General features: G+C 35.7%; 1 protein-coding gene and 1 long non-coding RNA gene across 2 annotated transcripts; one reads left to right on the forward strand and one right to left on the reverse strand.

Moving 5' to 3' along the window:
- Window positions 1-16091: 16091 nt before the first annotated feature.
- On the reverse strand, window positions 16092-29210 carry LOC145094565 (very-long-chain (3R)-3-hydroxyacyl-CoA dehydratase PASTICCINO 2A-like). The gene is made up of 7 exons (XM_079032711.1): window positions 28776-29210; window positions 28379-28397; window positions 28185-28273; window positions 28040-28093; window positions 16925-16995; window positions 16703-16784; window positions 16092-16540 (listed from the first exon to the last, which is right to left on the reverse strand). The coding sequence occupies exons 2-7, from the start codon at window positions 28380-28382 to the stop codon at window positions 16427-16429; spliced, it is 414 nt and encodes a 137-aa protein (XP_078888837.1). The 5' UTR covers window positions 28383-28397; window positions 28776-29210; the 3' UTR covers window positions 16092-16426.
- LOC145094564 (uncharacterized) lies at window positions 22191-22977 on the forward strand. Its single transcript, XR_013703417.1, has 3 exons — window positions 22191-22277; window positions 22359-22558; window positions 22899-22977. It is a non-coding gene; the product is annotated as an uncharacterized LOC145094564 (long non-coding RNA).
- Window positions 29211-72089: the final 42879 nt, after the last annotated feature.

Consider the following 72089-nt stretch of genomic DNA (forward strand, 5'->3'; position numbering starts at 1 on the left):
TTAAATGATTTCAAGCCTCTAATGATCAAACATTAAGTCCCTAACTAGTTTTCTATCAAGGAAATGGGACTAGGAAGCTTGTAGGCCTCGTTTTGGAGTTTACTCCCTAAGAACGTTCTTGGGCGGTAAACTCCCGGATCTTGTGTTTTAGACATGAAATCTATGTTATAAAGCAATAAACAAGTAATAAAACACATCTAGGAAAGTAGACTCACAATCTGGGATGAAAACCCGAAGATCCGTGAGAGAGAAATGGCTTTTCTCTATTTGGAATTGTGAATAATGAATTAATTAAATTCAGAAATCTATTTATAGTCCTGAAATATTTTGGCAGAAAATATTTTTATTCTGGAAATAGGACTGTAACATTATGAAACTTGGAATGCTCAAATTTCACAAACCCAGGAGCATCCACTCTCCTGATATCTCCTTAAACGTAAACCCTAATGTACACAAACTTGATCGGAAAAGTATGAAAATCACTGAAACTGGACTAGCTTCTATTGAATAGATAATGTTCGTACAATTGGAAATTTCAGGTTGTCACATCGGCTCATTTATGCTATTTCAGCTTCGGTACTCGGACTTTGAGTCTTACTCAATTTGGCATTACTTTGTATCGGTAATTCTCCCTTCTTAGAGTTTTCCATACTAAAACGTTTTAGTACCTTCTCTAAGTAAGTGTTCTGACTAAGTCCTATTAATCTCTTACTTCTTTCTCTTACTATCCTTATTCCCAAAATGTAAGAAGCCTCACCGAGGTCCTTCATAGTGAAGCACTTCCCGAGCCAGGACTTAACCTCCTGTAAAGTCGGGATGTCGTTTCCTATGAGCAATATGTCATCGACATATAGAACGAGAAGCTAACTATGCTCCCACTGGCTTTGACATATACACAAGATTCATCTTCGCTTCGTACAAATCCAAACTCTTTGACTTTCTCATCGAAGCAAAGATTCCATCTGCGAGACGCTTGCTTAAGTCCATAAATGGACTTCTCAAGCTTACACACTCTATTCGGATGCTTCGGATCCACAAACCCCTCTGGCTGAGCCATGTAAACATCCTCAGCCAACTTTCCGTTAAGGAAAGCGGTCTTGACATCCATTTGCCAAATCTCATAATCATGAAATGCGGCAATCGCTAGCATCACTCTAATAGATTTTATCTTCGCAACTGGTGAGAAGGTCTCATCATAGTCAACTCCGGGAGTTTGAGTAAAGACCTTCGCGACCAATCGCGCTTTATATGTGTGTATGTTTCCATCCACGTCGGTCTTCTTCTTGAAGATCCATTTGCACCCAACGGTCTTACGTCCAGTCACATTATCAACCAAATTCCAAACTTGGTTATCATACATGGATTGGATCTCGCTATCCATTGCCTCTTTCCACTTTTCAGACTCCGAGCCTGCCATGGCTTCCTTACAGCTATTAGGTTCATCAAGGTTTATTAGTGTACCATCACTAATATACGTGTCCCCTTCGGTAGTAATATGAAAACCATAAAACTGGGGTTGAACTCTAACTCTATCGGAACGTCTAAGAGGTAAGGATTCGTCAATCGGTTCAACCGGAGTTTCCTCCTCGGGTTGAGTGCCAGTGGTAGAGGTTCCTTCATCTATCGACTCTTGAATCTCTTCAAGTTCGATTTGCCTCCCACTGTCTCCTTGGCTTATGAGTTCTCGCTCTCGGAAAACTCCTCTCCTCGCAATGAAGACAACATTGTCCTTCGGTCTATAGAAGAGATATCCAAAGGATTTCTGCGGGTAGCCGATGAAAATACATCGCTCACTACGAGGTTCGAGCTTGTCGTGAGTATCTCGTCTTACGAAAGCCTTGAAAACCCAAACCTTGATATGTGCTAACGAGGGAGCTTTCCCTGTCCACATCTCGTGAGGTGTTTTGGCAACCTTCTTAGTAGGGACTCGGTTAAGGATATGGGCGGCAGTCTCTAAGGCATACCCCCAAAAAGAGATTGGTAGTGAAGCACGACTCATCATAGAGCGAACCATATCCAATAAGGTTCGATTACGCCTTTCTGCCACACCATTCAATTGTGGTGTCCTAGGAGGCGTCAATTGTGAAACTATTCCACACTCCTTGAGATAATCGTGGAACTCAAGACTTAGGTACTCTCCTCCTCGATCGGATCGAAGCATCTTGATTTTCCTACGTAATTGATTCTCCACTTCATTCTTGAATTCTTTGAACTTTTCAAAAGTTTCTGACTTTTGCTTGATTAAATAGATATACCCATATCTACTATATTCATCGGTAAAAGTCACATAGAAGCGGTTCACATCCTTCGTGGTTGATCTAAACGGTCCACATACATCGATATGTATCAGGTCCAATAGACCCTCACCCCTTTTGCAAGTACTTGTGAAGGGTGACTTGGTCATCTTTCCAAGTAAACAAGACTCGCACGTGTCATCTTCCCTAAGGTCGAATGACTCCAACACTCCATCCTTTTGGAGTTGGGCTATGCGTTTCTTGTTGACATGTCCAAGACGACAGTGCCACAAGGATGCTCTATCCATACTATTGGAAGAATCTATGTTTAAAACATCATTTCCTAAGTTATCAACAATCATAACAGTTTCATATATTCCATTACATGGTATAGCTTCAAAATAAAAGACACTATTTAGATAAGCTAAAATAGAACCATTCTCATTATTAAAGGAAAATCTAAAACCCTGTCTAAACAAACCATGAAATGAAATGATGTTTCTAGTCATTTCTGGCGAATAGCAACAATTGTTCAAATCTAAACATAAATTGTTCCTAAGCACTAAAGAATACACTCCAATCTTGGTCACAGGCGACGATCTTCTGTTCCCCATGATTAGATTGATCCTTCCTTGCTCCACATCCCTACTTCTTCTTAGTCCCTGCACATTAGAACAAATGTGATAACTACAACCGGTATCAAGAACCCAAGAAATAGCATGATTAGAATCGTTAGATTTAATTGTGTATATACCTGCGAAAGATGGCTTGATCTTTCCTTCTTTGATAGTTTGCAGGTACTCTGGGCAGCTTCTCTTCCAATGTCCTATCTTATGGCAGTGGTGGCACTCTGCCTCCTTTGGGTTAGGGCATGGCTTAGCAGGATCAACTTTGGTGCCACTAGAAGAGGCACCATCTCGGGCTTTAACCTTGCGATGGTTCTTAGACGAGGCCTTCCTATTCTTTCCCTTTCCTTGACCAATAGCCAAGACAGGAGAAGCAGGCGGATTGGGAGTTGGTGTAACAGACTTGTCTTTGAAGTTGCTCTCAGCGACCCTCAAGAGACCTTGGAGATAGGTCATCCTAAATTGATTGTAGCTCGGAGGCAAAGAGTGAAGCACCATGTCGATCGACAAATCTTCCCCAAAGTCAACATTTAACTTGCGAAGGCGGTCGACATACCTTTGCATCTTTTGCAGGTGCACGGTAAGAGATTCTCCATGACCCATCTTAGCGGAAATCATGTTAGTGAAAATCTCATAACGCTCTTGTCTCGCGTTTTGGTGGTATCTCTCCAATAAGTCTTGATGCATCTCGTACGGGTACATGTCCTCATAGGACTTTTAGAATTCGGAGTTCATGGTGGCTATCATGATGCAATGTACCTTCGTTGCATCACGCTCATGAGTTTCAAAAGCGGTCATTTCAGCCGGAGTAGCGATTTTGGGGTTGATTTTCTCGAGCTTCTCATCGAGGACATACTCCTTATCCTCATAGCGAGCAATGGTGCGAATGTATCTTATCCATTCGCTAAAGTTTGTCCCATCGAAAGTAACCTTTTAACAAAGGCTCATCATTGTGAAAGAACTAGCAGCAGCGTTGTTTGCGTTCGACATCTACAAATAGAAAGGACAAAGATAGATTGGATTATGAATCCCTAATTATCACCCAATAAGAAAATTAGGGCTAGGATCCCACAACAATATTTACATATTAGAAAAGGGATGCCGTAATCTAACATGCAAATAATATGAAGGTAAGTGAATGAAGATTCACTAATTCTCCACCATAAAAAACTAACTATAAGATCTAAATGTATTGAGAATTCCTAGGTTCGGATGAGATTCATTGAAACTATTCAATGTCATGTTTAAATCTCGATATGCCCCTCTTGTTTGTGACTGGGAAACCGAGGATCACAAAGCGGGTGTGAATTACCATGCAAATTCACACGGTGCCTTCATTGTAACGATCACCTATTTGATGTGCCTGTAAACCACACACGCTCCATCGAACTATGATAAACAATGAATCACCCTTTGCCACCTTTGCTTAGAACCAATTAGTGTGCCGGTAAACCACACACGCTCCACTAACTTCTTAGCAAGGGTGCAAAGTGTAATTTCATGGGATTGCATCAATTCACTTTTCCTAAAGTAACTAAGATTGGGAAATTTTAAAATATGTGTAGTTACTTTGTATTTCCTATTATACTTTTAATGAGAGGATGAGGTTGCCCTATCCTACCCGTTCGGCTAACGACCCTCCACCGATCAAGCAAGCGGTGGGTGTGAGTGTACACCCATTAAGCGCCATTTTATAGGCCGCAACCTTATACCCACCTTATAGATCGGCTTCGTGAATGAGGCCTACTAACGGTAAGACTAGCATTTTAGTTATATATATATATATATATATATATATATATATATATATATATATATATTAATCTTGTAATATTATATTAGTATAGGGTAGTATTTTTAAACTTTTAAAAATCTAGGGGTTGAAATCTAAATTGTCTAAATTAAAACTTTTAATCACAAAACATAAATTTCAAAACTTGAGGACAAGTTTTAAACATTTAAAACATGGAGAATCAAATAACAAATAATTCTAATTAACAATTAATTTCCTAATTATCTATATTTGATTTATTCAAGATTTCTTGCAAGATAATTACCAATTTAATCAAAATAATTAATTAATTATCATATAAGGAAATTAAATATTTTATTAGTTGACAAATATCTTTAATTAGATCAAGATTATAGTCATATATATATCAAAAAATCGGATTAGGGTTGATCTAATATGATTAAGGTAAGTTTCCATAAGATAATCATGAAGAAATCCCGAATCTGGCCATTCCTGACGCTTGGACTCGCCGAGTGCACCAAGGGACTCGCCGAGTCAGGCCAACTCGCCGAGTCCATGAGTCAGAAACACAAAATTCAAATTTTGCAGTTAAGTTTCAAACAAACAAGCAACAATTTAATAGAAACTAAGCTAGGCTCTGATTCCACTGATGGGTTTTAGCCATAAGAATTTTCCTATGTGCGCATGCAAAACCCTAATGCTTGGATCTAGGCTTTCTAATTAAACATACTTTGAATCCAAGACTTCTAATGACTAATTAGGTTTAAGAACAATACAAAAACAGATCTAGAATCATACCTTTGAATCTCTTGTTTGATCGTGTTGTCTTGGAGCTCTAGAGTCACAATTGTAACTCCTCTAATGGCTTACAAACACCAAATAGCAAGGAGGATGATTTGAGAGAGAGGAATGGGGAGGAAATTCGGCCATGGATTCTTTATTCTTAATGAAGTGTCGAATTCCCTTTGCCATATGGTCTATTTATAATTGTAGACTCCTTAAGGGTTACAACTTAAACCCTAGTTGGATAATCTTCTCTTAAAGCAATCCATATCCTTTCCTTAGATAACCTTGGACGATTTTAAGCTATCCTTAGCTTCTAGAATTCGTCCATCCTTTATCCAATAAGGATTTACAGTCTAAATTTTAACTATCAAACAATTGACAGTTTATACCCTCTTATTTAATTAATCTCTTTAAGTCACCAAATTAATACCAATTAATTTATGACTTATATTAATCAAATAATAATATTATTATTCCTTATATTATTCTCATAATATATTAATAATATTTATTCTATCTTAATAAATCATCCTATCAAGTTGCTATGGTGAAGGCAACCCAAAATGACCATGCACAATCGGGTCAAATACTTGCCTAATATAGTTGCAGCCTTAGACACTATTCCAACATATGCGGTAAACATTCCATACATATATTGAATGCTAAAATCCGACTTCGTAGGAAATAGTTATGCTTCTTCGAAGTTTTGGGATTAAAACTAAAACGGATCTGTGTATCGTAAAAAGTGAATTTTCAATAAATTACTTTTTAGCTTAAGAGATCTAAATGAAAGTCGTAGTAGTCGTTAAACCAAGAGCGTGCATATAAAGAACGTCCAAATCTAACTTTGTGAGGAGAAGTTATGATTTTTCGAAGTTTCAGCGATTGCTACGAGTGGATAAAAAACCCGTCGAAAATGGAGCTCGTAGGAAGAAGATATGAATTTTCTAAGAAACAAAAATTCCCCGTGTGCGCCCGCACACGTAGACAGATTGCATGCTGCACACTGTCACTCCTCCTAGAATGCGACATGTGGCACTAGCGAATGAACGCCACGTCATCATGTCCGACCAGATGCACGACGCGCACCATTTTCAAGCCTATACTAACCTTCGTAGATCTACTCATTTCTCACACCCTTCTACTCAACCTCTTTGGAGCTCACTCGAAGCATTTTAGCCCTTTACTCCCTAGTTCCTGGTCACTTTGGTGAAGCCATGCAGTGTCAGATAGCCGACAATTAGAAGCTCCCGGATCAGATTTATGCCCGCTTGATTCCCAATTTTCACCAGTGAGCTCTGTAAGTTAAGTTACACTTAATTTATTCACGCGTAACTTATAATTATAGTGACAGTCGTTATTATGAACATATAATTAAAATTTATCAGTGGTTCCAAGTCATTATACTGATTGATCTACTTATGGGGATTATTTATAGAATGGATTTAGTGAGGTGTTTCAAGTGGAATTTCCAAACAATATACTATGTATAAGAAACAGATCCTACCTCCGATATGATCCTACCTAGCTGTTTCTTACTTGATAGATCTTAATGTAGAAATTAGGATTAGTGAGAAATCTAGACTATCATTAGTCACTAGGAATATAAAACTAAGACTTAGTGACATTCGTATCTAGGTCATGTCAAAGAAAAAGATAAAATACCAAGACGAAGTTCTGCGCAAGTTCCGAGGCATCCACTTTTATCAAGTGAGTGCATAGTCCCTTTCATGAACATGATTTTAATACTAATATTAATTAAAGTATTAAATATCTGATAAAGAGTTCATTTGTCAGATAAATGCTTATTTCCTAGAATATGTCTTGAGAACATATTTGATAATACTCCCTCCGTCCCAATATTATTGTCAACAGACAAAAAACACACAGATTAAGAAAAACATTAATTACCACTAACTTTATATAATAAAATGACAGTTTTGTCCTTACTTTGCATTTAATCTCCCATTAAATTCTTAGTTGGTTAAATAATAATGAGGGAGTATTTTGGTAAAAATGTTATTTATTTTTAGAAGTGGACTATTATTTTGGGACAAGAAAAAGGAAAGATGGACTATAATTTTGGGACGGAGGGAGTATATGATATGTGAACCGAGTATGGTTCTATATGCGTTAAAATATATATCAATTATTTCATGATAATGGGTACCATTTTCTTAAAGAGTACATACGATACATGAATGAAGAGTAGAATTCTGACATTCCTGATCTGAGAGTATGGATTAGGCATAGTCATTAGTCCCTGGCCCGAGAGTGTGGATTAGGCATAGTCATTAGTCCCTGGTCCGAGAGTACAGATTAGACATAGTCATTTGTCACTAATCCAAAAGTATAGATTGAATATAATTATTTATTCCTGATTCTAGAGTATGGATTAGGTAAAGCCATTTACTTATGAATCCGAGAGTATGGATTATTTTGTTGCATAAGATTAGAACGTGAGAATCGACATGTTGGGGTTGATAGCACATATGAAGTGTGTGTGTGTGTGTATATATATATATATATATATATATATATATATATATATATATATATATATAATATGTGAGATTGAGATCCTTATGTACTCACCATGTTTCCTAACCTAACCCACTCAATTTATTTGTATCATAGGTAACATTACAAAGGAACATTATGTTGAGAGATTAAGGAGATGTAGATCATTAGTGTAAATTAATAAAAGATCTATTTATGCTTATGTTTGGTATCGGTTATGACATCCAAAGCTTTTAAAATTTAAAATTTAAAATATTTCTTCTGAGATTCCTTGCTTTGATATTATATTTTTTCAAGGATATGTTGGGATCAATTCCACAATAACAAATGTTTTAAATAAACATAAATAAGTAGTTTTACAATGGCCGTGAAATTGGAGATGTCACACAAGGTCGGCCGCCCACTCCTCAAAGAGACACGTCAACGTGGCTCCACAAGATTGTGATACATGGCACCACTATGTGGTGACACGTGGCACGTTCTAAAAGAAGGATAGGTAGCTAAATAAGATCACGACACATGTCAAGCAGCTAATGGAGCCAACACACTCATAGAGTGTGGCGCACCCAATATGATGTGCAGCGCGCCTATGCCCAAAAATGCTTATAAATAGCTTCTAAGTGTTCATTCTTCTCTCAAACCTCCAACAAACTCTCCATCTGAATCTCTAAGTTGTAATCTCAAAAGTTCCTACTGTTTAGGGTATCAGGTCGGAGTCCTGCCAGCGCAATTTCTATTTAATAAAATGAAATTTAGGGCTCTTATCCCACCCTTTTAGAAATTAGGGAATCTTGCCAGAAATTGTAGCGTAACTCTTTGAACCAAAGGCCATGATTGTTTTTATGGAATTTTAATATTCACAGTGAATTATTTTTTCATCAGGTATGTTCTTTTTTCTATTATCTTAATTACAATTTGGTATTCATAATGTTCTTATTTTTTATTATCTTAATTATAGTTATTCGTTTTATTTATATCTTATACAATTTTTAATTGACTTATTTTTTACAATTTTAGCATTGAAGTTTACGTTGGTTTTACACTTTTATCGTATATTTGTATGTATTTTATAAATTAGGTTGTTAGTTGTTACTATCATTTGAACTACTGTGTTATATATGCTCTTGTATTCTGTATATATAATTGTTTTGCATAACAATATATAGATTAGGTTTGTTATTGAATTTTTCTGTGATTAATGAATTTCGTTGAGCATTGGGAACAAAGAAGAAAGGATTAGATTCATTTTTACGCGTAATGTTTTACCAAGAGGCGAAGAGAAAAATACATTATCATCCTTGCTGGTTGGGAAACCTCAACCCCCTTTAAAATGCATACATTGTTACCGTTTGTTATCATTTGAAGTATTTTGCTATTCGTTTATATTTTGTAAATTTTTTACCTACCCTAAAACAAAATCCTGGCTACGCCACTACTTGATAGATCTTGATGTAGACATTGGGATTAGTGAGGAATCTATACTATCATTAGTCGCCATGAATATAAGACTAAGACTTAGTAATATGAACCTATGTCACGTCAGAAGAGAAGCTAAAGTACCAAGGAGAAGTTCTGCTAAAATTCTGAGGCATCCACTTTTATCAAGTGAGTGCATAGTTACTTCCAGCTTACACATAGATATCAAGTATTTAATTTGCTTAGATGTCCTATATGCTTATTATGTGTGTTCCTGATATTTTGCTAAATAAAATAATGATTTTACTCGCAATAAATTATATATGTATTTTTATTATACTTATATTGTATTGGGTAAAAAGTTTAGAGAGAGAAAGATAGGAGATAATGGTGAGAGACCATGCCAGAGATACAATAATGGTGAGAGACCATACAAAATATAATAGAGAGCAGTCATCTAGTAGAGTATTGATGACGACCGCAGACTCTTCTAGACAATCCAGTGGAACACTAGTAGACTCACAATCTGTAGGTGTTAATGAATCATACTATCCGAGATTATGGATTGTGTGTTAATTCGAGTACTTTATCCCCTCATGGTTGCCTTACTGACATGTATTGCTAAGGAACCCCTAAGGCAGTATTGTCTGCTCGTTGTTACAGAGATCCTCTAGGATAGATCCCTTGAGATTATCATTTCATGATCGAAGAGTGAGAATATCGGGAATACGAAATTGGAATTAATCTATTTAGTGTGTTAGATGTAATTAAAATAATATAATAATAATATTATTGTGGGTTAAAAACCCTATGTGCTCAATAGACTCCTAAACCTAACCCACTTAGTTTCTTTGTATCACAGGTAACGGTATGAAGATTTAATCCACTAAGAGATTCAAGGAGTATAGGCCATTAGTGTAAGGGGTTATTGCAAGGCCTGTAATGATTACGTTTATGCTTATGTATCTTGTATCAGTTATTACATCCCAAAGTTTATAATAATCAATGAAAAACATTTATTCGGAAATACTTTTTATGGTACAACTTCCGCATTCATAAACAAACTTTGTTCTTTTTTTTAAATTAGCATAAGTAAAATTGTCTTTTCTGGCCGAGAAAATTGGGGATGTCACATTTTGGTTTGAAACAAGAATCTCTGCTTAGTACATTTTGGAGTTCCATTCCGGAGTAAGATTGTTTGAAACAAGAAATTAAGTATCCTTGTATTCTATGTACTTTGATGTGGCAATATGGAGTCACAGACACTCATCCCAGACACACATTTCGGACCGAAAATTCGGAGTATAAAAAATCAGTTTTTGTCCTTTATATATAAATGATAACCCATGTAGTTAGATGCTTACTTCAAATCATCCGTAATTATCTCTTATAACTGCTTCAAGATGAATTTCTTAGAGAGTGGGCACGACGAAATCTTTACCAACCTGCATGTTTACCTACACAACCTTAGGCAGACCAACCCTCATACTTACACAAACATCAAAACTAATGTGATGGATCGTTTCCAATTATGTTTTGTGGCTATTGGACATGTTGTAAAACATTTTGTTCCCTATTTTTATTGTTTCTTTACAATTGATTACATTTCTACACATAAAAATAATTTTTATTGTTTCTACTCCATGCGTTCATAAGTTGCTTACTACCTTTGATCTTTATCGGTAGTGTCCATATAAGAGGGGACTACCTAAATACAATGTTTTTAGTGGTTGCAATGGACGAGAACAACCATACCATCCCTATAGCATTAGGTCTGGGCGTGGAGAATAATGTCGACTCTTGTACTTGGTTCCTGATGAGGATAAAGGAAGCTCTCGGAGAAAGTATGGTAGTATAATTCTTAACAAGTGTGGACGATGTCATTAGTTCTTGCATAGGTCAGATATTCCCTAATGCTTATCATGAGTATTGTTGTAAGAGTGTGTTCATATATTTGCAAACAAGATTTATTCTTCCTTGCATGTAAATCATATACTTGTTTGATTTTCAACAAAATTTCGTCGACTAACCCATGATGAATATGAGGTGCTTGCCAACATCGGCCATGCGAAATGGACAAGACCCTATTTCCCTAACATTAGTTAGAATGTAACCAACATTGGTGTTCCAAAATTATGTTAGTGTTATCGGTTAATCAACACAATGTACTAATAATAACGCTTATTGAGGCAATTTGTGACTACATTCATGTGAATTTTGTTAAACGAAGTTTCATGGGAGGTGAAATTGCATAAACTATTGAATTATTTTTTACTTGTACAAGAACCCTAAATGATAATATTTACTTTTTAGGGAGGTTGACTAGCATATTCACCCCGTTTAAAAAGATGGTGCTTCATAGGTGGATGGAAAACTATGTTCGGTGGCAAACAACAAAGATCCTGAGATCTTGTCTCCATTACCGTCTGACATTTATCGAGTTTTTTATTTTAAAATAACTTGTCTTGTAGATCTGAACCGCCATACATGCTCATGTGTGAAATGTCATAGTTTGGGTATAGCATGTGGTCATGCTATGACGATATCACATTATTCAAACCTTACAAAATTAGCCGATATGATTCATATATATTACCAGGCTGATGTGTTTCGAACTAATTACTAGACATCAAATTTGCACCCTCTTCCCCTTCCATCTGAATGGGAAATACCATACCCATTGATGGTTGTTTTAATGCATATTTAATTGCAGTTAATTATGTTTGTAATCGATTTGGAGTGACTAATGAAAATTATTAGTGCCCTAATATTTATTACCTATTACAAAGATAAAGAAATAACATAATTTACAAATAACAAAACTTATTAAACCTACAAACAACAAAATACATAATTTAAAAATACAGGACAACTTTGAAAAGATCCCAATCATGTTTGTATGGAAAATCAACCCCATTATTTTGTTGTCTATATTATACCCTTGCCAACTACAAAATTACATGTTCATCTTCATCCAATAATTCAATGTTGATCTTGTGATAAATTTTGATAAATTTCTTCACCTTTGATCATTTCCCTAGAAACTTTATATTCACTTCTTCTTCAGTTCGATACTCGACAACATATAACTCATAGTGAAACTTATTTTTCAATCAGACCCAACATGCTTCATACATGATATGTGACAGATCGATGACAACCATACCATCCTCTATGGTTATCCAATCCTCAACGATCGCGATCACTTCTCATGTACTCCACGGATGGGGTTGATTTACTACCATTCTGGAAATCTAAGGCTTCTTCAATTCCATTTTCGTATTTATAGTGTTGTATTCCTGATTACATGTCATTTCGGAATTCCATTTTGGACTGACATTTCAGACAACATATCAATCATTTATGTCATGTCAAATTAATCATACATGTCATATATTCCTCACACATAGACTTATAGACACATATTCCAGACACAAATTTCGTACACACCATTCTAGATATAATAAAATATGTTACAAATACACCCTATTAATATGCAACTGTCATACATCGTAAAAGTAGAAAAAAGTTGAGAATAATTTCATCAGGGTTTGGTGTTTGGCAATGTGAAGAAGAATTTCTCTATATTTGTTTAGAAATTAACTCGTTTCCAGAAGGCCCAGATTTCCCACTCCCGGATAAAATGCCTGATGACATTTTCTAAGTTGTGAAGGTCGCTGAAGAAGCAAATGAAAGAGAATATGACAATAATTTAGACACTCAATCAACGTGCAAACAATCTAGCGGAACAAGTAAATGAAAAAGAAAAATGGGTCGTTGAAGTGAAGAAAAAAGTCAAAGAAGCTGAGAAGTTGATTTAAGATGCAAATGCAGAAATTGGTAAGCTTCGTGTAGAACAAGAATGTCTAACATATGTTGTTAGACTTAGAAGAGTGTTATTGACCACGAATAAAATATGTATCCTTATAATTTCCTAATTTATGGAAACCAATATAAGTATGTGTTAGGATTTATAACGATCATTCTACTAATGTTAATGAAAAACATTGTCATTTTTATAACCCAACCATAATTAAGTTTCAAAAGACATTACAATATTTAAAATTAAAGTACATTTCCACGATAATTGGGAACTTGCATCCGGTGCAAACTAGTCGTGCCTACATGATTTTCAAACACTTCCATATAATTCTTAATTAGGCTAAACCATTTATCAATCATTTGCAGTCGATCTTATATTGTTGCAATTGTCCTATGTGCTTCTTCGATGATGTCTATTATGTTCATAAATTGTTGTATATCTTCAGACATCCTAATGAGAAGCATTTGCATATTATACAATGCTAGTTTTCTGTGTTCCTCGGCCGCAAAAGGCAATAATGGGATTGCAATATTACCATACGTTGGTTTGCATGTTGATAATTACGAATCATTTCTAACGTTGTCTTATCAACAAGACATCATTGCTCGTCTTCAAGATGTACTATTTCATGTTCTATTTTCAACACATCCCCGTCAATCGAGTCATTGGAGGTGGGAGACTAAAACTAAAATATAATAAAATAACCATTAAAAACCAACTTGCAAAACATATCCAAAATTAAAACCAACTTGCTAAAACATATCCATAAAAAATTATTATTTGTAGTTAGTCTATAATAACAGATTTGTCTAAAATTACTTTGGTCCCATCTTTTGGAGTTCTATCTGCTTTCAATTTAAGCCTTAACACTCTTTCCGGTTTCTTTATTAATTTTGTAGGTGTCTTTGGTGGTTTATTTTTTATTATTTTGTTTCTAACTCAACATCTTCATTTTTTTTTATCTTCAAAGCAAAATTCCAAGAACATTTTAATACATTACTATAAAAATAAAAAGAAATATTTATTAGAAATTTTTGTAGTTCGACTTTACATTTATCGAACGCAATTATGAAAACTCTTGTAAATGGAATACAATTTCTTCCTCCGTAAAACCCACCTTTTTAATATCCACAAAAATTGGTATTCGGATTAATATCGGTAATTAAACAATATCAAACAAAAAAAAATAAATAATAGATTTTTATTTTGAAGTATAATTCCGGAATTGATCTTCGTATTTTGAATTACGTTTTTCATATTTCAGATCATGTTCTTCGTATTCCGTCGGTATACTACCATTTCAGATTCTCTAGTATAGTTATTTCCTTATTAAAAAATGGTCATGAACACACTTCAAGATCCTTATATGGGTCTATTTATGTGTAAAACAAACAAAAAAAAAATACAAAATAGATATTTCAAACTTGTTTTTCGTATTCTGGACATGATCTATTGATTTTGGAATATATTTAACGGTTTGTAAAGTCAAATGCAAGTAAACCTAAAGAGTAGAACTCACCTGTTTGATGAATCTATGATCAAAACTCTATCCGAAATGTGGGTAGAACAACCTTCGAAATTTCAAAATCTAGAATGATTATTTCAGATTTGTGTGTGGAGTCCATATATATATATATATATATATATATATATATATATATATATATATATATATATATATATATATATATATATATATAGCATTGAGTTATAGTAGTGTGATTGACCCGTTTTGATATGGTCTGGAATGGTCATTCCGTACATAGTGGTTAATTTTTTTTAAATGGTTATTTTTGTTAACTATAAATCAAAATATGGTTAGATTTCTCAATTTCTTTATAATATATTCCATATCAAATGATATGTAAATTAAGAGCATGGGTATAAGTCATTTGACCACAATAGTAAATAGTAATTACAACGTTAAATTAAAAAAATTAAAATGTTACGTCAATATAGTTCTTTACTAAATTAAAATAATTACTTAACTAATTTTTAATTAAACATCAAAATTATCGGACGTTCTTACTAGTTTTTGAATATTACAACATAAAATTTGAATGAAGTTGGTATATATAATTACCAATTTGTATTGATTAAGATTGTAAATAGTTAAATAAATTGGTACTATGTATATTTGGTATGGTATTAGTAACAAGTTTTTTTTTACAAACTATAGTTGAAACATAATGTGGTTTGAGGAAAAACAAATCAATATTGTACCATGTACACACATACAAACAATGCATCTATAATTTTTTTTAAACACGTGAAAGTTCATATCTTATAAAACATGATATTTACTCAAATTATGTTTCCCTCAGTTTGTGATCACTAAGTAGGAACATACATAATCAAAACTTGTTCTCTTTTAATACTTCCCTGTCCCAAAATTATTGTCCACAGATAAAAAAACACACATATTAAGAAAACATTAATTACCATAACTTTATACAGCAAAATTATAGTTTTGTTTTTACGTTGCATTTAATGTTCCATTAAATGCTTAGTTTGTTAAGTAATAATGAAGGTTATTTTGGTAAAAATGTTATTTATTTTTAAAAGTGGACTATTATTTTGGGACAAATCAAAAGGAAAAGATGAACTATAATTTTGGGAAAGAGGGAATAACAAATATCAACTCTGTTGATAGTGAACTAAAGTCTTCTCAAGGGTTACCAAGAAATTCATTCAATAAAAATTAAAAAAAAAAAAAAACAAGGATACAGTAAGTTCTAATAGACATTTATGAAAAGAAAAATAGAGCCTTCCCTAACTTCTCATGCCCATTTTATATGGATAGAGTTTTCTTCCTTTGCCTAAGCATATAACCATACAAATGGGGAATTCCTACAATAAATATGTTTATTTTGTCAGGTACACCATAAAATCCCAAAACACTTATTTTATATAGATTGAGACTGGGACTGGGACTGGGACTGGGACTGGGACTGAGACTGAGACTGGGATTGAGACTGGGACTCGGACTCGGACTGAGAGTGAGATTGGGATTAGGACTGGGATTGGGACTGGGACTGAGATTGAAACTAGGACTGGGACTGGGACTGGGACTGAGATTGAGATTGAGATTGATATTGAGATTGGGATTGTGATTGAGACTGGGACTTGGACTAACATAAATTGCATTTTCCCACCCAAAAGTGGAATAAGGTGGGATAGAAACTTGCTCTTGATCTGTCATCCATGGAAAATAACCCTATAAAACTTGCCCAGTTTCAAAATGAAATCCACATTGATAATGTTGAGATTAAAAATGAGAAATGCCTGGCACATAAACTCCAAGCACCATGATTGCACAATAGAAGTAATCAAATGAAAAGTTCCATTTGTTAGGCATCCTTACTGAACAACATCCAGATTCCTGTAATTATTATTTTCGAATTAGCATTGTTGAGGCCATATTCATTTCAAAGGATCATAAAACCAAAAAATCTCGTTTATTTGAACTATAACTTTTCATATGTATTGAATAATAATATGATATAATAGATAACAAAAATTAAGGTGATACTATGTTCGTCACCTTTATAAAAGGTAAGGTGTTATAGATTAAAGAAACTTCGCTCGCAATGCCGCATGGATACAATACTAGAAAGGTACTATACCTGCAGTAAAAGTTTCTAACATATATAATGACGAGACTATATATGAAAGCAAAGAAGAAAAAAAAGAAAAAAATTAAAAAGAAAAAAATTAAAAAGAAAAAAAGGAACTCTGGTGACCATGGAACCAATGTTTTTTTTACCTTAGCCATAATAGCCAGAAAGGTGCATAACTAAATCCTTCCTTTAGACCAAAGAAAGAATATCGAATAATCTGTGATCAAAGCCATTAATTTTATCAATAAAAGAACATGATGATTGAAATGGATTACTTAAGACATTAAACACTAGCAAAAATAGCGTAATAACATTGCTATGTTACCATGATTCTCCCATATTCCAAATCAAATTGAATTGATATTAAGGAAAAATAATTAAGATTATATATACTTCATAACAACCAAGTTATTTGTAGTTTCTGTCTTTATTGTTAGGGTTACATTTAGATCCCATGGCATGCTTTTTCTTTTTACATAATTGTTGCATGCATAACACATCGTTCAACAATATTTTTTTTTTTGCATTTTCACAAACGACAATGTATTTCCCTAATGTGGGTTATTAGACTCAATCAACATGTAGTAGTTAAATTATTTTGATGATCATGGGTCGACAAGCTCGAGGCAAGGGAAAGGAAATGCACCTGCATAGGTTACATGTTGGATGAAATGGGTTACCTTTATAGGATAACCAAAACAAAAAGGTTACCAGAATCCGAGATGTGCTTCAACAAGAGTTCCTTATACAAGGATGATATTACATCAATCCCTAATAGAGAAAAGCAACAAGAAAAAGAAAAATCAAGTTAAGTTTGATGAAATATTAGATGTAGACATTGTATAACCTACTAGTACTCCTCCTGAGATATGTGAAATTTCAGGTAGCAATGTGGCTCGGGTGAACCCAGAGATAATGGAGCCAGGAGCCAGAAGTTATAGATGAAGAAAAGACCAAGCCTTCTACTATTCGAAGATCTACTAGAGAAAGAAGAACGTCACTAAGATATTCTCCTTCAATAAACTGCTTGTTACTGATATATAATAGTCCTAAATGTCACCCTAAGACCTTGAGAATGAAAGAGTCAATATAGTGGAGATGTGTTTCAATAAGAGCTCCTTATAAAAGGATGAGATCATATCAATCCCCAATAGAGAAAGGCAACAAGAAAAGAAAATTCGAGTTAAGTTTGATGAAATATTAGATGTAGACATTGTATAACTTACGAGTACTCCTAAGATATGTGAAATTTCAGGTAGCAATGTGGCTCAGATGAACCTAGAGATAATGGGAGCCAAGAGCCAAAAGTTATAGATGAAGAAAAGACCAAATCTTCTACTATTCGAAGATCTACTAGAGAAAGAAGAACTTGACTAAGATATTCTCCTTCAATAAACTACTTGTTGCTGATAGATAATAGTGAGCCTAAATGTCACTAGAAGCTAAGATGTGCTTCAACAAGTGTTCCTTATACAAGATACCAATACAAAGGAAATAATTGCATAACAAATTGGTGTTTTGGTCAAAGAAGAAATAAATAACATCAAGTGGTACAAGGATCGAATGATGGTTTAAGGGTTCTGACAAAAAAGGGTCAAGTATAGTAAGATCGTATCTCAAGTTATGAAGATGATTATTATCTGATCGGTCTTAGGTATAATGGCTATAAAAGATCTCCATCTAGAATAACTTGATGTGAAAACAACTTTTCTACATGGTGACGTGGAAGAAGACATCTATATGGAAATATCTAGAAGGTTTTCAAACAACTGGTAAGCAAAATCTAGTTTGAAAAGTTGGAGAAAAAATTGTATGGGTTAAAACAAACTCCAACATACTAGTACTTTCAGTTTGATACCTTCATGTTGACGAGTATGTAGAAGAGATTTGAAATGGATCAGTATTTCTACTTAAAGAACGTTGTGTCGTTATATATCATCATATTATTATATGTTGACATATTAATTATTAGATCAGATATGCACAAGATCAACATGCTAAAAAATAGTTATCCAGATAGTTCAAATGAAGGACCTAGGGTTGCTAAGTATATATCGGGCATGATCATAGCCAAAGATAGAGTAATTGATACTTTTAATCTTTCCCAAGCAAAGTACATTAATAAACTTTTAAATTAATTTAGTATGAAAGATGAAAATACAAGAAATACACCTTAATGAAGTCACTTAAGACACTCAAAGAAGAAATATGGAAAGACAAAGTAAGGCGAGACATAAGTTATTAAGTTTCCCTATGCCTCAGTAGTTAGTAACTTAATGTATGCTATGGTGCATCAGACCGAATATTGCTTATTAAGTGGAAGTTGTGAGACGATTTATATCTAATATGGGGAAATAGTAGTAGGAAGGAACCGAATGGCTATTACGCTACTTGAAAGGTACTTCTGAGGCAACCTTATGTTTCAGAAGGAAAATGGTGGTCTTGTAAAGTTTTTTTGATGTTGGTTTAGGAGCATGTATATATTTAGAAAAGAGCACAACATGTTATGTGTTCATAATTATATGTAAAAATTAGTTGGATATCCATGTTATAGAAGAGTGTTGCTCTTTTAACCATAAACACATAATACATGACTATTGTGGAAGCAAGCAAAAAGCTTATATAGTTAAAGAACTTCTTATCAGAACTGGGGATACATTGGGAAGATTGTGTATCATACTATATAACAAGCACGGTACAATCAACTTGGCAAATAATATTGTGTTTCATAATAGGATGAACCATCTTCAAATAAGGTGTCACTTTATTCAAGAACTAATAAGTGACGAGACTCTGAATTTGAAGAAGATAATTAGTATAAAAAATCTAAGAAATATGTGCACTGATATGGTGACAAAATAGAAGTTGAAGTTTTGCATGGCTTGAACTAGCCTTCTAGCAGCTTGACATGAATGTGAGGAGCAGAAAGAATGAGCTTGAGGTTACATTGCTTGGATGGCAACATAGATTTGATCATCCTAAAAAATTAAGGGATTTTTGAGATGTAAAATTGGATCTATGGTTAAGGTGAAGTTGTTGTAGTTTTGAGGAAAGAAGTTTTGAGAACAAAGGATGTAGGGTTCAACGAAAAAAGGTTGTGTTTTCGAGAAGATAGGTCGTGGTTCCAAGTACAGAGGTCGTAGTTTAGAGAACAATGGTCACCGTTGAAAGAACAAAGACCTCATGCAATAGAGAAGTAAAGACAAGTTTTAGGAGAATCAAAATCTTTGTTCATCCAATTTCTTGGAGACCAAGTTTTTTCATAGGCCCATATGTTTATCCTAGAAGAATTAGGTCAACAACACTATAAATGGTATCATATATTGTAACCATTGTATGCATGTAAAGTTTATCAAACTCTCAAGTTCTGTAGTGGACGTAGCTTGATTACTTTGATAAAGTAAATCACATAAATCATTGTGTTCTTATTTAATATTTGCATCTTATTATCATGTGTTTTATTTTTCGAGTTTATTCGTAATCCAAATTATATTTCCTCACGTTCATAGATTCTCAATCTTATAGCATTGCTTAAAAGTCCATCCTCAAAAATTTCATGCCAAAAGCTCTTTTTTCATTTCACAAACATTTGTTTTGCTAATATAAAGTTGACAAATCATCCTACATATCCACTCACACAAAGGCAACAAGTAAATACGACACAAGCTTATTCATATTTGTCCATACTCTCTTGATAATCACATTTGTATCAACAAGATACTATATAACATCAATATGAATTTATGGACATCACCAACATATGGAGTATGTGCGAACAAAGAATCACATAGGTCTCAAATCATAGAACGTCACCCTACTTTATAGGTTTAAACTTGAAGCATGTAAGGATAGACTAAGGTAAAACCATATAGATGGAAAGTTATTGAAACCTACAAGGAGAGTGTTCAATTGTTGATGATCTAGCGATAAAACTCTCTTAATTAATATAAACAAACTTATTAAAGGATCTCAATATCAAAACATTGGCTTCACATAAACTCTCTAGAATTGTTTCCTCAGTTGTCATAACGATATCTAAATTTGCATTCTTACTAAGAGCATCCACAATGGTGAGTTCAATATGAGAGTTGAATGAGGTGGGAGTCTAGTTGTCATTCAATCGATAACTTTATCAATGTGTGATGTTACTTTGACATTTAAAGAAATGACCATTGAAAATTTCAATGGGAAAAATGAAAGTTTTTTAATTCTTAAATAAATTCTATAAATTATTTGTAATGTGCTATTAAGAGGGTGTTTGGAATTACTTCTAAAATGACTCTTCAACTTTTAACTTTTCCAAAAGGCCAAAAGTGTCGAAAAAATGTTTGGTAAGTATAAAAAATCTTTTTAAAACAACTTTTTGCCAAGAACAAAAAAGTGATTTTTCAAAAGTCATGAAATCATGTCTTTTTGTGACTATTGGCTTTTGCCGTTTAAAAGCCTTAAAAGTCAAGCCAAACACATTTTAAAAACCTTCTTTTAGAAAAACTTGTTTTACAAAAAAAAATCCTTTTTATAAAAAAGAACTTTTAAGTTTAAAAAGTAATTCCAAACACAACTTGAATTTTGTATTGTTTAATGTATTGTAGGAAAAAGTTCATAGAGTTGCATGAAATATAGAAAGATAATGTCATATCTCTCTGATCAATCCCATTCCTAGTCTTCGTACTAAGCCCTGTTGCATTACCCCTAATCAAGCTTGCTTTCAGCCAGATCATCGAATTCATTGAACTCTGTAGAGTTCAATACATTATAAATGCCCACTGTGAAGCAATACATTATAGATGTCCTAATCTTAATAAATTTATTTTTATGCTCTCCCTCTCCATACCCTCATGTTCATTTATGTTAGTTTGCCAACCTTTTTACCCTTATCATAGAAGGTAGCAACACATATGTAACAACAATTTCAACCCATTTTAATGAAAAATGGGCCCACTTAGGTCTAACTTTATTGCTGCTAATGGGTAAAATTGTTAAATTTTTGATAAATTTAGTTAAAAGGAAACAGAACTACCGAGAATCATGTCTAATTCATCTTATGTAATTTAGAAGAAAAGGAAAATATGTTGGCAACATGACCCATTTTGACGGTTTGACCTGCCTTAAAAAGTTGCATGTCTAGACCCGTTACCTAACCCATTGACTGATCCATTTTGTAGGGTCGGTCCATACGGTGGGCGATCCAGGTGACCGCCCAGGCCTGCGACTCGAGGGGGCCCAAAAATTCTAGAATATGTAGTGTGTGTGTGTGTGTATATATATATATATATATATATATAACTTTTATTTATCTACATATTTCTTTAGGGGCCCAAAGTTAGTCCAATGTCTAATCCAAAATGACAAAATCACATTAACCCAAACAAATTAAGAAAATAGGCTGCTTGATGTTGCATTGCCGCTGAATGTGATTCCGTGAATATCATAATAGGAACGAGACTAAGCAAGGTAGCGGGAATGTGGGAAATCGAGATTAGGGCACCATATGAATCGGTAATTGAATCGACGCCTTGATATTGAATCGTCGATGCTCTCTCACAATCTTTAATCGCTAACGGCTAATCTCTTTTGTAGTTCATCTCGAATCTAGATATAAGACATCTCGTTTTCAGTTTCTCAAATCTCAATTCTCACATTGTGTCTCACGCAGCTCTCTCGGATAATCATAAACTGATATTGATAATTGATTATCAATTGAATTTTTGATCTTTGCCCACTACAATGCTACTTGCGAGTTCAGATACGACATGCCGACACAGGGACTAGGACACCAGGTAAGTGATTTCAGTTTCTCATTCAGATCGTTTCATTAGATTCAATTAAAAAGGAATATGAAGAATTAGGGAAGTAGAAGGCTGATTTTTGTTTCACTAATTCATGAAATTTTTGTTTCTGTTTAAAACGGAATATCTAGTTTGATAGTTTCTCATTCTAATTTCTCATTTTAATTTCTAGCCTTCTGCTTAGTAATTCAGTTTCAGATTCTTAGTTTCTGATTTTTGTTTCTAAAATCTTATATCTACTCTTTTACTTTATCATATTTCTGACTTAGTGAAAATAAATGATTCTGCCTTCAAAATTTCTAATGTTTTGCTTTTGACTTGATTCTTTCAGAAATCAGAATTTCAGCTTCAAAGTTCAAACCTTCAAAGTATTACTACACTATTAGATATCTGGCTTAAGTATTTGACAAGGTAACATTGTAATATGATGTATTGGTTATTCGATTTTAGATATTGTTTTAGTTATCATATTAATATTTTTTTGTTATTGATTTTTACAGCATGCTTTGATATTAGGTTTCAACAGTTCAACATATTTCACAAAAAAATCAAGGAAATCAGGTGTATTCTTTTCTTAAAGTAGTTTTTGCTTTATTGTCAATCATAAAATGTTTTCTAAAAAACACTTATCCGGTAGTGAAAATGAAAAAAAAAACGAAAAATTGTTGAGGCTTCTTTACAAAAAGAGAAAGGGTCTATGGTTAAATTTTTAAAACCAATTAGTTCTAATGAAGAAAATATTAATTTGAATGAACATGATACTAACTTAAATGAAAATGTTGCTAGTGTTAATGAAGAAAACATTAATTTAAATGAACATGATAATAATTTGAATGAAGAAAATATTAATTTGAACGGACAAGATACAAGCATAAATGAAAATGTTGCTAGTTTGAATGAAGAAAATATTAATTTAAATGAACATGATACCAATATAATTGAAGAAAATACTAATTTAAATGAATCTATAGATATTTTTGTGTAACACTCCAATCCAGGTAATTACCCTTTATATCCTTGAAATGATTTTTCGTTGCAATATTGATCTCTTTTGTACGTTGGGCATACTTATGGGTACGCCTAGTGTACCGAGGTGGAAAGATCGTGAAGGTGCACCACGTACGCCTCGGCAGATGGGCAAAACCCTAATATTCGAAATGAGACCTATATAAACATCCTTAAGTCATTTGGACCAAACCCTAATCAGCCTCCATAGTCTCATTTCGTCCCTTTTACCTCAGATTTCCTTGTGAGTGTGATTCTTAAGCTTAGAAAGTGTGTTGGTGGCCATTTTAGAGAGCATTCAAGAAGGAGAGGATGGTGAACAAGCTTTTGGTGTCTTGGAGCTTCTAGATCCAGCATCAAGTTCATCTTGAGGAACTTCTGGAGGTATAAAGTCATCACCTTGTCATCTATTTTATTAGTTTAAGCTAATTTCTTGCCATGGAGTCTCTTTTTGGTTCTTGGACTTTTTCTTGTGAGTTGAGCAACTCTAGAGAATAAGATGGATAAATCTGAGCTTTTTGAGCCTACTAGATGCATAAACGTGCCATCTTGAGGGTTGTCTAGTTTCCATGCATGAGCTTGAAGTCTTATATGAAGTCTTAATGTGTAGAATGAAGTTTTGGAGTCCCTTATGGCATGCAACGGCATAAACTTGCCAACTTTATGCCTTAGGACGTCATAATGAGTTCAGATTTGAGATTGGACGTTGAAATGTCATGTATTAAGCACTTAATAGTCATCGTGCTTAATCTTCTTATATGTCATGCGTAGTGTGGTGTACGCAGCGCATACTGCTTAAGGGACTAGTACGCTGAGCATACTGAAGTGGAACGCAGGGCGTACGCACCTAGTTGGGTTTGGCCTTTTTTGGGCTCGTAAGTTTATTAGGCCTTATTTAGTTTTGGGTCTGGTCCTATTTAGAGTTTTGGGCTGATATTATGTTTTGGGCCATAGTTGTTTTGGTTGAGCCTTATTGGGCCTTGCAGCCCATTAATGATTTTTATCTTGGATCTTGGGCCCATTAGCAAAGGGAAGACTTTTGAGTCACTAGGGAAGGAATTAGGCTTATATGATTGAACTGTTTAATTAAGTTGTGTATAATCCTTACTTAGGGTTAATTGTATCTTTGTTCAACGTGTGGGTTCGAACCATTAGGCGAGCAACTTTCATGTTCAACAGATTGAGGTTTGTCTTCTCACCACACTCATGGGTCGACGACACCAAGGCTGGCCCATTAATTGATATGAGATGATTAGTAATGGAGTATGTTAATGTTGCTCTTTGATCTATATGTGGATATTATGTAAGACCATGGGAAGAGCGTATGACACATGATAAGACCATGGGAGGAGCCCATGGCGCGAGGATACAAGACCATGGGGCTAGCCCATGGCATTCCAAATGAGGACCACAGAGGGAGTCTGTGGCAACTTATATGTGTATATGTGTGCATGGTATTATGTGATTATATGATTCGTGTGTTTTGGGAAACTCATTAAGCTTGTGCTTACAGATTTATTGAATGTTTCAGGTACTTCTATTGATAAGGGCAAGTGCCTAGCGTGCATTCTCTAGTGTTTCCATATTTAGTTTTCTTACTCTGAACCTTAGAATAATATGGCTATGTAATGGGATTTTTGGACACCTTGTGGTTGATATTTATGAAATTAAAAGTTAAAAAATTTCTATAAAATTTGGGTTGTTACATTTTGACCCTAGAAATTGGGATTCACTTAATATTAAATCAAGAGATATTCTTATTGAAAACGGGCCAATAAGATAAATGAATCTTGTGTTTCCTAAAGATAAATTTTCTAGACATTTTTCTTATGCATTTTATACTAGAAAGTTAAATAATGGTTTGTCACGTGTTCGAAAATGGTTAGTATACTATAAAAATTTAGATAAAGTTTTTTGTTTGTAAAATATTTAAATCTAATAGTCAAAAACGTTTTTTTTAACAAATTAAGGATATATTGATTGGAAACATCTTAGTAAGAGACTTAAAGAACATGAAAATAGTAATGAACATTTTGTTTGTATGAGTAATTGAAATGAAGCAAAACTAAGATTAGATAAAAACCTTACAATTGATAACGAATTACAACAAGAAATAATAAAAAGAAAAAAAATGTTGGAGATAAGTATTAAGAAGAATAATAGTGGCTGTGAAATTCTTATCTAGATATAATTTGGCTTTTTGAGGGTCTAATGAAAAACTTTTTCAAGATAATAATGATAACTTTTTAGGAGTAATCCAAATGACGGTTGAATATGATGGTAGTATAATGCAAGATCATATAAGGAGAATTGAAGATAATGAAACTCATGATCGAATATCTTGGCTATAAAATTCAAAATGAACTAATTTACCTTTTAGGTGACACGGTTAGAAAATCTATCATTAAAATAGTTAAAGAGACAAAATATTTTTCTATAATTATTGATTGTACTCCCAATATGAGTCATCAAGAGCAAATGACTTTGATTGTAGGATGTGTGAATTTTTATTCTAAAAAAATACAAGTTGTTGAATATTTTTTAGAATTTTTAAAAGTAGATGATACTTCTGGTTTAGGACTTTTTAATGAATTATTAGATGCATTGAAATGGTTAGATCTTAATGTGGATGATATAAGGGGTCAAGGTTATGATAATGAGTCTAATATGGAAGGAAAACACCAAGGGGTTCAAAAAAGAATACTTGAAATTTATCCTAGAGCTTTATATATATCTTGTGCTTGCCATAGTCTTAACCTTACGGTTAGTAATATGACACTTTTTGGTGAAAAAGTTGTTTCATTTTTCGAAATTGTGCAACACCTTTATACATTATTTTCTAGTTCTACTAAAAGATGGAAAATATTGTTAGATAACGTTCCAACTTTAACCTTAAAATCATTATCTAATACTCGTTGGGAAAGTAAGATAAAAAGTATAAAAACAATTAGATTCCAAGCTCTTCAAATAAAAGTTGTTTTGCTAAAACTAAGTAAAACATGTGATGACCCAAAGTCAAAAAGTGAAGCTAAAAGCTTAAATCTTTTGGAAATTTTGAATTTTTAGTTGGTATAGTTATTTGGTATGAAGTTTTATTTGCTATTAATATTGTAAGTAAAAAGTTGCAATCTAAATCTATTTGTATTGATACTATTATTAATCAAATAGAAAATATTATGAAGTTTTTGAAAAATATAGAAATGTAGGTTTTACAGTAAGTATGAATATTGCTAAAAGTATTGCACTTGATATGGGTGTAGAACCTATATTTCTATCAAAACGTCGTATTGTTAGAAGAAGACAATTTGATGAAATTGATCATGAAGAAGAAACACAATCGGTTGAAGAGTATTTAAAAGTTCATTATTTTTTTGTTGTGGATATGATAATTGTTTCATTAAAAATATATTTGAACAATTAAAAAACTTTAAAAGTATTTTTGAGTTTTTAAATGATTCAAATAAATTAAAGTCATTAAGTGAAAGTGAACTTAAAGAAAGTCGTATAAAGTTTGCTACTACTTTTTCTAAAGATAATATTTCTGATGTGGATTCAAGTGAAGTTTTTTCAGAAAGTTGTATAAAGTTTGCTACTACTTTACCTAATGATATAATTTACGTTGTTGAAATTATAGACTTTTTTAAAGCTGTTGATTGTTATCCAAATACTTTTATTGCATATAACATTTTGTTAATCATTCATGTCACTGTTGCATTTTCGGAGAAAAGTTTTTCAAAGTTAAAGTTATTAGAAAACTATCTAAGGTCGTCGATGTAGCAAGACAGGTTGAACGGATTGACAATGTTATGTATAGAGAAAGACATGTTATAAGATAAAATTGATTTAGATAGTATTATTAATAATTTTGTATTTAGAAAGGCTAAGAGAAATATTTTTTTTCTTTAAATTAGTTGTTTTTGTAATGTTGTGACCATATTTTTATTTTTTAATATTAATAGTGAATTTTGTGAATTTTATAACATTCTATTTCGAACTAATTTTTATTATATTTATGACTTTCGATGACCAATTTTTTTTATTTTTTCACACTGGGTCATCATAGCTTTGGACCCACCCAGGCATTTGATACCTATCAAATATTCTACAATCCATTTAATACTTTATCCGACTAACCACGTGCTCATGTCCGTTTAATCAACAATCATGAATGCTAGCAAGACTAATAAAAAAGCCATAGAAGTAGAACTAATTTTCTTCCCTAAATTTAAAGATTTTGGTCTTCACATGACCATGGTCTAATTAAAATAGAAGTCCTTCTCTGCCCTTTTGGTTTCTTTTTGTACTTTTCCTTATTCACGAAAGCAACATAGTATAAGGCAACTACCACTTTCACATTTATAGAAATACTTACCTTTCTAACTTTCAAACCCTATAATCATTTGCCAAAAATATCCAATGTAGATCAATTGCAATCAAACTGAGAGTTCGAAACAATTCAAAACTAACCTCAGTGGTACACCAACAGATAACCATAAAGCTAACAAGGGGATGTGTTTGAACCTGTCATCAGTCACCACCAAGCCCTTTTGCTTCAGTAAAATTGTATCACGATTGAAAAATAAAAATAAGCAGAAAAAGGAAACCTTCTAACCTCAGGAAAATTATACAGTATTCCCCACACTACATATAACCTTGAACTTACTTGAGGCAATGTCGCTGAGATTGGAGATCTTACCAAACCTTTTTAATCCCAGAAAAGAACACAAGAAATTATAAGGTTCATTTTATGACAAAAACAATGTTGTAAGACACTATATCTTATTAATGAGATAAATTAAAACTCACCCATGCAACCATGGAGTATCTGTTTCACACGTAAATGACAAAGATCAGTCAAAGAACACATAGGAAGTTCAACATCATACACATACTATATCACTCAGTTATACCCTTTTTTTTTTTTTTTTTATCTTTCTTCATTCTCCATTTTGCTAATCTCAACTCCATTACTAGATTTAGTGTGGTCATATGTCTTCTTTTGTAACTACATGTTTGCTTTTCTAAAATCTTTGAGTATTGAGAAATGAACTCATGGGTGCTACACTAGAGTAAATTGAGTTGGTTTACACTAATGACACTTATTTGAAAAGAAGAGTTAAAGAGAACAATCTTAATTCTTAAAGAGAGTGACTGCACTAAACAACCCATGAACGCTTCATTAATGATGATTAATATAGAATACCTCAAAACAGGCAGCAGATTGAGCTGATAACAGTGGCTTTTCGATGGCCCTGTAAACATGTTCGTGTCCTGATTCATATAGCGTCCTTAAAGCTAAGTACAATATTTTAAACCTGCAACATCACGGAACAAAGAGAGAGGGTGAGAGAAATGAGACAGTCAAACAACGAAACACGAAAGCAGCAAACACTGAGTGAAGGTGTAAAAATGAACTAGCCATCCAGCGCAGACAACCCAATTATAAGTTGTCAAATACATTCGCCTCAGAATTGATACAGATCCAGCCATTGAAGACCTAATACAGTGCGAGAAAAATTGATGTCGCTATTGACAGATTTTATAGGGGATGATGGCAATACATGGCAAATGGGTATTCAAACTTCAAGCGCAATCAAATGTTTACAAGATCTTTTAAGGTAAATGAACAGAAAATTGATTTGGGTGAACTGTACGTACTTTCTTACATAACATATTTTCTGACATCAAGATTGATGGGGTCGTAGGTTAAGATGTCTTGTCGTTATTTCTTACACCGTAAAGTGATTGATTTAGAGATGCTGGTATCTTATTTTCGCAAACAAGATCTTTTTTGTTTGTTATTTATCTTTGAGTAAATTACATTTTTGGTGTTGGTGATTTATACTCATCTTCAGTTTTGAATTTTTGATAAGTGTAGTCTTACTTTGTCTTTTTATCTTGTTTGAAAATTAATCATCTATCCAATCCTTCCTCCTAATCATGCTCTCTCCCCGCCACATCTCCTACATCTCCTTTACGGCCAGGCCAACCAGAGGTGTAGCTAAAGGGTGCAAGAGTGGGCCTTGGCCCACCCCATATAAATTTGAGGTGAAATATATTATATATAAGTTTTATATTTCTTTTGAATAAAAAATGTTAAGGTTGTGAATTGTAACATTGCTCACTTTATTCTAAATTTAAATTCATAATGAAGAAAATAATTTACATGTTGAAACATATGGATTAAAGAATTAAGACAATAATTTCCAGAATAGATCAAATTGCATTTCAATCTCCACAATGAATTCCTCATTCATTAGGTTTGTATATTAATATATTTTTATTATCTTAATTAATCAGTTACTTCCAACTTAAACGAACAATTTACATTAAAATCATATATTGTTACATTTTGTTACCATTTTCAAAATAATAGCTTCGCCACTGCCGCCAACCATCTTGTTAATATGGGACTTGAGCATTTGGAGCAATCTCTTGGATCATTTGAGTTCTTGGACCAACTTGGATCAACTTAGAGCATTTGGAGCAACTTGGAGCAACATGTTGTGCCAAGTGAATGGAAGTTGCACCATTCTTGAGAATGTTGCGCCAAGTGGATGGAAGTTGCGCCATCCATGAGGGTGTTGCGCCAAATAGAAGAAATGTGTGTCATTCATGAGGGTGTTGCGCCAAACTAGTTGATGTTGCGCCAAAGTGGAGATCATGTGCCAGCTTGGGAGAAGTTGTGCCAAATTGAAGCATGTTGCGCCACATGGGAGTGAGTTGCCCCATCCTTGCATGAGATGGACCATCTTCATGCAAGTTGCACCATATTGGTGCAGGATGCGCTTTGTTTAGCCATGTGTGCTATGAAGTCCTCTATGATGCTCAAAATTTGGTGATGCACAAGGAATACACCTTGTTCTGCCACCATGATGGATGTTGGTCCACTACTGTTCATGATACACCAATTGTGCATCATGATGCTCTACTATGGCTCAAGGTGCTCCATCATGTGTGTTTCTGATACTCATGTGTTGTATGTCATGTATGAATGTTCCAAAAGCTACTACATGGCGAATTGTGAATGGTAGACACCATTCATAGGCCTATGGGATAATGGGCTTGACCATTATGGTCTTAGTTCTAATCCCTCCACTATAAATAAGGATGCTTGCTTAGTCATTTGATGTGTCTTGTATTCTAGAGTGTAGGCGAATCTCTGTGAAATTGTACTTGTAACCTCTGTTTGGGAACTTTGAAATAAAGAATACTCCAATCCTGTCCATGGACATATGTCACCTTAACCGAACCATGTAAATATTGTGTCTTATGTGTTTTTGGTTTTGTTAGTTATCTGCTTATCATCCTAACAAGGGGTATCAGAGCTGTGGTTTGTGTCCCGGTAATTGAAGATGTCTACTCATAAGTTTGATTGTGAGAAGTTTAATGTTTCAAATGACTTCACTTTGTGGAAGGTGAAGATAAGGGCTCTTCTGGTTCAACAAGGATATGCATCGATATTGGAAAAAGAAGCAAAACTGCCTAAGGGCATGGCGGCTGAAAAAAAGGTCAATATTCTCGTAAGAGCACATAGCGTTATTCTATTGATTTTGGAAGACGAAGTACTAAGAGAGGTCATGGATTAAACGAGTGCATCTGGGCTTTGGGAGAAATTATGTGACAAGTATTAGAACAATTCTCTGACGAGCAGTCTGTATCAGAAGTGACGTTTGAACACTCTTAGGATGTCGGAAAGAACCCAAGTGAAGGATCATATGGATAACTTCAATAGGATCATCTTGGATTTGCAAGGTGTGAATGTTAAGATTGAAGATGAAGAACAAGCACTTATCCTATTATGTTCGCTTTCAAATTCTTACGAGAATTTCATTGATTCCATGTTGTACGGTAGGACAACGATCATTGTGAAGGATTCTTTGATGTCCAAGGAACTGAAAAGAAAAGTTTCAATTGGAGAAGAAGTTTCTAGTTTTGGTTTGTTTGCAGGCAGAGGAAGAAGATCAGATACAGGTGGAGATAACAGAGGGAAGTCAAGTTCCAAATCTAAAACCTGATGGGATTTAGGTAAACAAACAAAAATAAAACTCTTAAGTTTGCATGCAACCTAAATAGGATCTATGTTTTCTCTGTTGAACCTATAACTAAAAACATCAAAAAGAACCCTATAAATCCTAGTCTATTTTTGAAATATAGAAGAATGGGTTTTAGGATTACATACCTTTTAGTTATAGTAAACAACTAAAATGCTCATTTGTTGATCTCTTGGAAGCAAGCACCATAAGTGGTGTGCCTCTAATGGAATCAAACCCAAGCTAACAAGACGATAATAATAAGAGAGAGCAGAGAGGAGCAATTTTTCGTCCAAGGATTGTAGAGGGAAGGGTTGGAGTGGCGAAATAGAGGACCCAAAGATTCCTTATATAGTTGAGGAAACTTGGTGCCAAAGCTAGGGTTTAAGGGATATGTCCTAGATCCCTTTACTTAGTGACCAAGTAGCCCAATCCCTTTAAACAAAGGCCTTGGACAAAATCTCTTAGGCTTTCCCTAGAGATTTTCGTCCACCTCATTCCATGAGGGTCTAGAGTCTTCCTTTCTCAACTATCAGTAAATAATCAAATAGTCCCTGTAATTTTAATTAATCCAATTAATTCAAATTGATTTCTGATTAATTATTAATTAAATTATATGATTTCTAATTAATATATTATTTTTCATAACATATTAATAAACCATTTATTTAATTTATTATTCACATAATAAATTAAATCTCTCTATTTCTCTCTTTAAAAATCATCTTGAGGGCAACCCAAAAGGACTGTGTTATTATCAATTCAAGTATATATCAATTTTAGTTATGGGTTTAGACACCTAATCCAATAGTCTCCCACTTGGATAACTCTATAACTATAATTGTCAGTATAACTTCTAAATCGATCAACAAATTGTAGCTTCCAAAAGCCGTTGTCGAACTCTGATCCAGTCAGTTACCTGTCCTAAGATAAGTGATCATATAATCCTCCATTATGAAAGATATCATTCGAACACGATACATGGAATAGAATCAATCTCATTGTCCAAGACTTTGTTTCCTGATTTCTGATTTGTAATGACATAGAACTTCTAATTGAACACATCAATTTAGTCATGGATGGGTCGAGCACTATAAGTCAACACCAAATCACTAAGAGGCCCAAACATATCGATTTTTCCGTTAGTGAAAAAGGAATGAATAAACTTTGACTCATATGCTTTCGTCTTTTACTCATCAAATCATGCATGACAATACGTTTTATAATATCAAGTTATTGATGTGTTTACGTATCACCAATGTACAACCGACTTGTAAATTACAACTCATATATCTCTGTTTCAAGATCATAAGATATTATCGTCTCAGAAGTACTCGTGATAAATTCCATGAAGTAATTATCTGAGCGTGGGTTTATCCAATACTTAAATCTCCATTTCTAATCATTCATGAACATTGTAGGAATCTTATTACAATGTATAATCTCCATACACAATCTATAATTCAACTCATGACATTCTTAATTCACTACTTACTTCCAAAAGTATGAGCGACTGTGGAATTTCGAATAATCGAATTATTCAGGAAGTAAAACATGAAAAGTGAAGCACAATAATAAATTAATTAACTATGGTCTCAAAACTTATTGAATATAAATAAAACTCTTATTATTTAATCACCATAATAATTAAGACTTTATTCATCGTATTATGTTTCGACTAATCAACTAACTACTTGAATTAAATAACATCAGTGATGTCATGTTATAAACATGCATACTATGTCTCTCTATGGTCCTTCCTTTGTGGATAGATCGACTGGATACTATTCCCAAGATGCTATTTCATAATTCTAAATTCTTGTCACTGTCTAAAATGTATTGGAATTCCGATCTTACATGCATTGACCTTTCGTGATGTTGAGGCTTCAATGTCACAAAGACTGAGCCAACGATATTACAGAATGTACATTGGAACTTTGTTACTAGAAATAATTTCCTGATAATGAAGGTTTAAGTTCAAAGTTAACTCCTTGAACACTTCTCTCGCATTAAAGTTTCCAACTCACACATAGATTTAATAATCAACCCCCATTATAGAAACATTTCCATATTCTCATAGACCATCAATTCTAATCAAGAATCATCTTAATCCATAATCATGTCACTATGGTCCATCCAAATTATTACCATACTTCCAACTGTCCATAAGCAACCAATCTTCAGTAAACCTTAGAATGCTCTTGACAGTTGTTTAACAACTCTAGTCACACAAAATTGTAATCTTTTTCCTCTCAATGCTCAAGGCATTTGGAAAAATTAGAATATGTGAATATTATAGCTATGTAAGCAATCCTATATCCGAAGCATATGGAATTCGATTCAGTATATCTTATATCTATTCAATCTCTTGCTATAATAGTTTCATATATGGAATTTCCTATGCTAGATCATTTAAATGATATTCACACATATATATATATATATATATATATATATATATATATATATATATATATATATATATATATATATATATATATATATATATATATATATGACTAAGTTCTATTAAACTATACGATCTAAACCTTTAGATTTGAAAAAAGTATGAGTGTTGTAACACCCCAAAAATCAAGGATAAAATTTTAATTTTATTTATATTCAAAACACTAGATTAATCGTTTCCAAACATTTCAATACAGAACATTTATCAGAGTTCATTCCCAAAATCACATATTGTAGAAATCATGGGTGGATGTGCTGCGATCAAGTCAGTCCCTTCCTTTTCAAATCAGAAATACCTAAAACCATAAAAAAAATTGTAAGCACAAAGCTTAGTGAGTTCCCCAAATGCCACATACTACACATACCAAACGAGCCATTAGTAACATCCATAGCATCTAGCCATACATATCATATATATATATATATATATATATATATATATATATATATATATATATATATATATATATATCAATAAAAGTGCTATGTGTCATCCCTAGTCTTGCCATTATGCCACGAGCCGCCTCGTGGTCTTTCTTGCCAGGCCGGGGGCCAAAACCTTGGGTCTTAAAGACAAGTGCCAGGAGCCACCTCATGATCTTCCATGCAAGCATCACAAAGACAACTAGCATACAATCTACCATTTCTAACTAATTTATTGCTAGAGTTCAGACTCTGGTCTTGCATACAGGTTTCCAGGAGCCACCTCCTGATCTTTCATACAAATGCCAAGGGTCACCCCTGGGTCTTCCTACATCACATAAACCAACTGGGCCGGCATTGGTCCCTTCGACCCATAGAACAGTGAGGAGACTCACCTCGAATGCAGAAGCTCATTGAAAGAAATCCTTAGTTGTTACTCTGATGACTTCCCAAGCTATCAATACCAAAATATCACCCAATTAGCATTTGGGTTCCAAACTATGATTCATAATCCATACTTGAGGTAAAATGACCATTTTACCCCTGGCCCAACAAGACTCACAACTAAGGCCCAAGCCCAAAACCAAACAAACCCAAAACCACAAGATCCATAAAATCCCCCTAATAGCCCAATTTTCCAAATTGGGCCCAAAACATTACACGGGCCTTTCCCTAAAGCCCATTTACTTTTTCTGAATCAAAACACATAATCATAGCTAGCCCAACAAAACCCCCATGCAATACAAGCCCATAAGATAGCCCGAACCCGAAATGGCGCCCTAAGACCCAATAAGGCCCAATTACCCCAAAAAGTCAACAAAACAAGATGAGTCAACCAGGCCGAGTACGCCCTACGTACTCATCTGGTATGCCCAACGTACACTCTTTCGGGCCAGTACACGCAGCGTACCAGGTGGGTACGCCCAACGTACTCTCCCGGACTCCAATCTTCCCCAGTAAGCACTTAATCACTTCAACCCTTGCTCCAACTCTCCAGTCTGATTCCTATGGATGACTTTTCAAGTAAAGTTGGCAACTTTACTAGCATACATGGCTTAATGGGACTCTAGAGCTCAAAAGAGCTCAATGGATGGTCTTAATACATGCATGGACTCAAAAATTCCACCAAGCTTGCACCTTTATGAATGAGAGACCCTTAAAATGTCCAGATCTACACGATCGAACCTTTGAAACAACCTTAGCTCAATACGACCATCACAAAAGGCTATAAATGGCCAAAAACAAACCCAAAAGAAGATCTATGAAATGAGAAGACAAGATCAAAGCTTTTTACCTCCAACAGATTGCTAAAGATGGAAAACCTTTGGGTCTACAATCTCCTTTCCAAGTGGTGATTCTTTAATAAACTCCAAGCTCTTCAAAGTGTACAAAATACCCCAACAATCCATCACAGTGACATAAATGCTCTAAGATATGGCTAAAGGTCGACTTCTAGGATTTAGGAGGCTGAGGGGTGGATACAAGATGAGGCTCATGAAAGAAATGAGATTTAAATAGGGTCAAGGGTCCAAATTTAGGTTTCATGGTTGAAGGGAGTACGCCCCGCGTACCCCTTGGTGCGCTCAGCGTACTCAAAGACCACCCGTGTCAACTTTTCTGTATACGTTGGGCGTACCCAGCCAAACACGGCATGCATCCTTGCATGCATGGAACTAATTTGCTAAATATTTCCATTAAGGCCAAATCTGCCAAAAACTTAAAAATACCATAACTCCCTCATCCTAGGTCCATTTTCGACAAACCTTATATCCACGAAAAGGTGTCGAGAAGCCCTACGCTCTTATCAACACATCCAGACCTTACAACCTCCCAAACAAAACCCAAAATCCATAAAAGATCGAGATATCAAATTGCGATCATGCCCCTGGCCTCCGCAGACACAATCAAACACTTGGATCACTTATACCATGACAACCATATCTGAAATGGGCCAAATCCTTCCATTCCAAAAGCCCTAAGCCTTATGAAAAAAGATGATTAGTCCGCATCCCCGAGCAACAAAGCAAATCCAAAACCGAGTGTTGCAAGTGCCCTCTCCCTAAAGTCTACTATAGCGAAACCGATGGGTTTTGCATACTACAACATCCTACGGTGCACATAGAACCCTAAATACCTTGGATCTATGTTTTCACTAATTATACACGCAAATGGTTTCCAAGGTATTAAACCTATAACTAGCATGGAATTTGTCACAAAGAATACAAGATACTAGTTAGAGTAACATACCTTTTATGTGGCTTGAAGTATTGATGTATTTGGTGTTGCTAGAAAGACTTTGGCCTTTAAGAAATTAGTGCCCCAAGTGTTGCACCTCAAATGGAATCACAACTCACTTAGGACAAAGATCACTCTTGAGAGAGAATTCCATGCATCCAAAAACACCTCCATATTTCTTTAAGAAAAAGACACACGTTTTTGGTCATGAACTAAAATATTTATATGTTGGATTCCAAGGGCCATGGGTATAACCCAAATCCATATCCATGGGTATTATGATCCATGGTTCATGTGGCCCAACTCTTTATGTATCCATACATAAACTTGGTCCAACATGGATCATAATCCCAATACATATAAATATAATTAATTACCATAATTAGTCCCCATAAATTTAATTAGTCTCTTTTGATCACTAAATTAATTCCAAATTAATTCTCGATCAATACTAATTAAAACATATGATCTTATATTAATATATTAGAAGTTATAATATATTAATAAATCATATATAACCTTCTCTCAAGAGTCCATCCTAACAAATTGTCCTGGTATTATGCAACCCAAATGGACCATGCTACTCTCGGGTCGAGTACATACCAATAATAGTTACGGACTTAGACGTCTAATCCAATAGAAACAATTCCCAAACTGAGCAATTTGCAAATTTCAAAACATTGTTCCCTTAGAACAGTATTGTCAACATGTAATAATAGCATAACAATTATGATCCCACTAGCTTTGACATGTAACCAGAAATCAACAGGACTTCTAAAAGTCAATACTCTTGACTTTCTTACTGAAGTATAGATTTCTGTTATGCAATGCTTTGATAAGTCTCCTACTAGACTTCTTAAGCTTATACACCTTCATTGGATAGCTATGTGTGTGTTTAAACCCTCTCAAAACTTGTAGATATATGTCATGAAATTTCGAACAACTCCTTGTCATTCCTCATAATTCGAAATATAAAAAGGGATGTCGTACTCATATTATGAATTTGAGAATGAAATTAGCATAGCCAAAATCCATATTGATCTTTATCAGATCTTTAAAATCTACTAGCAAAAGTGATCCCTCATGATCATGAATTAGAGCGAATCTTTACCATATAGATTTCAAGGTGCATATGTTCCTATCCATGTGTATTTATCATTTGCAACCTACAATCATAAGATAATTTTTAGGACAAAACCAAATTTAAATTTAGCTTTCCTTCATGTATTGAACTTCGTAATTCTAAATTTCTTGCCCTCTGGTGGCTCAAGGGCCTACCAATGCTTCCATGTTGTTAGCAACTCACCCATATTGATCAATGTACTGTCACTGACCAAGGATCTCTTACTTTTGTAGTTAAATGAAAACACAGAACTTATAATAATTTCCAACTCAACTTGAAGTGTACAAAAAAAATTATGTCAACCAAACATGATAAGTTATTAACCTAAGGTCGCGTGCTAGTGATAACTAAAAGGTTTATTGTCAGTTGATTCTTGAAACTATAAAGATCAATACGAATCCCACTAACTTCTTGACATATGAGTTTATCTCAATCTTACGAACAACACATATTTAGTGAAGCATCAAAAAATCATGACGAATAGAGTTATCATCCTTTGTGGTGGATCTGAAGAGTCCATATCAATACGTACTAGATCCATTAGTATTTCACTTGGCTCACATAAACATATGATCAATGAAATAATCATAATTTTCAAATGAAAAATATTATACTATACAATACGACTTGTACAACACCAGGTATCTGTCCAGTTAATGATGAGATTTCTTTTTACTTAGTAATTATGACAATACCACAAGCGGTATCAAACAAATCAAATCCACAATTAATATTGATAATATTAGAAATGTAATATAACACTTTCATAAATTCCGTTTCAAGGAAATATAAATAAAATGAGGCAACCAGATAAACCAAAATTTTGTTGGGTTTTTATTCAAAAACTAGTTTCAAAACATAAGATTTAGGCAACGAAAGACTTGATAATTTGAATAACATAAAACAAGTTTATAACCCACCAAGGATCTTTTTGCAAAGTCTGGGAAGAAAACAAGCACCAAAGAAGAAGATGGAGAAAATTACAACCTTTGTAGTTCTGTGGATCCTCTTGGGAGGCTTGGAAGTTGATGAAGAATGTAGAACTTTAGAGATACCAACAATGAATCAACTTGATGTAGAATGCTAGTTCTTTTGTATAAAATTCTTAAGACTCTTAAGCTTTATGTACTTATCAAAATAAGAACATAAAAAGAGCATAAGAAAGAGTGTGATCTTCAAGTCTTCAACTAAAACTAGAGAGAAACACACATACATACATAGTTACGGTTTTTCCATGGGTGGTGAAAGAGATATGAAAGCTCACTTTATATAGAAAATCTTTGGTCCATAAGTTCTTAACACTTTAATAACCCATGCCCCTAAAGCCTATGTGTTCCCAATGCTTCAAGTCATGCCTTTCTTTTGAATAACTTAATCAAAAGACCATCACTCTTTATTTTAATCATATTGTCCATGCTTTTCCTTTTAAAGGATTGTTCTTTTCATTAAACAAATGAAAAGTCTATACTCTTTTTTGTCTAGTCATATTACTAAAATGTGATGTCAAAAATAGACAAAAGACTTTTATATTTTATAAACCAAGTTTATAATATATAAACTATAACTTTTTGGTAAAAGACATAAGAATTTATCTAGTACAAAATGTTGTGCATGACTTATTCATTCGTACCATATGAATTATATAGAATGTTACTTGATAATTAAATTATTATTTCCCAGAAATAAAATAATTTCCAATTTAATTATAAGAGTTTATTGAATATTTATTAAGATGAATTTCTAATAAATAAGCAATTGTATCAGGTTGTTATTAGTGTGACCCTTTACTATCATATGTTAATTAGCAATATCACTTTAATATGATTCTTGAGCATACTAAATCTTTCAATCTCCCACTTACGTAAGACTCATATTAGACCGATATAGACAGTGGTGAACGTCTAGTAACATTTCACTTCCCTATCAACATACGACTTTGTGTCATTCTATCAACGCCCAATTCTCGAAAAGCTCCAAGCTATAATTGGTGTATAAGGTAAGTTTATCAGTTATCCCTTGTAACATACATCATGTTAAACATGAGATACGGATCGCAATCAGTCTCATTTGGCGTTCAACTTTTTGTAAGGTGCCTTAGATGTCTAACTCTCAACACATAAGAGGAACAAATCCCATATTGACTACATAAGCCTCTGGTATAGTTCATACTATACCTGGAAATGGCTTTTATAACTCCCAGATTGAGGACCAACATTTGACCATATCTAAGCACAACACTCCCTATACTTAAGTCCCACTATGTATCTCAGGTGTTAAGGATACAAAGATAGTACCTTTTAATCAAGTATCATTCACGATAGCGATCAATGAGATGATTTGATGTGGGTCAGTTTAATACCAGTTCTCTGACAAGTACCTATGAAACTCATTACAACCCATTACCTACCTTCATCCGGTGAAAGTCGTTCAACCCAATTCATATTAGTCTTACTTCGTAATTTCTCCCACAATTATAACCAACTATGAACTTTTATAATAATAAGATTATTCATGGATTAAACATGTTAATATAGAACACAACAAGTGTTTATGTTATGATCATATCCCAGTATATAAAAACATAATATAATAGTTTTTGTTACAATGTTCCAATATTCAAATCAAAATCCCATTTCTAGAACAATAAAGTCTCATATTTGAAATATGACCATTCATACTTAGCTCAGAAGGAGGAATTTATTAATGGGTTCATCTAAACTTAATTTGTGTGAATTCTACGAATACTATTATCTCCATATTTTACATTACTCTAGGTATAGTTAAATATCTTGGAGTATATGATTGGTTTTCTTTTGTGACATAGAGTCTCTTAGCTCGATTAAGTATACTCTCGAAGTGACAAATATTTCTATGTGACCCTTGAATGGCAGAGAACAACATAATTTTTCAATGAACTCATTCATCCAATCATATTAGATTTAAATTTCTAAAGTAGCGTATTCTTATTTTGTAGTATATTGTGTTATTTTGTTTTTCTTGGACCTCATTCCAACAAACTTAATCTTCATCCCTCAATGAAGTCATAATCCAATTTAATTCATAATTATATACATTTTTTTAGAATTAGAATCTTATGTAGCTCTTTATATGGAGTTTTTTTCTAAACTATATGTCTCATATACATTCTCTTAGTTCTTCCAAAGTACACTTATAATGTTCATATAGTCATCCGGTGACTACACCATGTATTCAATTGGTGTATTATGATATCCTCATAGCATGATCATATACTAGGTCTTATGCATAATATGGCATAAATCATGAATTCATTTGCCTAGAAAATCGAATATAAATCATTTTAGCTAGTTCAAACCTATGAGCTAGGTCCTTTTGAGAATGGCTCAGACTTAGTTCCATGTGACAATGCTAAGGTTACTCCAGAAGAATCTTCTATCTTGATCTCTTTCAAGATATTGTCAATATATGCTTAAGAATATAAAACTTTTAACATTCATTTTATCTATATCTATAAATTTTACATTCCAATAATGTATCTTGTTCTTCCTATGTCTTTCATTTTAGAAACATATAACCGTGTCAAGGTGAAAACCTTTCGCATGGTCAGAATGTAATTTATCATGACTAAGTATGTCTCACTCATACAAGATTAGGAATGCCACTATGCTCCCACTAGTTCTTAGTAAACACACATGTTCCATTCATTCTAATATAAAAGCATACATTGTGGTTTCATATTAAAATGATGATTGCAACATTGAGATGTTTGCTTTATATCCACAAGTGAATCACAAGCTTTACATATTTTGTTAAGATAACATGGATTAAGAAAACCTCAAGGCTAATCTATATAGATATCTTCTAGTAGATGTCTATTAAGAAAATGATTTTTCTTGAAAGATATTTGCTATATTTCATATTAAGAATATGAATTTATAGTAAACAATATCCTTGTTGATCAAATCATAACTACTTGTGAAAAATATTTGATCATAGTCAATGTCATTAGTATCATAAGGACCATAGTCAATGACATTAGTATGAGAAAATCCTTTTATAACAAGTATTGCTAATGTGTATAGTTATCCATGTAATGTATTCTTTCTAGAAAAACCATTTACTCCTTCTAGCCTTGCTATAGAGAGAAAGTTCAATCAAGACCATACTTGATTATCATACATGAATTACATCTCATGTTCATGACTCCAAGTCATTAATCAGATTCAAGATCTGACGTAGCATCTTGGTATTTGATGGACTTTCCAGAAACCATCAAGAAAAGCTCATCAATGAGAGATTCCACATTTCTCAAGTCATAGATGATTTCAACCACTGATGCGAACAATTTGTGTTCGTGAATAGCTATTATTCAAGTTTAACAGTCTCTTGTTAAAACTAGTGCCAATTATAACTATATCAGGTCATGGTTCTTGAGCTCTTCCAGACTTTCTTTCTAGATAAGAGGAGTAGTTCCTTTTCCAGTGTCTAATTTTTCCATAAAAGAAACAAGATCCATCTATGTGGGCCTTATTGGATTTATTGGGCTCAAAGGTGTTCAATCCATATAACATGGGCCTCCTAGATTACACAATGTGACTTTTTTGGGCTTGAGCTATTCCTAGTTTGATGTTAGAAACATATTTAGCATCATAGTGATGCCTTTACTAGGTATCATGTCTAGGCTTAATGTTCAAAGCAAATAGTTTATGACTTGGACCTTTAAGTGTATACAATTTCATATAGCTAATGAGATTGTCTCTTAAGACATGAACCCATTCATTGAAGTTGTATCTACTGAATTTTATAGTTTCAGTGAGTCATTAAAGAAAATGACAATTCATGGTAATGAGAATGGATTGTTTGACTACAAAATTTTAACAAAATTCATTTAGTATTCTCAATATTTAAACTCTTTAAAGAAAATGACAATTCATGGTAATGAGAATGGATTATTTAACTACAAAATTTTAACAAGATTCATTTAGTATTTCCAAAAACATTAATTATCAAAGCCTAGGATCTAAGTTGCAAAACAAATATATGGTTAGACATCCTTTATCCCATTCACATGAACATCTCTTCTATCCCACTAGTGCATACAAGAGATGTGCGAGTGCTCTTCAAAAAGGATTTCATAGATTTGAGGTTTGTAAAAGGGTTTTTTATATGCTTTATAATTCTAACACTACAAACAAAATTACATTTAGTGGCACAAAGATTTAATGGCATATTTGTTTTGTGCCACTATATTATATTTTTAGTGGCACATAATTTTTTTGTGCCACTATATTACCTTCTATTTGAAAATTCTAATTTTCTTGTTCCCAGTTTTAGTTCCTTCCAAGATTAAAAACTTTCTGCCTTTTCCAAAGTTTTATCGGGTGAGAGGTAGCCCTAATTCTCCAATCTTTTGTTCATCTTCTTTACATGAGAGCTACAACTCAAATCTGGTTTCAATTTCCCCTCTCTAACAGGTGAATGGAGACCTTTAATCTTTCCTGACGTTCCTCAGCCCTGAACCCTCCCCTCCCCTCTGTTCTTCGTTAACCCCTAGTGTTACTCAAAGCCACTTCCAGGCTACATATTGTAATGGTAAGACATTCAACCATAAAATTTTCATCTATATATTCGATTTTGACTTTTTTTAAAAATTTTATTCCAAAATTTTATTTATCCACCGCCAATCTTTCCCACCCTCTCTTAATTTGTTTACCCTTTGCCCTAATTTTACAGCAACATCTTTGATCGACAGCCACCGCTATAACCACCAACAACATACCATTCCATATATCCCAACGACGTTGTCTCATCTGCAAGCATATTTCAAATCGTTCAAGAAACATATTTTTTTCCTAAGGTTTCTGATTGATTTTTTGGTTTATGAAACATGTTTTTTTCTAGCTTTGGTAGGGTGTCACTAACAGATGGTAGTATGACTGACTGGTGTTAGTAGATGCAAAAGAAAACAAGTTTTGAAGTTCTCTTTTTCCATTGTTGCAATTATGTATACTCTATGTCATCTATGATTTCTTACAGGTATGTGGTGCTTACTTAACATTCTATAAACACGATTTATGGTTTTTGGAGAATTCTTTGTCGAAGATCAAGCCAACAAAGTGTAAAGTAAGTTAACTATAGCTAGAAATATGACTGATATTGCTCAATTTTAATTAAAAAAATATGAAAAAATTAGGGAAAATAGGATTTGAATATGCTAGCTATAAGAAAAATTGCTACCATAGGCACTTTTAAAGATACAAAAGTTGAATCCTTTGCTTTAAACTCATTGGTTTAAAATTGGCAGATTGATTTAAAGATAAGGATAATAGAATGTTTTGAGTGTAAAATTTTCCATTGATGTATATTTGACATCAATCCTTGCATTTTCCAACTAGCAATTAGTAAGTAGTTGTAACATCCGGAATTTCAGGTAATATATTTATTCATTTTTTTATTTTGAGTTTTGTGAGAGGACTCGGCGAGTTGATGCGTACACGGACCACAAGAACCTGAAGTATTTGATGGATCATCCCAACCTAAACATGCGACAGAGGAGGTGGTTGGACGTGGTCAAGGATTATGATTGTGAGATCCTGTACCACCCGGGCAAGGCTAATGTTGTAGCCGATGTACTGAGCCGCAGGGCGGAGAGCACCCCGTTGCGAGATGTATGTTTGAGATTGACCGTGATAGCTCCGGTGTTGGACACCATTCGTGGGGCTCAGGCTGAGGCTATGCAGCCTGAGATGCAAAAGAAAGAGCGAGTTATTGGGTTAGTATCGGAGTTCGTTACCGATGGCCGGGGGCTTATGACATTTCAGGGGCGTATCTGGGTACCGTTTGTGGGAGGGACGCATACCGTTTTGATGGAAGAGGCTCATCGATCGAAGTTCTCGATCCATCCTGGTGCCACTAAGATGTATTTAGACATGAAGAGGGAGTATTGGTGGCCATGTATGAAGAGGGATGCCGCGTGGTTTATTGAGAGGTGCTTAACCTGCCATAGGGTTAAGGCCGAGCACCAAAGACTGCATGGTAAGTTGCAGCCGTTGGAGGTTCCCGAATGGAAATGGGAGCATATATCCATGGATTTTATCACCAAATTGCCGAGAATGGCGAGGGGTGTCGATGCGATTTGGGTGATAGTAGACCGTTTGAAAAAGAGCGCTCACTTTCTTGCCATTAGTGAGAGTTCTTCTGCGGAAAAGTTAGCAGAGGTATATGGGAGAGAGGTGGTATCGCGACATGGAGTGTCGATCTCGATTGTGTCAGATCGAGATGTGCGTTTCACTTCCAGATTTTGGAAGAAATTCCATGAGGAGCTGGGTACGAGGCTGCATTTTAGTACCGCATACCACCCACAGACTAACGGTCAGAGCGAGCGGACGATTCAGACGCTCGAGGACATGCTCCAAGCATGCGTGTTGGATTTTGGCAGGAGTTGGGACACGTATTTGCCCTTAGCGGAGTTCTCCTACAATAACAGCCATCATTCGAACATTGGTATGCCGCCTTTTGAGCTGTTGTACGGGAGGAGGTGTCATACTCCCATTTGTTGGGGAGAGGTAGGGCAACGAGTGATGGGTAGCACATAAATTGTGCTTCAGACGACAGAGCAGATACAGTGGGTCAGGCAGAGATTGTTGACCGCTCAGAGCCGCCAGAAGAGTTATGCGGATAGACGTCGATCCGAGCTTGAGCTCAAGGTCGGTGACTATGTTCTCCTGAAGGTATCTCCTTGGAAATGAGTGATTCGATTCAGGAAGAGGGGCAAGCTAGGGCCCCGGTATATTGGGCCGTTCAGAGTGATCTCGAGGGTGGGCAGGGTAGCGTATCGCTTGGAGCTACCTGCGGAGTTGGAGCGGATTCATAATACCTTCCACGTGTCTCAGTTGAGGAAGTGTATAGCCGACGAGTCGGCGGTGGTGCCATTAGAGGACATTCAGGTGGATGCGAGCCTGAACTACGCGGAGAGACCAATTGCGATTGTGGATCGGAAGATCAAGGTTCTGAGGAAAAAGGAGGTGCCTCTAGTACAGGTTCAGTGGCAACATCGGAGAGGATCCGAGTTGACCTGGGAGCCAGAGCGTGAGATGCGGGAGCAACATCCGGAGCTATTTCAGGGATGAGACTTCGAGGACGAAGTCAGATTCAAGTGGGGGAGAATTGTAACATCCGGAATTTCAGGTATTATATTTATTCATTTTTTTTATTTCGAGTTTTGTGAGAGGACTCGGCGAGTTGGTGCGTAGACTCGCCGAGTAGAGACGCGATTTCTCACCTGGATTAATGACCGGACTCGACGAGTCGCATTGGTGGACTTGGCGAGTCCGCGCTGTTTAATGAAACCCTAATTTCTCGGGTTTGGGGCCTATTTAAAGGGCCTTATGGCCGTCATTTGTGCTCACCAGCCCCTAGAGCGAAACCCTAGTGAGCTTGAGCGTTTGGAGTAAGAGAAGGATCCAATGTTGACCTTGGTGGTGTTGTTAGCAAGGGAAAGGGAGCTATAGCCAAGAGGAAGCAAGAGGGTTAACTTCCTAAAGATCTGAGGTCCAGAACATCACGTTTGAGGTATTGTTTTCGAACCATTTTCTGTTGAGATGATGTTCATGTTGATTTAGGGCTTATTAACCCTTTTGTGACTAGATCTAGTGCTCCCATGGTCCCTTAAGTGTGTGAGGTTCTGGATCTGGACCCATGGAGGTCCAGAGTGCCTCTTTGTCCAAGCATTATATGATTCTATGGAGGTTTTGGTTTGGGATCATTATGTTTGAGATTAAAACACCATTTATGAGTCAATAGGTGTGATATGAGCGCCAAGACATAGACTTTACGTGATAAATAAGCTTGGAAAGACTGGATCTATGAGTTAGTGGAACAGATCTGACCTCAGAAGGTCGTTTGGGGTTGTGCATGGAATGCACTCGTCGAGTCCATTGGCAGACTCGACGAGTTGGAGCGAGTGGTTCCGTGTTTTCGAACCAAGGGTTGAGGGACCGAGTTGGGCGAGTGACTCGGTGAGTCATAAGGGGATTCATAGGAATCGGGTCCCCGAAGGCACTCGGCGAGTCCACGCCAGACTCGGCAAGTTGGGTTGACCGTTGACCGTTGACCAGAGTTGACCGATGTTGACTTGATAGAGTTAGTCAACCCTAGTTTGGAAAGTGTTAATTAGGGATGTATTTGTGTTATAGGAGGACTATAGCTCAGGTGATCGAGCACTAGTGATTTCAGGGATTTACGAGTTACCGAGATACGCGAGGTGAGTCTTCTCACTATACTTTACCTTGAGTAGGTAATTAGAGTTATGTGATACAGTGTTGTATGCTATATATATATATATATATATATATATATATATATATATATATATATATATATATATGTGTGTGTGTGTGTGTGTGTGTGTGTGTGTGTGTTATGTGTTGCACTGCATTATTCTATGTGATTTATGTTGTACATGCTACAGAGTTAGAACCGGAAGGTTCACAGAGATAGAGCCTGAGGGTTCATAGAGTTGGGTGCACGGACCCAAAGAGTTATAGCCTCGAGTGGCTAATATGCATTATATATATATATATATATATATATATATATATGGTATTTTGGGGAACTCACTAAGCTTTGTGCTTACAGTGTTTGGTGCTATTTGATTCAGGTACTAGTGAGGATCGCGGGAAGGCGCCGACCTGATCAGTACACACACGGGATTTTTTTATGTTATGAGATTTTGGGGTTTTGATATGTTATGGATTTGAGCTTCAAACAATGATGTTTTTATGAATACTAAATGAATTATGTCTTTATAAAATGCGAAAAAATGTTTTGAAATTTGCGGTGTTACAAGTATGTATCAGAGCCTTGGTTTGAGGGATTCGAGTACACCTTCGGGCGTATTTGAACTCAAACTGAGGATTTGAGAAATATTTTCAAAAAGAGTAAGAGATATTTGGAAAACGCAGAGCAGAGTCGTGTGTACGATCAGTCAGCGCCCGAACGGTGATTTCCAAAGATACCTTTATGTTATATGCTTATGATATTGATATGATGTATTCTCGTGCTAGAGTGGGCTAGGTACTCCTATTAGGACTAGAGTGGCCTGATTTGTGATGCCTTAGCCTAGGGAGAGGTGAGCTGCTATGAGATGCTTGAGAGTGAGTAGGTAGCAACGAGGAGCTTATGAGAGATCTGTTAGAGAAAGGATTTTGCATAATAGAGTACTTGGGACTTGGGATCCTAGGAGGAGGACTTGGGTTGTATACTGACGCGGTGTGGAAGGTAGTATTGGGCCCGTACTACTGGAAACACCGGGACGGTATACAATTCGAGTAAGAATCTTCGGGATGTCGGGAAACAAGGAGGGGCGAGTTATCGAGTGCGAGTATGCTCGAGTGAGTTTCTAATATATCGTATGTTGTTTTTCAGAGGTAGATCATGGTGAGGACACGTCATGCGCCAGAGAGCAGCGAGACCAGTGATGAGGAGATCCGTCGGATCATCCATGAGGAGATGGCTGCGGCCCTCAGGGCAGAGATACCAGAGATGTTCGGGTCTATCAAGACCACGCTGATTGAGACTTTTGACGAGCGTTATGCCGCTCTTTTTTAGGCTGCTGTTGCGGCGGCCACCGCAGCCATTGCTGCTGCTAGGCCGCAAGGGGGTGACTCGTTGTTGTTCAGGGAGTTCAGCAACACGAAGCCACCAGATTTTGATGGGACGCAGGACCCGATTGCAACGATGAGATGGGTATCTTACATTGACGGGTGTTTCTACACATGCTCGTGCCCGGAGCACTTGAGGGTTCGGTTTGCGCTGAACCAGCTTCGCCTGGGGGCGAAGGATTGGTGGAAGTTCACGATAGCTCACTATTCTCCAGCATAGCTTGCTGCGGTGACTTGGGAGAGGTTCACCACCATGTTTCGTGATGAGTACGTTCCCCCGGTGGAACGAGATCGGTTGGCACAGGAGTTTTTGACCCTCAAGCAGGGTACAAAGTCCGTTACGGTTATCACCAGAATGTTTCATGAGAGGGCGATGTTCTGCCCTGAGCACGTGTCTACTGAGCAGGCACGTATGAGCCGTTATTTGAGTATTTTGCGAAGAGATATTCAGGAGTTCGTGGCGAACTCCTCGTACCGGACGTTTGCCGAGCTTCAGGAAAATGCCCGGAAGAGGGAGATTGAGCTAGAGACTCAAGCTAGGGAGGAGGCGGAGTCTTAAGGAAGGGATCGACGACCGGCACAGTCCCAACCGGCAGCCAAGCGGGCCAAGCCCGCTGATCCCAAAGCAGGGAGCCAGAAGGGCCGCACTTGTGGAAAGTGCGGCAAGGGTCATGATGGAGTTTGTAGAGCTGGATCTTGCTACAAATGTGGCAAGGAGGGGCATATGGCCAAGGACTGCCCCAAGGGGTTTGCAGTATGTTTTCACTGCAACCAGACCGGACACCGGAAGGCAGAGTGTCCGCAGTTGCGGGGATCAGCACAAGGAGCACCTCAGGGATCTGCCCCTGCCGCCATCAGAGCTACCGAGAGTCGGCCAGTGAAGGCCGAGGCGCCGAGGGCACGAGGGAGAGCCTTTCAGTTGACCGCGGAGGAGGTCCGCGCAGCGCCCGATGTCGTGGCTGGTATGTATTCTTTCGTGTATTTATTTTGATGTTGAGATATTATGTTTATATTATGTTATGCGTAGGTACTTTTCTTGTGAATTCTATACCTTCCTTGGTGTTATTTGACTCGGGTGCGAGTCGGTCTTTTGTATCTTTGGCTTTTAGTCAGCATATCAGTGTTAGTCGTGAGGCGTTGAGTCGGCCTCTGAGAGTTTCCATAGGTGATGAGAGGGTGATATATGCCACAGAGGTGATCCGAGGGTGCGTATTCGAGATTTTCGGTGTTGAGTTCCCGATTGATTTGGTTCCTATTGCAATGGGTGATGTGTGTGTCATTGTGGGCATGGACTGGTTGAGGAAATTCGGTGCGGTTATCGACTGCGAGCGTCAGCTGGTGACCATACGAGACCATAGTGGGGGATTTCTTACGGTGTACGGCGAGGGTACACGTTCTGGGTCAGCGTTTTGTTCGGCCGCTAGAGTGAGGCAGTGTTTACAGCAGGGATGTAAGGGCTTTATGGTGTATGTGATGGATACGCGGGTTGATTCAGAGAGACCGAGGTCAGTTGAGGAGGTTCCGATAGTGCGTGAGTTCCTGGACATATTTCCATAGGATTTGTCGGGTGTGCCTCCCGTGAGGCAAGTGGAGTTCAGTATCGATTTGGTTCCGGGGGCCGCGCCTGTTGCCAAAGTGCCCTATCATCTTACACCTCCAGAGATGCAGCTTCAGGAGCTGTTGGGAAAGGGATTTATTCAGCCGAGCAGCTCGCCATGGGGAGTGCCTATCCTTTTTGTCAAGAATAAGGATGGTTCACACCGGATGTGCATTGATTACCGGGAGTTGAACAAGCTGACGGTCAAGAACCGTTACCCGTTGCCGAGGATCGATGATTTGTTCGATCAGTTGCAGGGAGCATCTTGGTTCTCCAAGATCGATTTGAGGTCGGGGTATCATTAGGTAAGGGTGCGAGATGAGGATATCCAGAAGACAGCATTCAGGACTCGTTATGGGCATTATGAGTTTGTGTTGATGCCTTTCGGACTCACCAATGCCCCGGCAGTGTTCATGGATCTCGTGAACAGAGTGTGCAGGCCGATGTTGGATTGGTCGGTGATCGTGTTCATCGACGATATTTTTGTGTATTCGAGATCCAGAGAGCAGCACGAGGAGCATCTGAGGGAGATCCTCGGAGTATTGAGATCGGAGAGGCTTTACGCCAAATTCTCCAAGTGTGATTTCTGGTTTTGAGAGGTCCAGTTCCTAGGGCACCTCGTTAACCAGCAGGGGATATTGGTCGACCCGGCCAAAGTAGAGGCAGTGATGAGTTGGGAGGTGCCGAGGTCACCATCCGAGATCAGGAGTTTCTTGGGATTGGCTGGCTATTATCAGAGATTTATCAGGGATTTCTCCAAGATCACCGTGCCACTCACCAGGTTAACCCGGAAGGGTGTCGCTTTTTCATGGGGACCAGAGCAGCAGACCTCCTTTGAGACGCTTCGCCAGAGGCTATGTGAAGCCCCAGTGTTAGCCCTCCCAAAGGGGATGGAGGACTTTGTGGTGTATTGTGATGCATTGATCTTGGGGTTGGGAGCGGTGCTGATGCAGAGAGGGCATGTGATAGCATACGCATCGAGGCAGCTTAAGCCTCATGAGTCAAGGTATCCCACCCACGATCTAGAGTTGGGGGCAGTGGTGTTCGCCCTCAAGATTTGGCGTCACTATCTGTACGGGGTTCGGTGTACGATATACACGGACCACAAGAACCTGAAGTATTTGATGGATCATCCCAACCTAAACATGCAACAGAGGAGGTGGTTGGACGTGGTCAAGGATTATGATTGTGAGATCCTGTACCACCCGGGCAAGGCTAATGTTGTAGCCGATGTACTGAGCCGCAGGGCGGAGAGCACCCCGTTGCGATATGTATGTTTGAGATTGACCGTGATAGCTCCGGTGTTGGACACCATTCGTGGGGCTTAGGCTGAGGCTATGCAGCCTGAGATGCAAAAGAAAGAGCGAGTTATTGGGTTAGTATCGGAGTTCGTTACCGATGGCCGGGGGCTTATGACATTTCAGGGGCGTATCTGGGTACCGTTTATGGGAGGGACGCATACCGTTTTGATGGAAGAGGCTCATCGATCGAAGTTCTCGATCCATCCTGGTGCCACTAAGATGTATTTAGACATGAAGAGGGAGTATTGGTGGCCATGTATGAAGAGGGATGCCGCGTGGTTTATTGAGAGGTGCTTAACCTGCCATAGGGTTAAGGCCGAGCACCAAAGACTGCATGGTAAGTTGCAGCCGTTGGAGGTTCCCGAATGGAAATGGGAGCATATATCCATGGATTTTATCACCAAATTGCCGAGAATGGCGAGGGGTGTCGATGCGATTTGGGTGATAGTAGACCGTTTGAAAAAGAGCGCTCACTTTCTTGCCATTAGTGAGAGTTCTTCTGCGGAAAAGTTAGCAGAGGTATATGGGAGAGAGGTGGTATCGCGACATGGAGTGTCGATCTCGATTGTGTCAGATCGAGATGTGCGTTTCACTTCCAGATTTTGGAAGAAATTCCATGAGGAGCTGGGTACAAGGCTGCATTTTAGTACCGCATACCACCCACAGACTAACGGTCAGAGCGAGCGGACGATTCAGACGCTCGAGGACATGCTCCGAGCATGCGTGTTGGATTTTGGCAGGAGTTGGGACACGTATTTGCCCTTAGCGGAGTTCTCCTACAATAACAGCCATCATTCGAACATTGGTATGCCGCCTTTTGAGCTGTTGTACGGGAGGAGGTGTCATACTCCCATTTGTTGGGGAGAGGTAGGGCAACGAGTGATGGGTAGCACATAAATTGTGCTTCAGACGACAGAGCAGATACAGTGGGTCAGGCAGAGATTGTTGACCGCTCAGAGCCGCCAGAAGAGTTATGCGGATAGACGTCGATCCAAGCTTGAGCTCCAGGTCGGTGATTATGTTCTCCTGAAGGTATCTCCTTGGAAATGAGTGATTCGATTCAGGAAGAGGGGCAAGCTAGGGCCCCGGTATATTGGGCCGTTCAGAGTGATCTTGAGGGTGGGCAGGGTAGCGTATCGCTTGGAGCTACCTGCGGAGTTGGAGCGGATTCATAATACCTTCCATGTGTCTCAGTTGAGGAAGTGTATAGCCGACGAGTCGGCGGTGGTGCCATTAGAGGACATTCAGGTGGATGCGAGCCTAAACTACGCGGAGAGACCAATTGCGATTGTGGATCGGAAGATCAAGGTTCTGAGGAAAAAGGAGGTGCCTCTAGTACAGGTTCAGTGGCAACATCGGAGAGGATCCGAGTTGACCTGGGAGCCAGAGCATGAGATGCGGGAGCAGCGCCCGGAGCTATTTTAGGGATGAGACTTCGAGGGCGAAGTCAGATTCAAGTGGGGGAGAATTGTAACATCCGGAATTTCAGGTATTATATTTATTCATTTTTTTTATTTCGAGTTTTGTGAGAGGACTCAGCGAGTTGGTGCGTAGACTCGCCGAGTAGAGACGCGATTTCTCACCCGGATTAATGACCAGACTCGACGAGTCGCATTGGTGGACTTGGCGAGTCCGCGCTGTTTAATGAAACCCTAATTTCTCGGGTTTGGGGCCTATTTAAAGGGCCTTACGGCCGTCATTTGTGCTCACCAGCCCCCAGAGTGAAACCCTAGTGAGCTTGAGCGTTTGGAGTAAGAGAAGGAGTCATTGTTGACCTTGGTGGTGTTGTCTAGCAAGGGAAAGGGAGCTATAGCCAAGAGGAAGCAAGAGGGTTAACTTCCTAAAGATCTGAGGTCCAGAACATCACGTTTGAGGTATTGTTTTCGAACCATTTTCTGTTGAGATGATGTCCATGTTGATTTAGGGCTTATTGAGCCCTTTTGTGACTAGATCTAGTGCTCCCATGGTCCCTTAAGCGTGTGAGGTTCTGGATCTGGACCCATGGAGGTCCAGAGTGCCTCTTTGTCCAAGCATTATATGAGTCTATGGAGGTTTTGGTTTGGGATCATTATGTTTGAGGTTAAAACACCATTTATGAGTCAATAGGTGTGATATGAGCGCCAAGACATAGACTTTACGTGATAAATAAGCTTGGAAAGACTGGATCTATGAGTTAGTGGAACAGATCTGACCTCAGAAGGTCGTTTGGGGTTGTGCATGGAATGCACTCGTCGAGTCCATTGGCAGACTCGACGAGTTGGAGCGAGTGGTTCCTTGTTTTCGAACCGGGGGTTGAGGGACCGCGTTGGGTGAGTGACTCGGTGATTCGGAAGGGGATTCATAGGAATCGGGTCCCCGAAGGGACTCGGCGAGTCCACGCCAGACTCGGCGAGTTGGGTTGACCGTTGACCAGAGTTGACCGATGTTGACTTGATAGAGTTAGTCAACCCAAGTTTGGAAAGTGTTAATTAGGGATGTATTTGTGTTATAGGAGGACTGTAGCTCGGGTGATTGAGCACTAGTGATTTCAGGGATTTACGAGTTACCGAGATACGCGAGGTGGGTCTTCTCACTATACTTTACCTTGAGTAGGTAATTAGAGTTATGTGATACAGTGTTGTATGCTATATATATATATATATATATATATATATATATATATATATATATATATATATATATATATGTGTGTGTGTGTGTGTGTGTTATGTGTTGCACTGCATTATTCTATGTGATTTATGTTGTGCATGCTATAGAGTTAGAACCGGAAGGTTCACAGAGATAGAGCCTGAGGGTTCATAGAGTTGGGTGCACGGACCCAAAGAGTTATAGCCTCGAGTGGCTAATATGTGTTATATATATATATATATATATATATATATATATATATATATATATGGTATTTTGGGGAACTCACTAAGCTTTGTGCTTACAGTGTTTGGTGCTATTTGATTCAGGTACTAGTGAGGATCGCGGGAAGGCACCGGCCTGATCAGTACACACACGGGATTTTTTTTATGTTATGAGATTTTGGGTTTTTTATATGCTATGGATTTGAGCTTAAAACAATGATGTTTTTATGAATACTAAATGAATTATGTCTTTATAAAATGCGAATTTTTTTTTTGAAATTTGCGGTGTTACAGTAGTTGTATAAATCTAGGGGTAATATGGTAATTTTACATTTATCTCAATTGTATGTTTTCTTTTATCTCTCAGGTTAGATGGGTTTATTGTCACATTTCAAGATAAACTATTTAGAGGATATTATATGGTCATTTATAATCAAACTACTTTATAACCCGTGGGAACCACGTGTTATAAAATTAATTAAATTTTCATAATAAAGATTTATAATTATTAATTAATTATTTTAAATAAATTATTAATTAAGAGATATATCAAAATTTTAAAGTTATTATACCTTCAAATTTATATAATTAGAAAATGTAAATTTAAATTTTCAAATAAGTTACCTAATATATCTACATGACACATGTGATAATATTAATAAGGAGTTGTATTAGAGTGACACTTAGCAAAATGATATTAAAACTATTCGTTTATTAGAATAGAGATTTTCTACACCACACACTGGTAAATAATAGTTTAATATAATTGTTACTCAAGTTTCAATATTATGATTAAATAATATGTTATGTGGCATGGACAAATGGAAATTTGGAATTGGAAAGTTAAATTGCAAAAGATGGTAAAACATTATGATGCTTATTAAATGTTTTTTTTGTAAAACCTTAATTCCGAATATCAAGTGCTCACTAGTTTGGTATCTATAGAATGCATAATTTTTTTAAAAACAATGCTATAATCAATGTTTTATTTATTGAAGACTCAATGAACCATTTGATAAAGCCTCATTTTGACTATTCTGAAAGTCAACTTTCTAAGTTTCTCTGGTGAAGAAGAGAGTAAAAAATGCATTTTTTTAAGTGAATTTAGGCATAAAAGACAACTATACATTTTCCATACTTATCGAATCATTTATCGTATTTTTCTAGGTATGGAGACCTTATATATGAGTTGGACATGATGATTGAGTTTGAGGTATCATTGGTGAGTGGTGGCAGACTAGCAATGGATGGCTTGTAACATTTGCAAATAAAGATTGCAGCTATAGTTGATTGGCGACCTTTCATGGTTGGATAAACAAGAGGGAAATTATTCAAAGTTTATCTGCAATTAAGTTTTCTTTTTTCTTCTCTAACAAGTATTTAGTAGGATAGTTTTATGTTCGAATGTTACTAGCACAACATTTAGAGTTACTAAATTTTTGAAGAACTTTGTTTTTTAAATATTGAGAATATTGTTGTTAAAAAAAATTAAGTTTTAATTTATGTAATGATATTGTGTTTTTTAATTATCTTATTATTATTTTATATTCCATTTAGAATTAATAAAAATTGGACTCAATTTATTAATATAATTTTTTGAGTTAAAAGAAGTGTCATTAAAATAATGAAAATAACATTTTTTGCAATTAAATTGTGACATAAAAATAATGTCACTAAAACCTATAAGTGTTATAGTGACATAATAGGAAAGTGCCACTAAAACTCATTAAAGTTGTAGCGACACAAGCAAAAAGTGCAACTAAAGGCTTTTAGCGGCACTATTTTTTTTGTGGCGCTGATTGCCAGTGGGGGATTTAGTGGCACTTGTTCGGTTTTTAGTGGCACTTTTTCTATGCCACTAAATGCCATTTTATTTGTAGCGTAGTTTTAAACACATATGATATCATGCTTATTATATACATATAATAAACCATGGTACCAATGTTCAAAAGAAAATCACTTTCAAATGTTCTATATAAAAAGCTAGTTTTTATATAATTTAACGCGATTCATTTTTAATAACTGCTATTAATTTTGAGTGTATTTACACCCTTTATATCTTTAATAAAACTTTATTTTATTACTTATATATATGGAGTTTGTATAAGTTATAAAAATCACCATCTTAAAACTTATATTTGAGTATTTCAAAATGTGACGTTATCAATGTTTTTATAAAACCGGATTTTATTTTAAACCCATAACTTGTTATATCTTATGTCCACATTATAAATTTTGAAAACCAAACTCCATGTGATGTTTATTTTGTCCAAAATTATTTTAGCATGTGAAAAACTAATTTATCAACCACACATAATAATTGCATAAAATAAACAACACAACATACATAAAATTATATGTGCATCAACATAGCCAACTAATGATATTTTTTGTGAGGCAACACACACACACACACCCACACACACAAAAAAAAATAACCAAGTCCATTCCTAAAGCGACATTTTCAAGGACCAAAAATCTTCTTGTAATGTTGTTATAGAAGCTCCAACTTAAGAAAACACTGATTGCTTGCAAAAGATTGGAAAAGCTTCTTAAAAACAATATTTCAGAAACTGTCGCTAAAAGTCCAACAACCCTTAAGAAACAGCATTAGTGAGACTTTTCATAAACGGCCACTAACTTTCAGCATGTTTCTTAATCACAAAAATTGCTCTATGGTCTTCAAAAAATGGCTCCAACTTCATTTATTGTTACATTTTTGTACAAATAAATTATTTCTAACATCTAATCTATTACTTACAAAAATAAACCAAGAAAGCTAATCTATTTAATTTATTACATACCATATTAATAACTAAATAATTACAACCATTTTTATAAAACAACAAACACAATGGTCCTTGGCTAGTTTATACACATCATACATATCAACATACACATTAAACACCCTTTGTTTTTCTAAGACAACTTTAAATGACAAAATATGCATGAAAACTTTTGTCACATAAAATAACAATTATAAAATGTCATACAAAATATATATGAACTTGTTTTTATACAAAATCAAGTATCCATATTCTCCAAACACTAAGGTTTCCAAAAATCAAAAAATTTAACCAAACTTTCAAGGTGGCTCCGATACCTATTGTTGGGTTTTTATTCAAAAACTAGTTTCAAAACATATGATTTAGGCAATGAAAGACTTGATAATTTGAATAACATAAAACAAGTTTATAACCCACCAAGGATCTTCTTGCAAAGTTTGGAAAGAAAACAAGCACCAAAGAAGAAGATGGAGAAAATTACAACCTTTGTAGTTCTTTGGATCCTCTTGGGAGGCTTGGAAGTTGATGAAGAATGTAGAACTTTAGAGACACCAACAATAAATCAACTTGATGTAGAATGTTAGTTGTTTTTTATAAAACTCTTAAAACTCTTAAGCTTTATGTTCTTATCAAAAGAAGAACATAAAGAGAGCATCAGTACGAGTGTGATCTTCAAGTCTTCAACTAAAACTAAACACAAAAACATATATAGTTATGGTTTTTGCATGGGTGGTGAAAGATATATGAAAGCTCACTTTATATAGAAAATCTTTGGTACATAATTTCTTAACACTTTAAGAACCCATGCCCCTAAAGCCTATGTGTTCCCCATGCTTCAAGCCATGCCTTCCTTTTGAATAAATTAATCAAAAGACAATTACTCCTTATTTTAATCATATTGTCCATGCTTGTACTTTTAAAAGGCGTGCTCTTTTCATTAAACAAATGAAAAGCCCATACTCGTTTTTGTCTAGCCATATTTCTAAAATATGAAGGCAAAAGACGACGAAAGTCTTTTATATTTTATAAACAAAGTTTATAAAATATAACTTTAACTTTTTGGTAAAAGAAAAAAGAATTTATCGAGTCCAAAATGTTGTACATGACTTATTCATTCATACCATATGACTTATATACAATGTTACTTGTTAATTAAAATTATTATTTCCTAGAAATAAATAATTTCCAATTTAATTATGTAAGCTTATTGAATATTTATTAAAATCAATTTCAAATAAATAATCAATTGTATCAAGTTGTTGTTAGTGTAACCCTTTAGTATCATATGTTAATTAGCAATATCACTTTAATATGATTCTTGAGCATACTAGATCTTTCAAATTTCACTATTATTAATAAAATAAACGAAAAATTGGAACTTATCCTTAAAATGAAAAACAATGTTCTAGACATTTCCTATGAGTAATAGCAATCTATTAAGTTATCCTCACTCCTTAGTAGTAGCTCCAAATTCCGATCTTCGAACTATGTGACTAAAGTCCATTTCTCACGATCAGATTTAGCTCACTCTGCTTAAGCTTCCTTCTTTCTCTTAGATCCTGCAATAACATCAAAATGTGATTATCACATCATGTATTAAGAGTCTTTAAATATGAACTTGTTAAAACAATAGAGTTAGATAATGGATGTACCTGAAGTACAGTCGAGACAACTTGACTTTACTATCTCTAATATCTTTCAGGTACTTTGGACAGCTTCACAAGCAATGTCCCTTTAATTGGTAAAAGAAACATATGGACTCTTTGGGGCTAACACATTTAACTATCCTAAAACTAGCCTTTATCTTTACCATCCGATCAAACTGTTTTACCTTGGCTAACCCCTTTCCATTAGGAAGAGAAATCTTTTCTGGACCACCATTGTCAATGTCCATGGAAACCTTGGAATTAGACTCAATAAATATTTCTACTTTAGATGTGCTCTTAAACATTTATGTTTCAGCAACAATCAATATTTAGGTCAGATCAATTAGGGTCACGTCGATGTTCATCATATGAAAGGTCTCAATGAACTCTTCATATGACTTTGGAAGCAAAAGAAGAACCAAATCAATGGCTTGCTCCCTTGGGAAAACAACACTCATTCTATCCAACTTGTCAATGTACATTTCATTTCTAGAGCATGCACACACATAGAATTTCCATCTTAATTTCTACATGCCAAAAGGACTTGAGTAGCTTCGTATCTTTCAACTCGAAGAAAATACGACGTTGGGAGAGTCACTGGAGGAGGAGGTGGAAGAGTTGAAAAAACATGATGTCCAGTTCCACCATTTTATAAAGAAGAGAAAACATTTTCACATTGATTAGAAAGTGGAAGATCATCTTCAGATGGAAGAGGAAAACCATTTCCAAAAGAATGAGGAAGACCATTATTGTCTTATCTTGACATTTATAATAGGAGAAAAGAGAATTCAAGTTACTTGATTTTAATCCTTAATTATTAACCTATAATTTAAATAAAGGCTAGGATCCATATTTTCGATTCGAACTTTGAAGAGGGATGTCGCAATAAAATTCAAATCTATTTAGGTAGGTAAGGCTTTTACCAATTTCAGTCTTATGAAACTCCTAGATCCTTTGAGATTCATTTAATATTACCAGTTGCATGTTTAATCTCGTATTGTGCTCTCACTTTTGTGATTGGTATGTCGATGATCACAAACAAGATGTGAATAACCATGCAAACCATCTTGACAACCTTGATGCCATTTATCATCTCACATTGATGTGTCGGTTAACCACACACACTCCATCAACAACGATAATTCTCGAGATGCCCATCATATCTCTTTATAGTCCTTATTAGTATGTCCATTAACGACACACACTCCACTAATGACATATAAAGTATGATGTGCTTTTCATGGATTGGCATATTTTTCACATTTTTCCTAAAGTAACTAGATTTGGGATTTAAAAGGTTCTGGTACTTTCAATAGCATTGTTCTTTTAATGAGAATTAGTGTCCTGTCAAATCCGTTCGGCTAACGACCTTCCACCATACAAGTGAGCGGTGGGTAAGAATGGATACCCAATGACGGTCATTTTATAGGTCGCTTCCTTAAACTCCCCTTATAGTATGGCTTCGTGAATGAGGTGTACTAACGATTTGACTGACTTAGTCTTATACATATACTAATCATTAAACTTTTAATTTTACATATTTACATATAGTATAAGTTGTATTTTAAAACTTTTCAAAATACTAGGTTTATAATTTAAAATTTGAAAATTAATAAACAATTAATTCAAATTTAAAATAAACTAAATGATTTAATATTTATCCATTAGTTTAAAATTAACTAATTATATTAAATTAAATAAGGATTAACCAATTAAATTAATCAAATAATTTAATCCTAGTCCTAATCCTCTGATTTTCGAAAATTAGGGTATATGATTTATCCAATTTTGTAATTATCACTTTTAATCAAATTAAATTAACAATTATCAAGATATGGAGACCTTAATAACCTACCATATTTTGAAAATACTTGGAGAGGAAGGCTAGGGTTTCAAAACCCTAGCCCTAAATTTCGAAATCTAAGGAGTAGAGGCTAGGGTTTCCAAACCCCTAGCCCTTGTCGAAATTATGACCTTTGAGGATTTAATTTCAAGAAACCCTAATTGATCTATTCTTCTATTATACCTATTCAACAGAAAATAAACATGGCTCTAATACCACTGATGGGATTTAGGTAAACAAACAAAAGTAAAACTTCCTTTGATGTCCAAGGATTTTTTGTAGAACTTAGGGTATCATTCTATACACCAAAATAGACATTCAGTGTACCGAGAAGAGAATTTAAGATAAGGAAGATTTTATTCGACGTATATTCCTCCTTAATCCTCCTAAATATTACATGTCAATTCTAATATCGTACTTAAACGTTTAGAATCCTAAAAACATAAAATTTCTAAATCTAGGTCGGCAACAGACTGTCGAATTATTCAATTAACATCCTAGGTAGGCAACCCAAAGCATCTTAAGGTATCATATCGATATAGCATGCTTTATCATAAATCATTTAGCACATAAAAGCAATATAGGCATCATTCCTAAAATAAGCTAGTGCATGAGTCAGTTCAGGCATACGAACTAGAATATAGTAGACACTCCTCTTATAATCATCTCTTAGCATTCTAAGTTGAATTCTAAAAATCCTCAATTATTCCTAATTCGCTTAAACTAATGCTCTGATACCAACTGTGACATCCCCAATTTCACAGCTATTGGTCGCTATTGATCGTGAAGTTCTACAAAGACCTTAAGGAAGTTGTGAATATACAGAATGATACCATAAGTAGGACAACGATCATTGTGAATGATGTGAAGGCTTCTTTGATGTCCAAGGAACTGAAAAAGAAAACGTTCAGTTGGAGAAGAAGTTTCTAGTTTTGATTTGTTTGTAGGTAAGGAAGAAGATCAAATAGAGGTGGAGGTAACAGAGGGAAGTCAAGTTCCAAATCTAAAACGTGATGAGATTTAGGTAAACAAACAAAAATAAAACTCTTAAGTTTGCATGAAACCTAAATAGGATTTATGTTTTATCTATTGAACCTATAACTAAAAACATCAAAAAGAACCCTAGAAACCATAATCTATTTTTCAAATTTAGAGGAAAGGGTTTTAGGATTACATTCCTTTTAGTTGTTATAGTAAATAACTAAAATTCTCCTTTGTTGATCTCTTGGAAGCAAGCACCACAAGTGGCGTGCCTCTAATGGAATCACACCCAAGCTACCAAGACGATAATAATAATAAGAGAGGAGAGAGAGGAGCAATTTTCCGTGCAAGGCTTGTAGAGGGGAGGGTTGGAGTGACGAAATATAGGACCCAAAGATTCCTTATATAGTTAAGGAAACTTGGTTCCAAATCTAGGGTTTAAGGGATATGCCCTAGATCCCTTTACTTATAGTGACTAAAGAACATGGTTTGGCATGCGGAATTAAAGAATGCACAATGAACACAGTGATTTTGGTGTTTAAGAGATGTATTGAATATGTATGTTGTTACAAAAGGGATCTAGATCTAAATCTACATAAATAACACACACTTACACACTCAACTTTTACACCTCTCAAACACACCTCTACATTTGGAATGAACCCACCTTATATAGAGGTGTTTACATGTCTCTCTCTCTCTCTCTCTTTCTCTCTCATAAGTCAAAAGGCTAATGCACCACATGCAAGTGGGTTTTACAAAAGTCCACACATTACAAAGTCATACATGGATTACTTTGTACCCCTACATTCTCCCCTTAAAGTTAGGAATAGATGACCCACTTCAAATCTTCCAAATGTTGGAATAGTGTCTAAGCCCGTAACTATATTTGGTATGTACTTGACCCGGTTGTGCATGGTCCTTTTGGGTTGCCTTCACCAAAGCAACTTGACAAGGTAATTTAAGGAGAAAGAGAGAATATTATGGTTTATTATATATTATAAGAATAATATATTAAAGGAGAAATCATACTTATTTAATTAGTATTTGTCATAAATTAATTAGGAATTAATTTGGTGACTAAAAAGAGATTAATTAAATAAAGGGTTATAAACTGTCAAATGTATGATAGTTAAGTTTTGGGCTAAGGAAGCCTTAAGGACTTAAGGGGGGATGAAATTATGATGGGGATCCATCATATTTTCGTCTAAGGCCTTATTCCCTAGAAGGTTTCTTGGGTTGCTTGGTGGTTAAGTTGTCCATTAGGGTTTAGACTGAAACCTTAGCAGCCTGCAAGTATAAATAAGACCCCTAGGCTATGCAGATCAGCTACACATGCTTCTAAGAGAACCCTAGGGCCGATTTCAGCACCTCTCATCCTTTCTCATATTGCCTTCTTGCTTGTGGGGTTTGTGAACCATTAGAGGAGTTACAATTGTGACTCTAAGCTCAAGATCAAGAAGATTACAAGGATTTCAAGCTACTTAAAAGAGGTAAAACACTTGATTATGTTTTCTTTATGATAATTTCGAATTATATATGATAGATCTAGGTTTTTAATTCTTGGATTCAAAGCATGTACAATAGAGAAACCTAGATCCAAGCATTAGGGTTTGTATGAGCACATAGGATTGTTTTCTTATGCATAAAACCCATCACCAAAATCGAGCAACTACACGATCCGAGCCTCAAGGGTGACACATGTCGAAATGAACTTCAAATCTTTAATTCTTCCATGATTCTTGAATTTGGGTTCTAGGATGTGTGACCATACAAACCGAACATCAACGAATGATCAAGAGCTTCTCAAACTCCAAATAATCATCCAAAAGTTGAGCATAAAAACACACCCCAAAAATCTTCAATAAAACCAAACCCATTTCGAACCAAAATCACATCCGAATCTCCAACCGCATCATTTTGTAAACTTCAAAAATTCAAGGTCACTTCGGTCTTCAAATCCGTGTAATACGAAAAATTCAAGTTCGAATTCCCATATAAATTTCTCCCCCTTTTTATAAGCGAAATTTGATTATAAAACCTTCAAGGAAAGAGAACGTGCTCTATTCGGAATTTTTCGTGTCAAAACTCCCCCTTAACATGTGGCATAAACTTTGTCCTTTAATCTGGAAAATCCAAAAAATCTTCAATTTTTAATTTCGTTCACGGACCGCCTTTGACAAAATTTCTCAAAAATGGGTAGAAATTGTCAATTTCAAAATTCTGCAGTGACCCGGTGCACCCAAGACAACCAAAAATGTAAAACTCTCCCCTTTTTCGAGGCTGGGGAGAAAGCGTCAATTTGCATTAACTGCAGGGGACTGAAATGCATTTTTTTCAATTTCTTAGTAAAATCAGTCCTTTTTCGAAATTGGTTATGAACAGCCAATTCTTCGAAATATCAGGGACTACTTTCGACAATTATGCACTTTTCTTCAATCTGTGGAAATTAGGGCTGGCAATCCTTGACACGACCCGCGACACGACACGAAATAAATGGGTTTGGGTTGAGTTTTTCAACCCGCCAACTCGTTTATTAAACGGGTTATATATGGGTTTCTCAAAAAATAAAAGGGTTGACCCGTCAACCCATTTATATTCTTAATAAAAAAGTTATTTTATTTTTAAATGTACTTATGTATCAAGTATTAATATTTAATAAGTATTATATAATATATTGTGACATCCCCATTTTCACGGCCAGAAAAGACCGATTTTGTTTATGCTTTGTAAAAATCAAAGTACTTCTTTTCATTAAAATGTTGCGGAATTTGTTCCTAGAAAAACATGGTAAATACGTTATTAAAACATTTTCGAAGAAACATATTTATTTCATTTTAAAACGTTTGGGATGTCATCGTTAATACAAAAACATAAGCATAAACAAAACTTACAATTATTTACACTAGTGATCTACATCTCTTTAAATCTCTCAGTGTAATGTCACTTCATATCGTCACCTGTGATATAAATAAACCGAGTGGGTCAGGTTGGGAAACCTGGTGAGTACATAGGGTTTTCAACCCACAATAATATACTTATTATGTTCAATCATCAAACAATTAACCCAATTACCCATCCCCATTATCTTCTTTATTCCTAAGTACATTCCCTAAGGATTTATCCTAAGGGTCGTCTCCTACATCATATTTTACCTCTCATCTCCTTACATCGCATCTCCTTTTATGTTTGTTCCTAAGAACTTTCCCTAAGGATCATCACCTACATCGCCTAGACGGTATTGATTCAGGGATTACTCCCTCAATACGTGCCCACCAAGGGTTAGGGTATCATCGCATGAATACGTAGTTACAACATCGCCTGAACTCGTAATTCATAGTAAGGGGGTTAGAGTATCATCGCAAGAATACATAGTTACAACATCGCCTAAACTCGTAATTCATCACCTACAGGTTATGAGCATGCTGGTGTTTCCACGGGGTTGTCTATAATAGTCCGTGGTGGCCATCTATACTCTGGTAGATGACTACATCTCCAAATTGTCGAACAAGGTTGTAGTATCCTACATCACCGATTCATCATCACCTATTTATCCTCACCTAATTATCATCACCTTCCTATCATCACCTATCTCTCATTATTTTATTTCATCACACACCAACTATTTCATCTACCCATGTTTTACCCCAACATATTTGTAGATATAAAATAAATATACAGTTTAAATCATTTAAAACATGTATAAAATCATTCATCCAGCATAGACAACAAGTATTCAGATAATATGCACACATAACACATAATATATGTAAAATACTTCATATCTATGTGTAAGATGAAAGGGACCATGCACTCACCTGAAAGGTGGTGACTCAGCACTCGGACATCGCTTCGATACTCTCAAAACGATTTTCCTTCGATAAAACCTAGTACCAATACCACTAGGGTTTAGTATAACGTTAATCGTGACTAATTAATTAGTCTGACTATTATTATTATTATTATTATTATATAAGTGTTAATAGCACTCAATATAACTCATAATAATAGCCCAAATAATTATTTTAAGGACCTAATAACATTCCTATAATTATTTGAAAGCTATATTAAAAATTGCGTAAGCGTAGCACACTTACAGCGAATTTTATCGAAAACCGGAACTTAATTGGAGCAGCCTTTCGAAACCGAAAGGCTCTTTTTCTCGGGACTCCGGGAGGCTCGGGGCTTCCCTCGGGAGCTAAGGGGTTTATCTAGGGTTTAAGGGTGGTTTGGAGCTTTAGAGAGAGAAAGTAATCTAGAGAGAGTGGAAAATGTGCAAGAAAGTCAGCAGGCTTCGCTGCCTTTTATAGTGTGAGACCTCGGACTACGCTGGGCGTAGCCCTTGGTTACGCGGGGCGTAGACTTCGGATAGGATCGCCACCTCGGTTCCAGCTGTCTCGCATACCGGTCGGATAGGAAGCGAAGGTACGCTGGGCGTACTAATCTCGGACGTGGGGCGTAATGCGAGGCTACGTGTCATCATCCGAAGCGAGCACCGTGGTCAGCAAGCAACGGTCCAGATCATGCCACGTCATCGATCCATGCATCAGCTTCGCAAATTCACATTCCAACTTTAAAAATTCATATCTTTCTCATATGAACTCCGTTTTTAACGTTCTTTATATCCACGCGAAGTTGGGAACGTACTCTACAACTTTCATTTAGACTCCGTCAGCTAATTTTGGCTCGATTTTAAATTTTATATTATTAACAGGCTGGGACATGATTGGTCCGTTAAATCCTCATAACTTCTTCATCCGACATCCGTTTTCGCCCATCTTTTTCTCGTTACGCTACTCTTAACGAGATCTCTGATTCTCGTTCAGGTCGTGTCGGCTAAAAATCACTTGATCTAATATTCGAATTTCGGGCTGTACACTACTAATCCGAAAATTCGAAAAATCATAACTTCTTCATACGAAGTCAGATTTGGGCGTTCTTTTTATCGATGTTTTTAGTTTAACATATTCTACAACTTTTGTTTAGATCGCTAAGGCTAAATCTCGCTCTATCTTAAATTCACTATTTACGTTTCCCGGTGCCGTGTCGGTTCCGTCGCGAAACTTCGACGGGTCATAACTTCTTCGTTATAACTCGGATTTCGGCGTTCTTTATATGTACTTGTGACATATTCTACAACTTGGTTAAGATTATTTATTCTAAATAACCTTTTGTTGAAAAGTCGTTTTCGACCCCTATTGCCTCTAATTGACTAGCCCGAATTTGCGGGCGTTACATATATACCATTGATTCATAGACCATTTAAATGTTTTGACATTTTGACTCGTGGTGAATGGTCTAAGGTCGTAAGTCGTGACCTATAAGGCTAAGTCTGTAACATGTTTCTATGAATGTTTTTAATTTTCATTTGGATGTTTAAGACTTAAATGTCTAAAATTTGGACCCACGAACCCGCCAACCTGTAAACCCGTATAAATAAATGGGTTGGCGGGTCATATATGAGTTTATGTTTCAAACCCGCCAACCCGTGACCTGTATATTTAAATGGGTCGTGTTTGGGTTGGCATATTTTGACCCGCCAACCCGCGACACGCCAACCCGAACACGGCACGATTGTCAGGCTTAGTGGAAATTATACCCCAAATGTCGAAATTAACTCCAAATTTCGAAATTGGGTATAAGCTGCCAAAATGTCGAAACTTCACCCAAATGTCGAACTTGGTTATGTTGTGCCAAATAGTCGAAAGTTTAGGGACTATGTTCGAAACTTCTTCTCAATACTTCGAATTTTCGAAATCAACTCCTTATTTCAAAATTCATTAAAAATGTCAAACTTTTGAAGGTGAAGGGACTAAATTCGAAACATGATGTTTTCTGCTTCCCCAATTCATGAAACTTCGATAGTGAACACTTAAAAAAATTCGACACTTCAAAAAATTTCAACATTCAATTATCGATTCCAAAACCTTCGACACTTGATAAAGAATCTTCGTTATCAAGCTTCGAAGGTATCAAACAAACCTTCGTTTTCATGACAAGGACTCAAATTCGAATCAACATCACACTTCGTTTTTCAAACTATTAACCATCAACCATTTCAACTAGTCCTTTGCCCTTCGCTTTTCAGTGAAATTCAATTCTTCAAATGTAACCACAATCAAACTCAAAAACAATTAACCAAAATTGATTCTCATGTAACCGAACCCATACAACAAAACCGACTTGAATCCTTCGACCCAAAACTCAGCCTTCTCTATCGGTATCACGATAGCAAGCCATTCATTATCACCATGAACAAAACTAGAGTCGAATTTTACTAATCCACAATCAAAAATTCGATTTTGACGTTTCCTGTTTGACTTTTTGTTCATCAGTCGAACTTGCAGTTTTTGTTCGTGACTCCAAATCAAGCTGATCCCGTCTTTCATTCTTACAAATGCTAATTAACGTAGCCCATCTGATTTCGATTTCAACGCAAATATCAACACCAATTTTGACTCTAATACCCAAAACTGCATTCCACGTATCGAACCAATACATTTGACCACAAGTCAAAATTGAATTTGACTTCAAAATCTTTAGAACATTCGACTACCAAGCAATTGACTAACCCCAAAATCAAAACATTTTCGAAAACAGTAAGCCAATTTCAAAATCATAGACTTCGTTTTACAAGTCTTTCCTTTCCAAATTGATACTAAAAATTTTTGAGATCGTCACTCAAATAGCGAACAGTCTTCAAGTTTCGATTGAAAAGCATATACTCAATCAAATCGATGTAAGAAAAAGAATCGCTTCAAAAATCAAAACGTCGATTTGATTTTAATCGATTATAAGAAGACATAAGAAAACGACTCGATTCAAGAAATCACCAATCGACCTTGATAGATAATCGACATCAAGTACTTTTGATCTAAGCAACAATAAATGCTCCAATTGTGACAAAGTTTGCCAAACCGAGAATCGTTCTTAAAAAATCACGTTGATCTTTGAAGACTCACTCTGATACCAATTGTAGTGACTAAAGAACATGGTTTGTCATGCGGAATTAAAGAATGCACAAAGAACACGGTGATTTCGGTGTTTAAGAGATGTATTGAATATGTATGGTGTTACAAAAAGGGATCTAGATCTAAATCTACATGAATAACACACACTTACACACTCAACTTTTACACCTCTCAAGCACACCTCTATATGTGGAATGAACCCACCTTATATAGAGGTGTTTACATCTCTCTCTCTCTCTCTCATGAGTCAAAAGGCTAATGCAACACATGCAAGTAAGTTTTACAAAAGTCAACACATTACAAAGTCATACATGGATAACTTTGTACTCCAACATTACTTAGTGACCAAGCAGCCCAATCCCTTTATCCAAGGGCCTTGGACGAAATCTCTTAGGCTTGCCCTAGAGATTCTCATCCACCTCATTCCATGAGGTTCTAGAGCCTTCCTTTCTCAACTATCAGTAAATAACCAAACAATCCCTGTACTTTTAATTAATCCAATTAATCCTAAAATTAATTTCAATTAATTTATCATTAATTTCTAATTAATATATTATTTTCATAATACATTAATAAACCCAGTGTTGTAGAAATCAGCCTTAGCGGTCGATTAATCGTTTGGCGGCCTTAAACCGATTACTATTAGGGGGTGTTTGGTACAGGGAATCAATTCTCTTTCTCTAGTTGAATTCTCTTTCTCTCCATTTTCATTCTCTGGTTCAATTATATTTCTCTGTACCAAACGCACCCTTAGGGTGCTTGGTGGAAATTGGTCAAAATCGGCTAAAGTCGTCCTTGGCGGCCCTTGGCGGTCTCGACGGTCATAAGTGGAAATTTTTTAAAAAATTCAAAACTTTTTATTTTTCAAATATTACACCAGAATTTTAAATTTTCAAATTTTTAAATTGTCAAATTTTTAAGCTTTCAAATTTTAAAATATTAAGCTAAACTTTTCAAAATTTTAAAATTTTAAAATTTAAATTTCAAATACTTAGTTTTTTTAAGGAATATTAATTTTTTAAATGATTTTATTGATAATTAAGGGTCCCCGATTAATCTCCGATTAATCCCCGCATAGTCTGATTAATCGTTTATCGTCTGTCAACTACCGAGCTACCGCCGAGCGATTTTTACAACCTTTATTTAACTTATTATTCACATTATAAATTAAATCTCTCTTCTCTAAAAATCATTTTGTCCAATTGTTAGGTTTGAGGGTAACCCAAAAGAACTGTGTGCTACTACCAATTCAATTATATACCAATTTTATTTATGAGCTTAGACACCTAATCCTGACAAAACCAATATCAAATGTTATAACTATAAGGAAAAGGGGCAATTCAGAAGAGATTGTCCATTGTTGAAGAAAGGGAACAATGGTGTTAGACCAAGCAACAACAATGTTGTTGTGGTTCAAGGAAATTCTAATAAAGGGGATGATGGCGAGGTTTTGACAATACGTACATCTAGTTCTGCTGATGTTTGGGTCTTGGACTCTGGAGCATCCTATCATATGACATGCAATAGTGATTGGTTCTACTCCTTCAAAGAGTATAATGTCACAGTTAAGATGGGTGATGATTAGGTGAGCAGTATCAAGGGTAGTGGCACGGTGCAAATCAAGATGCACGATAAGTCAGAAAATTGGATTGTTGGCTCATCCCAGAGCTTCGAAAAAATTTAATATCTCTTGGCACATTGGCGAAGAATGGATTGAATTATTATGTATAGGGTGACTGGTTAAAAGTCTCCAAGTGTGCTCTTGTAGTTATAAAGGGGAAGATTAATCCTTAACGGATTTATATCTTTGAAGGATCTACAGTTAGAGGAACGGTGATTGTATCCCAATCCTTGGATCGGTATGATAATGAAAAAAAGTTGTGGCATCATAAGTTGGGACATATGAGTGAGAATGGGTTATTTGGTGGAGATGCAACTGAAATGCTAAAAATGGTGAATCTTGTGTTCAAGAGATACAACGCAGGGTGAAGTTCATTTTGAATTCAACACTCAAGCAAGGAGATCCTTGAGTATGTTCACTCAGATCTATGGAGTCCCTCTCCTATGAAGTCTCATGGTGGATGTCAATACTTTGTGACTTTTATCGATGATTACTCAAGGAATACATGGGTGTAATTTATGAAGACAAAGGACGAATATGGAGTGTTTGGGAAGTTCAAGGAGTGGAAGACTATGGTTGAAAAACATACTAGAAACCAAGTTAAGTCACTCGAAACAGAAAATAGGTTGGAGTTATGCAAGGCTTCATTTGACAACTTCTACAAAATAGAAGGTACAGTAAGGCATCGCATCGTACAACTAACATCATAGCAAAACGGAGTAGCAAACAAATGAACCAAACATTGGTGGGTCATGCTCAGTGCATGCGATTATCTGCTGATTTATCGGAGCAATTCTGGGTGGAAGTAATCAACACTGCTTGCTATCTGGCAAATAAGTTTCTAGCAACTGTAACTAATTGTAAGAATCCTCAAGAGGTGTGGTATGGGAAATCCTATGATAATTATGGTTTACAAATGTTTGGATGCCCTGATTACGTTCATGAATGATGGTAAACTGGAGTCGAGGGCAATGAAGTGTATATTTCTAGAATATGCATCTGGAGGGAAAGGTTTTCGTCTGTGGTGTACAGAAGAAGAAGAAGAAGAAGAAGAAGAAAAACCCTAAAATTTGTTATTAGAAGAGATGTGACCTTTTGAATCTGATACGTGTAACCAGAGTAGAGGTGGTATAAGTGTTACGAGGAATGATCAGGATGCTAGCCAGAAGGTGAAGTTCGAAACAAAAGCCCCACATAATTTTGTTATAAATATGGAACATAGATGTGAGGAATCCTTTGATCAACCCATGGAAGAAGTTTCCGGTGATGTTGATGCCAAAAATACAACTTGAAGAAGCTTCTCGATAATGAGCTTGTGAGGGACAATTTAGGAGTTGAAAAGAAGACAACAAGGATGGAGATTCAGAGTGATAGAAAAGGAGGATGCATATACATTTCTCACTACATTGAGAAAGTCTTGTGGTCATTCTATCGTGATCAGTCCAAACGTGTTGGTACTTCTTTGGTGGTTTGAGATAATCAGGGGAAAGCTCATTGGGAATTGGTCAAGTGGATCTTGTGACACTTGAAGGGAGAACTTGATGTTTATCTGGTGTATGGTACCAATGCACGACATACGGATTTGGTTGGATTGATAGACTCGGACCATGAAAGTGATATGGAGATAAGAAGATCATTGGCGGTTGATCTCGTTCAAAGTCTTCTTTTGAAAGTGGAGAAACATATCATGTTTTATGACAGGTTATGCATTCAAAAGTCTTGTGCCAAGGAGAATCCAGAAGACATGGTGACAAGGTCATTGCCCAGAGAGAATTTCAAGCTCTTCTTAGACTTGGTTGATGTTCGTAAGAGGTAAGCCCCTTTGGGGCTTATTGGCAGGAAAGGAGAGCAAGCTCTTATTTAAGGTGGAGTTCATAGGATGTTCAAGTCAAGGTGGAGATTGTTAATATGTGACTTGACCATTTGGATCATTCTCTTGGAGCAACGTAGAGCATTTATAGAAACTTGAAGCAACATGTTGTGCCATTCAAGTTGAAGT

This window comes from Lactuca serriola, chromosome 3 (genome assembly GCF_051521515.1).
Source record: "Lactuca serriola cultivar US96UC23 chromosome 3, Lser_US96UC23_V15, whole genome shotgun sequence".
Lineage (NCBI taxonomy): Eukaryota > Viridiplantae > Streptophyta > Magnoliopsida > Asterales > Asteraceae > Lactuca > Lactuca serriola.

Excerpts from the sequence above, each read along its gene's own strand:
- LOC145094565 (XM_079032711.1), bottom strand. Across the intron at positions 28,094-28,184 it reads TACTGTATAATTTTCCTGAG|GTTCAAACACATCCCCTTGT; the intron begins GTTAGAAGGTTT and ends GACTGATGACAG. Across the intron at positions 16,785-16,924 it reads TTCTGGCTATTATGGCTAAG|GTATAGTACCTTTCTAGTAT; the intron begins GTAAAAAAAACA and ends CTTTTACTGCAG.